Genomic DNA, 72,089 nt, shown 5'->3' with positions numbered 1-72,089 from the left:
CTCGCGGTGTTCGTCTTTGTTGCCCGGGCTACGGTGAACTTCGTCAGCTGGTCGGTTACCACTGCGATATACTGGTATCCCTTCGTCTCCGTCCGAGGAAGAGGACCTTTGAAGTCCGCATAGATGCGATACCAGGCTTCACCGACTTCCGTCTTTTGGAGTTTACCGGGTGGTGGGCATCGTTGCTTGTTCGTCATAATGCACTGTCGGCATTTCTCGATGTAGGCAATGGCGTCGCTATTCATGCGAGTCCAAAAGTAACGCAACTTCAGTGCTTCGATCGTTTTCTCCCGTCCGAAGTGGTTTCCGGTTTTTCCGTCGTGGAGCGATCGGATGATTTGATTCCGCATAAAGAGTGGTACGACGAAGCAACGTTCCAACTTTGTGTTGATCGTCTTCAGTCTGTACAGTACTCCTTGCGCCATCTGGTAGTGTTCCAGATGCTTCGACTTGTGGTCGAGTTTCTCTGGATTCTCCAGTTCATCAGTGATTTTGCGTAGCTGTGGGTCTCGCAACTGCGCTTTCCGAAGTTCCATGTTCGGTTCGGGTGGAGGTGGGAGTGTCTGTTCGACTTCCAACTCGTCATCCTCCGTCGTGTTGACGGTCCGAATAGTCGGTTCCGGTGTCTCCGGTGCTGGGATGTTAATGACTCGGACCTCTGTGGTACTCAAGTCATCCCAGTCGGTTATGACATTGCATCCGGGGAGAGCCGGTGGAAGGGGGATTTTCGGTGGGTTTTCCTTATCCTTCTTCTTCCTCTTGGAGGCGTTCGCCATCAGACGTCTAAGAGTCCGTATTGTACAGACCTTAACTTCGTCCTTGAAGTCCTCGAAGTTGGGGACTTGGTCCAACTCTTCGTGTGGATCTTTGTCTTCACTGCGTTCCAGTGGCCATCTCGACAGGGCGTCCGCATTGTCGCAGAATACGCCTGGCTTATACTCGATGGTTATGTCCCGTCCTTGTAAAGCCAGTGCCCATCTCGTTAGTCGAGGGTTGATGCCGGGTCGGTTCGACTCGCATCGGAGCAGGTTCTGCAGTGCTCGGTGGTCCGTCCTTACGGTGAATGGTCCGTGGTCGATGAAGTGCTTAAATTTCTGCACGGCCCATACCACGGCCAAGCATTCCCATTCGGTAACTCCATAGTTGAGTTCCGGTCCTCGTAGGACTCGACTGGCGTAAGCGATTGGATGATCGTCTTGTGAGATCACCGCGCCAAGTCCGGCTCCGCTTGCGTCACATTCGATGACGGTCTTCTTAGTCGGGTCGAACTTCGCCAGTACAGGTGCTTCTGTTAGCGCCTTCTTGATGTCGTTGAACTCGGCCGTGTGGGCTTCCGTCCAATCGAGCTTGATATTTTTATCCTTCCGGAGGAGCTCGTACATTTTCGAAGTTTTCTGAGCGTATCCTCGGATGAACTTACGATAATAGTTGGCCAGTCCGAGGAACGACCTAAGTTGTCGTTCGGTTCTCGGGCAGCTTTGTTCTGCGATACAGGCCACTTTCTCGTCATCGGTCTGGACTCCGTCTTTACTAAGGACGTGTCCGAGGAACAGCAGTCTGTCCGTTCCGATCTCACATTTGGAGGGTTTGACCGTAAATCCAGCATCGCGGAGGCATTCGAGAGTCGCTCGGAAAGCCTCAAGGAAGTCTTCGAACGTTTTTCCGAAGAAGATGATGTCGTCGATGTAGGCGAACACACCCTTCTTCCGAGCTGATGCTGTGATTTTGTCCATATGCATTTGGAAAGTTGCTGGTCCGTTGCAGACTCCAAACGGCATACGGTTAAATCTCCACATGCCTTCGGGTGTTACGAAGGTCGTATAGTCCTTGGATTGTTCGTCCATTGGAATTTGCCAAAAGCCAGACTGACAGTCTACCTTGCCGTAATACTCCATTCCGGCGCATCGGTCCAGTAGCTCGTCCGGGTTCGGTAGTGGGTAGTTGTTTTTCTTCGTGACGGCATTCAACTTGATATAGTTGATGCAGAAGCGTGTTCCTACCGTGCCGTCTCCGTTCCGTTTCGCGGCTAAGACGACGGGGAAGCTCCATGCAGCCGATGACGGTTCGATGACTCCTTGGTCGAGCATCTCTTGCACGTGTTTTTGGATGAATTCACGTCCCTTCCAGCTTGTCCTGGTGGGGTTCATCTTAATCGGCTGTGCACCTTGGACATCAATGGTATGTGTTACCCCTTTGACGTCTCCGTAGGGTTTCTTCGAGGTCGGAAATACAGTCCGGTAATCCCATGCAACTGCCTTTAGTTTGGCGAGTTGTTCGTCGGTTAAGTTTTTACCGAAGTTCATGGAGTCGATGATTCTCCGTCGCTCCTCCTGGGATTCGGCGTCTTCCTTTTCTACCTCCGCCGTGTTGACTCGTGCTTCTTCGACTTTCTGGTCGTCCGGCATCATAGTGAATGCTTCAACTCGACCCATCAGTGCGCCTTTGCGCAAGGTTACCTCTCGATGAGTGTGGTTTGCCACCATGACGGTGAATCGTTTCCCGTCGTGCTTGGTTACGCCGTCCATGAATTCGACTCCGTCTCGTTTGGGGTCGGATTCACCTAGGTACATAAGTTTCTGGTCCGTGGATACCGGTACGTCCAGGACGACTTCTACCATGGTGACGGCTCGAGGAATGAGTTTGACCTTCCGTTGGGCTCGAACTCCTGTTGCCTCGAAAACTTCGAACTGGGGTTTTGGCTTTGCTTCCCGAGTATGGGGCCATGCCTTCGCCACTTTGTGTGGGAGTTCCCATTCGACAAATTCGTTGTTGATTTCCGGTTCGTAGACGTCGGCGTATTGCATGTGGCCAAGTCGTACGCCCTTCTTTAGCACCTTAGATTGGTGAGTCGTGTTCTGGATATTTATCCAAGCCGTGTCGTTTTGAGGTCGGATGTCGATCTTGGCTTCGATTGGCCGAATAGGTCGGGCTACCCGCTGTAGGGTAGAGAAGTAGATTCGTCTTCTCGGATCCATTGGTTTGGCCGTCCGTACCTTGATCGAACATGTTGACCATGGTGGGAGGGAGACTCGTTCGCTGTTAAAGACAACTTGTCGGTCTAACGCTTTCGTCTCCACGTAAGGATCCAGCTTTAAGTGGTGGACTTCTGGGCATTTGTTGACCAGGTCCAACTCTTCGATTGTCGTGACTTTGGCGACTCGTGCCTTCCATGTGTTGAAATGCTCCGACTTCTGTTGGTCGGTCAAGTTAGCCAAGGTCGGTTGTTCCGTTGACAACTGCTGGACGACTATGGTTGGAGGTCGGAGATCATCTTCTTCCAGTTTACCTCCTCCGAATTCCCGCAAAATTTTAAGTTGGTCGAGTTCCTCCTGTTGTTCGGAGTCGACCGGTTTTGTCTCGGTTTGTTCCGGTTGCTTGTCTATGAATTCTGTGTGAATTATAGATCGCAATGCTGTAGTTAGCCGGACATCGTAGGTCGGTTGTTCGTCCTCCGATGACGAGTCGTCCGAGTCGTTTATGCTCGGTTTATCCGTTTTACAGTGTCGGACTGACGGATCGAATTCTTCGTCGTCGTCTTCCTCGGATTCTTCCGAAGGTCGGTTATCGGAGTCTGTGTCCGCCGAATCACTCGTACTTTGTATGTCCGAGTCGTCCGACTGATAATCTTCGAGTTCGACTTCCGATCCGTTTTCGGGGTCGACTTCTGGCGTATTGCCGAATCCGACCTTTGTGGTCGGTTCGGGTTGGTCGACTTGCTCCATCGGTTGGGTAGGTCGACTCCGCTCCGTCCTGATTCTCGAGGTCGGTTGGCTGGGAGCTTATGTTGCTCAGCCATCGGATGCTCGTCTGTTGGGGCTTCCGAAAGCGATCTACCTTCCGTTCCTGTTGCGGAGGTGACGGTGACGACGGTCTGTCGTCCGACCAAGTTAGGTCGTGGTGAGCTTTTATTGCTCGTACTACCTCGTCAATATTGTCTTGACAGATAGCACACCGATAGGGTTTATCGGTTTCTTCCAGGACTATGTTTTCCTGAGGCTTCGCCGGGCTACTCACGAACGTCACGTTGGTTGGAGTGTGCGGCATAAGTGGTGGTAGCGGTTTAGGGACTTGCCGCGTTATGGCGGTGTCCTCGCCGTATCGTTGCCAGAATGCCGTTGTTGACGATTCTCCGTGCAACCTTACTCGCTGCATGTAGGCGAAAAGTTGGGAGCCCAATTCCTGGCAGGGCATTTCCAAAGGGGGTGGTATAGGGAGTCCGTATTCCATGTACTGTCGATGGATCGGAATTCGTTCATCTTCCCATTCCCATGCTTCGTCTTCTACGTCGCTCATGAGGGCGATTACCGGTTCACACGTTTGTTGTGCGTCCAGTATCTGGTCAGGGGTTACCGCTCCGTTCTGTTGCAGAGTGGTCACTATCTCCGACGTCCGTTGGTCGAGAAAGTGTCGAACTCCCGAGAACCAAGTTCGGTACTTTTGTCGTACTTCCTCTCGGTTCACGGCATCCGCGTCAGCGGATGCCTCTGGTATCGGGATAGACTTCAGTACGGTCTTCGCCGATCGTAATGTTCCGTCGCGTATCCGTTTCTGATAGTGCTCTATCACGTTATGGAGTGCTAGTTCCTCCAGCAGAGTGCGGTTCGTATCCCGGCAATCGCGGCAGATGTTACGTGTGGAGTTCGCCGGGTGATCAAGCCGACTAATCCGAACTTCGTTTCCTACCGTGTCCGATGCCTCTGGTATCGGGATAGACTGCACTGCCGTCGTTCCTCCTGGTTGTTCCGGGGTAGGAATCGGCGTCAGAACGAAGGTGAACTTCGAATGCAGATAGTCGCATCCGAGTAGCACTGGGATGTCCGCTTCGGTCGGCTGGACGTGGAAAGTGTGATGGCTAGTAAAGCCCTGCATTGTTACAGGTGCTGTACAGCAGTGAGACACTACGAAGGCGACTTGTCCGCCCACACCAAGTATTTTGGTGTAGTGTCCGAGAGGTTGCACCGTTAAGCCGTTCCTCTCGCAGAACCGTTGTTCGATGAGCGAAGTCTCCGCTCCGGTATCTAACATCGCCAGTGTGGGCGTGGATCCGATTTGGATCTCGTGTGTCCAAGCTCGAACTGTCTTCGGTTTCTTATGTGTTCCTTTCTCGAAGGTTACTTCCCGCACCGTTGGTTTGATGGGGATTAACGACACCGGTCCGTGGTCGGCTTGCTGTTGAGTTGAACTCTGTGTGAGTTCGACTCCGACTTCAACCACTTCTTGTACCTCGGGTCGGTTAGCTACTCCGTCCTCCGGTAGTTTGGCGGTTCCGAACCGTTGTGCCTGAGCCAGTATCCTTTCCTCCATTGAGACGTCTGTTGGCCTCAATTTTGACCACATATAGTCGAGGTTCAGGAATGTTCGAGAGCTGGCTATCGTTCTGGCTGATTGCTCCTTTGGCTGGAAGAGGTCCGCTTCTCCCGGCCGAGAGTAAACGGGTACCTGTGCTTCCAATGGGACTGTTTCCCATTGTTCGATTCCTTCCGATTCTTCGGTAAGGTCGATGGCTGCCATTGTTGCAGCGTATCTATCCGTTGCGCGTCCGGATGACACATTGGGGAAGTTTCTGTTGCCCCGGTGCGTGGATCGGCGTCCCGGTCCTCCACGTCTTGGGCCTCGTCTGGGCTGCTCGGTTGAGTTTATCCTCACCGGCAATCCGGTCCAACTTCCGTGGCCGGGCCGTGCTACGTCACTTTGTGTGACGGACGGCGCAGTCGCATTGTTTGCGCTGCATGGGCCGGGCGTTTCTCGCTTTCCGACCTCCGACGTTCCAGCACCGAGTTGGGGCGCTGGGTCGGTTGCCTCGAGTGCTTGTTGCATCCCGGGCCAAGCTTCGACGGTGCCATTGTTGACATACACGCCGAGCTGAGCGGCTAACTTCCGAGCCGCCTCTACCTCCTTTGTGGAGGCCGACATTGCTTTCGCAAAGTCGTCTTCTGAACTATTATAGTTCAGTCCGAGCAGTTGGAGGATGGCATCTATCTGTTGAGTGCCTTCCTCGACCGTTATGGGGGAGTTGAGTTCTTTCCGGTAATTAAGCGGTTGGTTAGTCGGGTTATCCTTGTCCGGTGGTTCGGTCGGATGTTGGAGGTCGAATGAGTCACCGGAGCTCATCGACCTTGGGCGTTTCCCGGTGAGTTACTCCGAGATGGCCCGTTGTTGGGCGACGCCAAGCCGAAAGGTTGGTGGGGCGGTAACTGTTGCCGCCGTTCCGGAGAACCTCCTCCGCTATTCCTGCGGTTCCCACCCAATCCATTTCCTGAGTCAGTTTGCCGGTTTCTGTTACCGGCGCCACCCGGGCTTCCACCTTGTTGGCGTTGGCGCGGGGGCGGCACGACCAGTGCATAGTTCGGGTTGGCCGATCCCAGCGGTCCGCCCGTCTGGTATCGCGTGTGCCAATCCTCAAACCACCGGCGATTCGGGTTGTCCTGTACCCGAGTGCCAATGAACGCACATCGTGCTTGGTCGTGATTGCTGAACTTGCAGAAGTTGCAAGTAAAGCTGTCCGCTAACGACCATTGGAGGAACAGTTGTTCCATCCGGTCCACATAGGTCGTATATTGCCGAGCACCTTGTTGTGCCTGGGGAGGTCGGTTGCCTTGTGGGTTGCCGCCTCCGCCGCGGTTAGGGAGGTTCCCACGGCCGCGGTTCCCGCCGCCGCGTCCTTTTCCGCGACCAAAGCCTCCGCCGCCGTATCCCTGTGTGGGATACTGGCCATATGCGGAGTATCCCTGGTTGGAGTTCTGTCCGTAGCCAAAACCTGTGTTGTTTTGGTTACCGCCCGGACTATAACCTGGGCCTCCGTAGTTGTTAACGGGGGCTCCAATTCCAGGTGCCGGGGGATTCGGGTTCACTGCTGCCGCGCCCGCCCAAGTCTGTTGTTGGGGTAGTGCTTGTTGCACTGGTGGCGTCGGTGCCGGACTCGGTTGTCCGTACTGTGCCGTCGGGGTTTGATATCCCGGCATCATGTGTGGCTGATATCCAGTCTGTTGTGGTATCGCCGGAGGTGGAGTCGGGACAGGTGCAGGTGTTGCTGCCCGAACTCTGATGTAGTCGCCATCACGCGGTTTCCGCACCTCATACATCTCTTTGCCGTTAACAAAGCCCCGCAAGTAGTCGCGGAACTCGATGGGCGTTGCCGGCATCCTGATTTCCAGAGCTTCCCTTAGTTTGGGTTCATGGATGTTCTCCTTAAGATGATACAGTATGATCTGATCGGTGATTGTGCGGACCTGGGATTTCATGAACATCATAGCGTCGTAGTATTGTTCGGGCGTTTCTTCGCCGAAGCGGAATATCCTTTTGTTGATCCGCGATATGAGGTTCACTTCCCTGTTTTTATCCGCAAATCGCTCCTCGAACTTGGTCAGCCATACGTTGACTGGCCATCCGCCGAGTGGTTGGTCGACGGCAACGAGGTAGTACCATTCTTCCGCCTGGCCCTTGAGTTGGGCCGCCAAGTCGGACATGAAGGTCTGATCGTCCTCGTACCACTGTTGGGCTTGACGATACAGGCTTCGGATCTGCTTGAGCCACCCGTGTAGTTTGGTGTGGTCTCCGTCGAACGACGGCATAGGTTGCCTACGTCCGTGGGACATTGCTCGTACTAAGGCAATGTGTGTTGGGTCCTGTCCAGGAGGAATCGGGTGTGCCGCCGGCGCAGCTTGTTGTGCGGCCGGGGCGGGTGGCGGGTTGGCGTATGGCATCCGACCATGTTGGTCTTCGTACGCCCCCTGATGATGAGCCGGTTCGTACTGGTCGTCGTATCCGTCCTGTTGCGGATACTGAGCCTGAGCCGGGTCTTCGTGACGGGGCTGTTGCGGCTGTCCTCCATACTGTTGTGGAGGGGGCGCTTGATTTTGTCTCAGCGCCTGCGGATAGAATCCACTCGGTTGGTCGTAGACTCTTCCGTACCGGTTGGGTTGTGTTCCCTGAACCGGCATCCGACCTTGTGTCGGTCGGTGTGGAGGCACCCGACCTTGTTGGTCGGAACTTGCCTCCTCGTTCTGTCCGTCCGGCCGCTGGTCGGCCGTGTTGAATGACCGAGCCCTCGCTCGTTCAAAGTCGGACGGCGAGTTCTGGCGGAGGAAGTTTGGGTTAGAGTTCGTCCTTGGTGGGCGATATGCTTCCACTCCAGGTCTCGGTAGCGGAATTGGGGGACGTAAGGGATCTGTTGTCCGGTCTCCTCTCACTGCATTGTGCGGGTTGAATGCGTTAGGTACCGGCGCGTACGTTGTTGTCCGCGTCGCGTACGAGGTGCTAGTATTCGCACCGGCTGACGTTGTTGTCGCCACGTTCGACGTCGGTACTCGTGGTGCCGCGGTCGACGTATTGTGTTCCGGTTCCGGAGCACTCGGTATAGTCGGTGGTTGTGGGATTGTTCCCACACTCGGGTCGGTTGTCACGACTCCGACGAAGTAGGAGGTGTTGTTCTCCTTCTTCGCCACTTCCTGGGTCGGGTTAATTCCCCACAGGATGTCACTGATCGTCCGTGACGGCTGTTGATCCTGTGCCATGGACGTTCGATATGAGGGAGGTTCAGCCCGGCTTTGTTCCAGGTGCTTTTTCTCCTCCCTTAGACACCGTGTTTCTGTGTCCATCTCGTCCATTTGCCGCATCATCTCGGTGAGATTGCGGGCGGCCTGTTCGCCGAAGTCGTACAGTTCGACTTCGCGGGCCTCCAGGTAAACGATGCGGTTCTGTTGCGCCTCGTTCACCTTCTGGGCTTCAGCCAAGCTGTATTCCAGCTGGGCTCGGAGTTTCTGTTCCTCCTTTAGGACTTCGTTCAGTCCGTACACTTGGTCGGCTAGTTGAGCGTTCGCTTCGACCAGGTCAGCATCGACCTTCTGGGTCAGCATCGACCTTAATCCTTCCGACCTGTGTGGTCGGTTGGACCCGACCGACTTCCGTTATTAGCTGTTCGATTCCAGTCGGGGTCGGCTGTTCGACCTCCTTGGATTGTGGCAGGTCGACCTGTTGTTGGTCGACTTCCGTCGCCAAAGATCGGCCGACCGTTTGTTGGTCGGCTCCGCTTATCGGTTGTTGTTCACCGATTTTTTTAGTCGGAGTTTTTCGCTCGACCTGTGTGGTCGGCGATTTCTGTCCGACCTGATTGTTCGGTATGTCCATGTTGGGCGAAGTCGGCTTCGGCAATTCTTCCGTCCTGTTGGGTGATTGCCGTCCGAGCTCGGTGGCCTTTGTGACCGTTACCGAGTCTTGAGCTCTATGTGAGCTCGACTGTTGGTCGGCATGAGACAATGTGGTCTCTGCCTGCAGCTGTTCCACATCCCCCCCGGTCGGGTGGGACGGGGCTGCTACGTCAGCTTGGGTGTCCAGGAATGTTTTGTCCTATGTCCTCGAAACTGTCATCCGAAGTTGGGTTCGAGTCGGCAAGGAGGATCCGTTCGTTACGTTTCTCCCTTGCCTCAGCCGACTTAGTCGAGTCGGTTGAGGACGGTTGACTTTTTTCCTGACCGGCGTACCGGAGTGAGTACTTTCCGGTCGTGTTTGCACGCCGAGAATAGTCCGTGTTGAACTTTCTGGCGTATTCGTTCTCCCTTTGATTCGACATTGTGGTCAAATCGGGTCGGCTCTGATGGAGCCTTGAAAGTTTTATCGGTTTAGGGAAAGTCGAACAATCTTCTGTGTGAAGATGTTCGCACCCAGGAAATCGTCTTTTGTTCAGGAACTCTGAGGTCAGAACGTCCGGTGAGATGTTGTTGTTGATGTTGATGTGTCTGTTGGTGACTCAGTACACAGGGTGTTAATATACAGTACAATGGTACAGTACAGTACGTAGTAGTAGTACGGTGTAGTACGTCCTATATTACTGTGCTGACCAGTGTGACGTAACAGGTTAAGTGGTCTTGCGCTTCTGCCGGTGTCGGTGTCGGTGTCGGTTCCGCTCGATTTCCTCCGTCCGAGGTCGGAAATCCGTCGTTTCCGAGCTGAAATCCGCCGTTAAAGTTGCGGGTCGGTGTTCAAACCGATGGTCCCCGTATAAAGGAGTAATCCTATCGCGCTGCAGACTCTCGTTTGAGTCTGATCCGTCAGTTGGGAGTGAAAATGTCCGTGCTGTTGGGAATGTGCTCTTCAATGTGGAAGAGACGAAGAAACTGTGCTCACCAGCTGGGTAAGAATCACTTCAGTGATCCCCGTTATTCCTCAGCTGTAAGACGGCAAGATCAGTCTGATCAAAGTCAGAGCAGAGATTACTTCAGTAATCAATCTGGCAGTGACTTTCAGGTTCCTCACGAGTTCTCCGTAAATGAAGCCTTCACCGTCTCCTCAAAGATTCCGTAGGATCGAAAACCGTAAGAAGCTGCTACCATGTAACAGACAAGCACGAGGAGATCGCGAGTGATGCTTTATTGTACAAATAATGTGGGGAACAATGCTGCGTAATAGCAGGAAAGCAAGAACAAAGCACTAGTGGCTAAATAGCAAGTGGATGCTAAAGTGGTTCTTGAGCTGTTCTGGCGTATTCGGAAGCAACTGGTGGCAACCACGTACTGTGTGCCATCAGCTGTGTGATGATGCGCAGACTGGACTCTATCCAACGCGAGCGTATGAACGCTGAAGAGTCATACTGCGAGAGAGGAACGAGAGAGCGAGTATGCTCAGTGTGTGCGCTGCGTATATCCGCTTCAGCGGATGAGTGCAGTGCAGCAGCACACGTACGTACAGCGAGAGAGGCGATAACGGCAAGCAATGGTGCAAGTACGTCCTGTGTGGACCGTACGCACCAGGCGCAGTCGTGGGCCTCTGACAGTGGCTGCTCTGGTCACCGGCTTAGGATTGTTCGGCTGATGTTTATGTAAGCGCGCGCTTTCAATGCGTTCGACGCCGCCTGTCGCGAAGATAGTTAATTGTTTTATGACTGTGAGCGTACCTAAAGCACCATCTTAATATGCGCCTTCATTCCTGCTGTGGTACTCCTCAGTCAGTGCCGTCGACTGAAGGAAGAAGCGGTAGTCTCATCGACAATGCCTGAATCCGGAATTCACCGCCACGGGAAAGGGGCACACAGTGCCGTGAAGTTCGCTGTAGGGCGTCGATTTTGTTCGTCGTTGATCAACAAGGAAGGCCGATTGCACGTCGCACTAGCCAGTAGTTGCAGTGTACGTACTACAATATTCGACTTTCCAAAGTATTCTTCTCTGAATCGTAGTAAGGCAGGGGGCATCGACATGGGTTAAGCAATACTGTCACAGCACATCGCAGTACAGAAGTTGGCTAAAGTTGCCTCGTATACTTCGAAGTTCGACACATTCCTTATTCCGGCTCCGCTTTAGGTTTAATGCCGTAATGCGGCTCCCGGCTAGTTGAAAATGCAGTATGGACAACCACCGTGCCACCCTGGTTGGGATAGTGAGAGTGAGGGAGTGATTTGATGGTAACCTTAAGGACAGGCGAGCTCGCGGAAGGTCATAAACGTGAAGCTACGAATTTTAGTTCTTCGGAGAAAGCTTTTTATCAGTTCTGCCGCTATTAACTTATTACCGTGAATACTTGGATTGTCTAATATTTCGGTCACTTTAAGTATACGGTTTCATATTTCGGTCACCGGTCACTTTACGGTTTCATATTTTGGTCACCGGTCACTTACACCCCTCCCCCCTAAGTGCGCTACACGAATAGCTGCTGATCGCACAACGTGTTTTTTATGTGCTTTCACTGGTCTGTAGTCAACAAAACAAAATTGAAAAAGTTGGAATTTAATATTTCTCAAGTGTGTAAACGCGTAAGAGCGGTTGTTCTACCTTGCACGCAGTCCGATTCCTATTCTTATTTTGGTTTTTTTGTGAATCCATGCTTCGAAATTCGAATCCATGAGCGAAGTTTTTACTATGAAAGCTATTTGTTTCTGGTATTTTTGTTTGTCCGAAAATTTTGACCAGATGACCGAAATATGAAACTCAACCAAGTATGCATCGAATGCGATAAATTGCCTGCAATGGACGTGCACAAACAGACAACTGATAGCTAATTTTGTTTCTAGTAAACTGCACCCAAATGTGCACTTCGTTCATGCGCCAAACAGACGATGTAAAAAAATCCTTCATAGTAAAGATGCCTAGACAACAGACACAAAGAAACATTAAAAGTTTAGTATCAGCCGAAAATCCGAAGATTTGCGCATAGTTTCTATGCCTCACCACACCACATCACCAAACCGAACTGGAAACAACGAAAGGGTGCTGACTGGTGCATCTGGATTACTTAATTTTACTCTTCTTGCAGACAGTTCGGCGCTCCGTCGGAAACGGCAGTTAGGGCTTCTCGGTGGCATGCTGGTACATGAACAAGCTCAGCAGCTCGGATTCATTCAGCAGTTCGCTCTAAAACGATAGCATGCATTACATTTCCGTGTCGCGATGCAGGCAATCGCATTAGAACGCTGTATGGTGTATAAAAAAGGGTATACAAACTACAACGGTGTTTACATTACAATTCATTCCGTTGAATCGCACGGCGAATTAACCAGCTGGAAAATTTTTTGATAGTACAGTTTCTCGTATGATAAAACTGGCTGATCCGGTCTTCACGAGAAAACAGTTACTCCGCTATATTTTTGCATTCAATCTAGATCACGTCGATTAAGGTATTTTGCTACTTTCGGGAATACTTTGCACCTTTCTGTTGGTCCCCTTTTGGTCACATTTTTTACAACAGTTTACCGCCAAAATGTGAAGTTCCTATTGATATTCCGGATTTTATTCTCGGCGCTTTTGCAGATGAACTTCGGTATGCCTGGAAACATGGTCCTTTAATATTAGGTTTCCACAGCCAGCGATCATGCGAGAGTAAGCACTTTATCTGTCAATATTTACAGTTTGTACATTCACGACATTACATTCCAGTTGCATATATAGAGGCATGGTGGAGAACTGCATTGCCGACGTCCGACGTGCCATTGGTAAAGATCTGCTCGATCGGATTTCATCACTGACCGGCTTAATGATGATAATTGCCTGCGGACACTGGAAGAGGAAGGTTGGTTCAGCATCGATAAGTCGCCGGTAACGATGAGCGAGCGTTATGAATCTCATGACAAAAAACAACGATGTTGTTTCTCGGTAGGCTGTCCGCTGTCCATTGGCATGCTGGTAAAATCGTGGACATGTGCTGGGCTATGGTGGGTGCGCAGGCCGAAGAGATTATGTGATGAGAGGGATGGCGCTCTGTTCCTCGTCCGGTTTCCGCTGCTGACACCTGCGCAACTGGCTTGGCATTGGCCATGTAAAATAGTGCAAAATTATCCATACAACATATATACGATTAAAACAATATATTCCGCCTCCGCCACATATAGACACGATTAGTACAATATATTCCGCTTCCGCCACATACAAAAAGCGCAACAACGTGTTTATTAAAAGCGCAGCCGAGCAGCGGCATTAATTAAGTGTTCTAGAAAATGTTGATATCGGTCGCTCTGAGGCGGCTGCCGACTGCGTCAAGTGATCGGGCAAATGACAGCCTCAATCGGCCCAACATGGACGTGTCGCAGCCCTTCCCGCGACACTTACACGTCACTCGGAAGTGCTGTGCCCGCAAACTGAAATTCATTGCCACCGTCACGTGTCACTTTGCTGCCGCACGACGGACCATAAATTACTGAGCAGTGATCAAGGCGCAACCATTTTCCCAAGTATCTCATGGAGGAAAATGTTTTTTTTTCCATACGACAGACGGTTAAATTCTATAGTTACCGCCAAAAGAGCGCGGTGAATCGATATTTGAGTGAGAAAACTACCATCTAGAAATTTAAATGGAAAAAATGTACCCCATATCAATGTTCAAAATTGTAACAAATGGATGGATATCAGTCATATCACCATAATCCATTCCAACACCGTATGCAAATGCGCCGCTTCACTACGAAAACACCACAAACGCACTATTACTATTATATTGCACACTTTCGCTTCGTCTTCTTCGATGCGGGCATCCCATGCCGCTGTATTATGCCGCCGCCCAGGAAAAGACAAACATCTTCTGGCGGTCCTTGTTGCCCCGCGCCGAACGACAGACCCAATCCAGTGGGACCACGGGGATTTCCTTTCCATTTCCAGTAAAGCGAATGACACCGGAGGATATTCTGCCGCCCATTTGGGAACCCAAATTTCTTATCAGCAGGGAACAAGACAGGCTTTCTTAGCGGTGACGCCCATATACTGCCGGAGCTATCCGACAAATTCTCCAAAGACTCCTTAGAGAACCTTTTGGTCTCCGCAATCAAGCGCAACCGCTGCACCGGTTCGAAAACCGTCATCGACGTTGTGGAACCTCGCTTCCACTGCACTCTGTTGTCTTCGTCAGCGTCATCTTGAAAGGGACGTGGTTAGCGGCATTTCGGTGCCCAAGAGGTTCTCCGAGAGTCCGCGGAGGTGCCGCTGCCGGGTTGGTTGGCGTGGAACAGCCTGATTCCTCCTGAAGGCTCGTGCTGTTGCAACTGCGTCTGCCGTTTGGCTATACTGGCGCTAACCAGGCTCCGGACGAGAAAGGTCACGAGGGAGTATGCGCTGCGGATCATGTCGGCAGTTTGCTGGTGGCTCGCAGCGCGCAGATGGACAGCCCCCACATGGCCCTGGAGGTGGAAAACCATTCTTACCCAGTGAAGTTTTCGGCAATGAAGAAAAAGCTGCTGCAAACATATAACTATGTTCTTTTTTTATTATCGATACTTCGCTTTGCCCATTATTTTAATCAGTACCACTTTAGGGATCAATATATTAATCACTTTTACTGCATAGATGCAGTGCTGGTCTTGCTGCATAGATTGCATCACTGATAAGCTGCATAGGCTGCATGGACTGAATGGTAATGCATAGACTGCATTTGAGTCAGCCGTGGTTGTTCATGTAGCCGCCCGCCACAAAGGCTGTCAATTCAGTAAAGTGATTAATATATTGATCCCTAAAGCGGTACTGATTAAAATAATGGGCAAAGCGAAGTATTGTTCCTTTCTTGATAGTGCGAAGTACGCGGTATATCTTGTTGAGATAATGCAAGATTTTCCTCTAAATGACTAAATCCAAACTCTGAAATTGCGGCAAATCCAAAACTTTGAAAATGCAGAAAAAGTTAACCGCACTCACAGATGGGTAACGTTAAATCGAAACTGGTTAGTCATGAAGTCGAGAGTTGCAAATGATCATGCCATTAGACTACGATCGGATGTCACTCTGCAAGCGCAGCTTGATGGTACTATTTGCATACTATGAGCCATCACGTAGTTTTCAATGTTTACAGAAATCGCATTAAATTTCTGAAGAAATTTTATTATAGTCTGGATGCGTTTCCCCGCTTTGTACAAAATCCCACAAAGAAATACAGCAAATCCACTTTACCGAGAGAGCAATGCGAGGACACATGCAGCAGCCGAACCACAGAACGGCACCCTCGTTAAAACATCAAAATCCCCCCAAAAATGCTAGAAAAACAGCTATAAACAAATAAGTGGCTTATTTCTCGTACTACAGCATAAGCGCATCGCGTGCTATTCTATAATTTATCTTATTTACTTTTGTTTTGAAGTTTTCCTAACATTTCTGTATGACATAATAATTTACTCTTAATAATAGTTTTAAATTAACCAATTTGATGAATTTGTTGTTGTTATATAATTTAAATGATGGCGGTACGCAAAGGGGCTCCCAAAGTTAACAGCTTAGCCTTGCAAGATAAGCTACTGTTTATTGGATGCCTCCGTATGACTCAACTTAGGCTGTGACGTGAAAAAAGTACTTATCTTCGTTTGCATATTTATATTTGTGTCCCATAATTATAAATGGGCAAGACGAATATTATGAGCCGCTACACTACGACAACATCCATCCGAACTGTGCCACAAATACATGTCGCATTATTCTACCGTTGACAGGGTGTTCCCGCAAAGAAAAGCAACCACTGTTAGAGTTGCTAGTGGCTCAATAAAATCCGTTAATAGCACATTAGCACTACGAGATACCACGTACGATAGAAAAGCCGAGACCATCCTGTCCACGCTGCAGTACGATCGTCCGACACTCGGGCTGCCTGCAAATTATCATAAAAACAATAATTTTCACAAAATAAGGAAACAATAATTTAGTTTAAAAGGTACTGAAGTTGTGTTAACAGGAAATACTGACGTGGGTGTTTTGGCGGCGGGTGTGGCGTTCTTGACGTCGGGCGTGGCGGGGGTGATGGGGGGCGGGGCCTCGCCGCCGCGGAAGAGGACCATGGAGATCTTGCCGCTGAGCTGTTTGAGTTGGGCGTTGATTTCGCCCTGCGTCATCATCTCCACGCTGGCGCCGTTCAACGCCACGAGACGGTCGCCCGGCTGCGCCAGACTGAAGGCCGGCGAACTGCCGGCGATCTTCCCGAACACCAACGCGCCCTTCGGCCCCGAGAGCTGGAAGCCCAACGGGTCGCTGCCCTGCTTGTAAAAGTCAATGTTCACCACGCCCTCCGTCGGCTGCAAAAGATCGACATATGAATAAGAAACATCCCGAATAAAACTGCAATCCAAAACCACAAAAGAACCAGATAGAGAATAAAAATAGAAACAAGCCGTATGGTCAGATGGGACTTAAGTGGTTTCTTTCTTTGACACTTTGCATAAGTACATCAACGAGCACAAAGTTATCCGCTTGCGCACACTAACCGACTGATCAGAGATTTTAAATGCAACGATATCTGAATATTTCGACAACATATTCATGCCGGTGGATTATTATTATTTCACAAAAAAAATTTCAAAACATATTTCAAAACATTTCAAAACATTTCGTATGAATATTTTACAGTTTAGTATGTCAAACACATAATATCACAAGTTTGCGGATCACCGATCGCAAAGTTTTCACAAATGCCAATGCACTACAATAACAGCAACAGATATTGAAGCATCTGCAAGACCAGACATAAATAAGGAAATATCTGTAAATAAATTAAATAATATATAAAAGATATATAAATAAATAAAATTAATAAAATAAAAAATAACAAAACTAAATATATTAATTTCAATATACAATATTATAAATTTATATATCTCCAATCAATTTTGAAAAAATTTATTACCTGTGGCGCTGGCGACGCGGTCTTTTTGGTGGCCCCCGGCGTGACCGGTCCCCCGGTGGTGGTGGAGGCGACACTGGCCTTGTCGAGGGTGGGCGACGACGTGGACACGGCCTCGCTGGTCTTTTTCTCGCGCTTCCCGTGCGGCTTCTTCTCGTTGCCGACGGAGCTGGAGCGGCGCGCTTTATTCCCCTTGGTGATGCCGGTTCTTAGCCGGCGGATCTTCAAATGCACCTTGCCCAGTGGCGCCGCCTTCAGCACGGTGGCCGCCATCTCCTGGCTGCTGCGCCGCAGATCCTGCCCGTTGACCTCCAGGATCTGGTCCTGGGGCAGCAGCCGGCCCTCGCTCTCACCGCCCTTCACCACTTCCGAAATGTACACGCCCGGCTCGGCCCCGTGCGTGACGATGGACAACCTGCTCAATAAACGCAACAAAAATTGAAGATGATATCCAATATGTGCTTCCTTTACATGTAAATGTGCACACTGTACTGAGCGAGTAGGCAGCGCAAATCGACTAATAACTGCCCCATTACGGCAAAAACGCCGATGAAGCCCAAAAATTGTACACACATTCCCCCATACCAAAAATTTTAAGTCGTACTAGAAAAGATTTTCAAGTGAAACCATATTTTCGCTAGGAACAAGATCACGACCAGATTTCGCAAATGTGCCGCTCTACTACAATCACAACCGACATATTTCGTGGTCTAGATTCGTGGAACGAGTACATGTTATTAGCATGCAAAAAACAAACAGACTGCGCTGCTTAGCACTTACCCCAGTCCTTTGCCTAATCGTTTCACAAGCTCGACCTCCATGGTCTGGTAGAGATCCTCGTCGCCCAGCGTCTCCCCGTCCCTTAGCACCTTGATCGTCAGCTTCTCGCCCACTGCACTGACCAGCGCACCCATGGCCACGTCCACGCTGTTACAGTGCCGGACATCCACTTCGTTGATCCACAGCAACCGATCGCCCACCTTCAGGCGCCCGTCCATCCCGGCACACCCTTCCGGATAGATCTCCCGCACCACCAACGGCGCCGTCTCCAGCGGGAGAACGGACAGCTTCAGTCCCAGTCCGGTGTTGGATTTGCGGTGAATGTCGACAGTGATCTCTTGGTCGTGGGCGGAGGGTTGCGGCGAGGGGGTCAGGGAGGGCGGGAGGGGGGCAGCGAGGGTGGAGAAGCGGGAGACGGTCAGGTGGATGTCTTTGTCGGCGCGGCACAGGATGTTCAGGGCGCGGTTGTAGTCCTGCCCCACCAGGTTCTCCCCGTTCACCGAGATAATCTACACAACCGCTATATTACCGCGCTGCTTAAATAACGGACGCTTGTGCCGTACACTTGTAATGTTAATTGTGTATTTTAAGAAAAAGTTAAAAGCAAAGTGTAAGGTAAATATAATTTAGGATTAACCATCCTGCTATGCAAACGGATTGAAACTACGAAAGGCTACTGGGTAGCTTGTTCTCTGTTACTGTCACTACACTCCGGTTGTTCTGCATTTCTAAACATCGTGCTCTAAAGCAGTGCGGCAACATGTTAACTACCTGGTCGCCAACTTGCAGCGTTCCCTCCTAGGTAGAAAACAAAGCCGATTTCAGCTCACAGTTAATTCCTTTGGGCAGCATGGAAAAACAGTTAAGGTAGTAGAACCGTCTTGCGTACCTGGTGCGCGACGCCGTGCTCCGTGATGGTCTTGACGAAGATGCCCTCTTTGATGTGCTCGTGTCCCTGCGACACGCCGAAGCCCAGTCCAGCGGCACCCTAATTTAAATATGAGTTTACTCGCCTGATAAAGTCAACGACTCAACACCAAATTTAAACATCCCCCAATAAAATGCCGGCCCACGAACAACAACAGCGCTAATCTTACGTTATACATTACTTTGATTAGGAAGTGCGTGGCTGAAGACGGCGGAACCGGCACAACGGTAAAACATTTCATGAACATAAGCATAGCGACGGAAAAAATTTTTTATACGAATTTTATAAATAGCTTAACCTGTACGCACGACCGAATGCGTATTGCAGCAAGGCTGCTAAGAAAAATAAGAAGGAAAAATAAAAACAGAAATTATAATGCTCCGGCAACGGCGAAACATGCAAAAATGACATACAAATTATCTGCACCACTGACCTTAAACAATCGCGCTGTCTTGATAACCGGTCCAGTCGGATGTGGTGCCGTCTCCTGTGTCGCTTTGGCAGGAATCACCACCTCCTCCTTCTTCGCTTCGTGTTTATGCGCAGCCACAAAATCGTCAGACGGCGGCACTAAGGACGAGCGTTTGCGGTTACCCAACGGATGCGCGGTCTCGTTGTGCGGCGTGAGTGCTGTGGAGGCAGGGGCTTCGGTGGGTGAATGGGGCGTGGCCAGGAACTGCGTGTGGCTGCCCGGCGGCAGGGCCATGTCGTGGACGGCCTCGGGACGGCGCAGCAAGACGATGCGGTAGGACGGGTCTTTTAAGCCCTTTATCATGGCGCTGGCGTTCAAGTGGCTGCGACCGGCGATCACCAGATTGTTCACCTACACGCAGACACCATAATAACCGTATGCACTGGTGTTTTGTGCCAGATCGATACTGGATGATCGGTCAAATACTCGTTCATTTCACTCGTACAGTGCCGCCGTTAACTGCGTTACTGTGTTGATTATAGCGATTATAATTAGCCGCGGTAACAATCTTTTACGGAACCGGCTCGGGGTTTACAGTTTACAGCAATGAAAATCCGTTTTCACGGCTGCGTATGTTCTCTTGCAGAAATACTATTTGGCGAATTGTGTGGACCACAACTCACAAAAGCAGTGCCCATCTTGGTTATTTTCTCGATGTCTGACTTGAGAAATTTCAATTAATTCGTTTGCCAGCGAATTTATTTTCTGCCAAAATATCTTAATATACAATACATTACCAGCGTTTATTTATTGCACGAAAAACCGTATGCACAATAGTGCAACTCTAAAATTATACAACTTGCCGTAAAAATGCTGTGCATCCGTGGTATGCTTGGAGAAAGAAAGTGCCCTTAACTTATCAAACAACCATCATAATCCAAAAATTAATGCTGACGAACAGGTAGTGTATTTTCTCCATTCCGGTAGAAAAAATATCTCTTTTTTATTTTTTAGGCACTTTAAAAGTTTAAGTTATATTTCATCTGCCTTGAGTTCAGTGCATATCAACAATAATCATTATCTAACGAAGAACGGAAGAATGTATGACTATGCGCCATCACTCTACGCTTGCCGGTGTATTTCATATGCGCTAATGCTCAAGTACGGTATGTATTAGGCTCTACACCTCACTGGATCAGCGAAGATCACTAGCCCACCTCGAGGATTTCATCGCCCACTTGGATGCGGGCATCCCTTGCCGCCGTATTGTCTTCATGGACACCGAGAACGAAGACGGACATCTTTTGGCGGTCCTTGTTGCCCACCAACGACAGACCCAGGCCGGTGGAACCGCGGGGGATCTCCACTTCGATCAGCTCGCCCGGACCGAGATCCCCGTATTTCTGATGGATGCCCTCTGCATAAACAACAAGGGAAATATTCAAAGCCTTACGGAAACCGGTTAGCGTACATGCTGTGCGACGTGCGTAACGGTAATATAAGCAACTGCTGAACTATTGTAGCACGGTGGTTTGAAGAGGCTGTATGATACGTTCACCCGCTAACTAAACACGTCGAAATTGTACAATGATAATTACCAATTTAAAATTTTTTTCAGCAGTTTGAGACAGATTTTGCATATCGCGCGAATTATCATTATCTTCAAATTGTCCAAGGAAAGTGAAAAAATCAAATGTCCGCTGCATACTCTGCAAGCAGCTTTTACATACACAATTTCAGAGCTAATGGTTTTACCGGAAACAAATATCCAAATAAGCTCACTTTAACGATAACGACAGTCGCGAGAACGGCAAAAACAGCTAATGGAATAAATAAACAAAAAAAAAAACATTTTCCGATAACCGGTATCACACTTCAGGTTTACGCTGTGTAGTGACCGATTTCTGTTGCGCAAAGAGAAAACTGTGTAGCCAGTGTACCACGCAGTTACAATGCTACCGACACGAAACGATACTGCCGCGTATTTTTCAGCCGCATGGTAGACAGCAGGAAACCTACTACTCTAGGTTTACCTATCAAAACACAACGGTCACTTACTTCCGGAGCTATCCGAGGACTCTTCCGAGGACTCTTTGGAGATGCTCTTCGTCTCCGAGCGCAGCCGCTGCACCGGTTCGGAGGCGGTGCTCGACGGAATGGAATTGCTGCGTTCCCGCTGCAACTTCTCTTCATCTGCGTGGTCTTCCGAGACGGACGTGGCCAGTGTCCCGGAGGTGGTCAGGGAAGGCGCGGAAGTGCCGCTGCCGGGTTGGCTGGCGGTGGAGGAGCTCGACTCATCCTGTGATGGCTGCGTGGACTGCTGCTGCAGTTGCGCGTGCCGTTTGGCTACGCTGGCACTGACCAGGCTCTGGACAAGAAAGGTCACCGGCGATTCGGCGCTGCGGATCACGTCCACGGCGTGCTCGTGGGTGGCGTCGCGCAGATCGACACCCGCCACCTAGGAGGTCAGAAAAACCATTTTATCGTGTTCATTTTGCGCTAATATCAATTAGCTATTTTATATTACCTCTAAAATCCTGTCTCCTGTCTTCAGAGTTCCTGCAGATAAAAAAGTATTTAACACTACGGCTTGTATATACATATATATTCAAACTGTCTGGAAGAGGTACAGAGTGGATTATCGAATTTTTATTAATTAAACTTCTGAAAATACTGGGAATATTAAAGTTTTTTCATCAAAAAGAATTTCTGACATTTTTGGTTGATCTTCTGTAACTACCATCTGTAGCATCGTGTAAAACTACAGCGGTTTTTAATGTTCCACGAAAATTTCGGCAACTGTTCCGCAGTTCATTACGCTTAAGCAGTAGCAAGTTTTGTGTCACTCAGTACCAGATAATAACAACAACTGACACGAAGTGAGCAACGGCATTAATTAAGTGTTCTGGAAAGTGTTATTATCGGTCGCTCTGAGGCGGTTGCCGACTGTGCCAAGTGACTGGGCAAATGACAGCCTCAATCGGCCCGACACGGACGGGTCGCAGCCCTTCCCGCGACACTTACACATCACTCGGAAGTGCTGTGCCCGCAAATTGAAATTCATTGCCACCGTCACGTGATCACTTCGCTGCCGCACGACGGGCCATAAATCACCGAACAGTGATCAACGCGCAACCATTTTCTCAAGTATGTCTGCCACCGGTTTATTGAAATGCGTAATTTCAGAAAAATAATCTTTTTTTCCATACGGCATACGGTTCCATTCTTAATTTGCAAGGAAAAAGAGCGCGGCGAATGAATATTTGAAAGAAAAACAGAACCGTCTAGAAATCTCAATGGAAAAAAATGTAATCTACATCTATGTTTAAAACTGCTTCAAATGGATATCACCATAATTTACTAACTCGTCTGGAAATGCGCCACTTCACTACGAAAACACTACAACTGTAACCATTATTACACTGCACACTTTCGCTTCGTCTAAATTTAAATATCTAAATAGCGATAAATTATAAAAAACAATAAAATAAATCAAATGAATTATCAGAAAAATTCGTCATCAGTACGAGGAATAACTGGATATATAAACCACGCCCTATACAACTCCGCCATACCTTCACGGCCAGCCGGACTGCCGGCCAGCACCTGCTTGATAAAGATGCCGGTGATGGTGGTCTCGGCGCCCTGGGAGTTGGAGATCTCCACCTTGCCGCCGACAATACTGATGCCCAGACTGCGGTTGGGCTCGCGCTCGAGCTTGACCACCCGGGGCGGGCCCCAGTGGCGTAAGGCACTCAGCGGCGTGGAAGACGTCGCGGCGGCGGAGGTGGCGTCGGCCACCTTGGTGTCCGTCTCCGTTAAGACCGACAGCGGCGGCGGGGGAGGCGGGAGGGGCAGGGATTTCTCCGGGGAAGGAGGGACACTGCCCAGGGTGTCGTCGTCCGGGGGCGGCGGGGAGGGCGGCGGAAGGGGACTGCTGTCGCGCGAGGACAGCGGACTGCTCTTCTCTGGAATGGGCTCCACGTGCGCTAACTGCATTTGGCGTTGCATGAAAAACGGCGAGCTGCAAATGCCCAAGCTGATTGTTGTTACTCCCTTTTTTCCAAACATCGACTCGATATCGATATATTAAAAAAACATTACATAATTATACAAGTCCGCTGATAGTGAATTATGAGAACATCCACATTCGAATTTCGCCGAATTTAGATAATCGGTATTTTTTCAATTTTACTTTTTACCGTCTTCTCAGTTAGTAATTTTGATATTTATAATCAATCCGAGATGCGTAACCAAATCGTAATCAAGCAACGACGAATAACAAATTTGTTTAGACGCAATAACAAATTTTGCAGAAAAAATGGCTACTTTATTATTGGCAGTATAATATAGATTATAGAGCTAATAACATTCTTAACCTGAATTTATTGCTATGGCAGGGCACACAAGCCGATACACTACGATTTGCTATCACCAAGCATAATGACTTAATGTAGGTTTTCATAATGCGTAGGTCTTCCATTCTTCACCGGCACAGAAAAAACGCTCAACTTACCGATAATACTTTGGAAAGATCCTTTAAATCGCAGCGTAAAAAAAAGAGAGAAACACCAAATTACTCTTCCTACCCAACACTTTCCATCATCATTACGGGGGGACCATGCTACATAATCGAGCAACGCTCAAAAACTGCACGATGCACTACACACAATCCGGCACACACACACATAACCGGAAATCACTCTTCCAAACATGCACACATCCCAACTGGAAGGCGGAATGCAGCTGAGCGTAAACACATACACAACTTTGTCATGGGGCCATTCTTTGATTAAAAGCCAGTTGACGGAACACACAGACGCAAGCAGGGCATACACAAGGGAAGGAACTGTGTATTACTATTGCCTGTTTCGACGGAGAGCGGACCAAAATAAATCCGCCATCCAAAAAGACCGCTCACTGTGGCGAGGCATATGGCGTATATGCGCGCGTGTTGTACAGAATATCAAAAACATTTTCCGGACGGCCCACTCAACATAACTGCAAGTTTTGCAATAAATTTTTATTAATGCGTTTTATGGCATCCGCTCAAAACCGATTAGCGCCTCGACCGGCTTGCGTTTTTGCCAAAATTGAAAAATAAAAAATATTCCCAAAAATATATGAAAAATGTCAAAAATAAATTCGCAATTAATTTTTCATTCCAGATTTCCTCGTCACTGGTATTTAGCCGGAAACTTTGGCTTGCTCCTTTCTTAAAAAATAAAAGATAAGACATATTCATAAAATAAGAAAAACCCTTTCAAAAACATCTGTCCAAATTTCTTACATTTTTTTTACTTTATTCTCAGTATTCTCATCACTGGTATTAGCGAAAACTTGGACTTCCTGATCCTAACCTCAATACTAATGAAATAAGCTGGAAATATTTGAAAAATATTCTGCTCTTTAGCTGCAAAACATATTCTGGAAAAATTCGTTTCGAAATTTTTCAAAAAACAATTTACGTAACAAGGACCTGATTGGCCAACTGATCCCGGTTGGCAATAAAGCAAAGTGCTGCTGGGATTGGAATCACATAAGCCCGGGCTAATTCTCCCGTCCCTCTCAACGGGACGGAGATATGTGCCTTCGCACTGCGGCAGCGTTTATGTACAGACTGTACACACATACTTCCCAATCATAATCCATTTGCCGCATACTAATCACTCGGCTTCCGTTCCGCCCACGCCCCGACATCGCTCGCTCGCATACCGAGTCATCCGCACTCTCATAAATACCTCCATTACATCACTTATCGCGGCACGAGTGCCAATGGGATGAATATTAAACAGCATCGTCAATTTTACAACATGGTGTCCTGTCACATTTACACCAACCACATAAATCTTCGTCCCTACAGATTTTTCTCATGAATATGTACATGAGTATCCCGGACTTATCGCCTGAATTTTTAACAAGTTTACCACAAGGAAACAAATTACAGAAAAATGAGGAATAAATTTCAAAACAAATTTCAAATAAATTCTCAATTTTATCGTGTATTTCGTCACGGCCACAAAAAATAATTTCCTGTAAATTTCAACCAACGAAACAAACCGTACAGGAATAAGCGATGCATAGATAATTCTTCAAATAAATATTAAAAAATTCAAATGCGGGGAGATGCAGGGAATGGCACGTCATGCGCACATCAAATTGTTTTAATATTAATTTCGTGCAAAATTATTCCGCAAAATTTTTACCATGCAGGGATTTTCACAATCAATACGTGCAACCGACTTACCGCGGTGAAGTTTGGTCAGGAAGATTGCCGGTATCCAGTTCGGCGTCGACGATCTGGTTAACGTTGGCCAGGGAGGGCTGCATCTGGCGGTAGTGCGCCGCATCCGCTGCCGGAATGTACGTGATGCTGAAAAAGTGCCGGGCATGAGTGCTGAGTTGCTCTAAGCTGCAGCAAGGTAATTTACCGCCTCCACTTCAATAGGGCCTATAATTTGCCAATTAGACGCAAACAAATGACGGTATTCACGGCCGGAAATGCTACCCGGCCAATACCAGTTGCCGGGAGGGAGCCGTGTGCGCGACTGACGGAAATCACATGAAAGCCACAGGAAATCACAGGGAAAAAAGAGACCGCGATTCGACTATTCAGCCGATGTCGTTTAGCATCCTGTCACTTGGATTTTGCATACAACCTTGAAATTTCCTTGCACAAATGCAGGAAAATACAGGAAGGAAGGAAAAATATGCGGTAATTTTCAAAAAAATCTCGTAACGAAAGAGAAAATAATTTTTAAAAAATTTTCATAACGTCACACTTTCATACTTAATTTAACTATTATTATTACTTTACTTTAATTTCCCGGTTAAAAAAAAATGTGCAGCTAAAACACAGCTACATAACCACAGCTGTCTCACGACGTAGAAAATCGTAGAAGAGCGGGAAACCGTCGCAAAGCGGATAACACCAACCCAAATCTGCGACGCTAGTTTACGAGCGAAAATAAGCCAAAACGTAACGATGTGTAATTTTGAGAATTTGTTGAGAAATTTCAGCTTTTTTTAACGTCAGACGGAACAAATTGCGATATATGCAGTTAATCTGCAGTGCGTAATAGGACGCAATGTAGCGGAAAACGGGCCCGCTTGGGCCAGGGACGACGAGGCAATCGTGCATGGGGGGATTTCGTCGAGGGAGAAAGTGATTGCGTCGTCAAGCAGAGAATATGGCCAGATTATCGGTACAATTTTCCCCTTCGCCAGTGCAATTGCCGACCTGTCAGTCAAGTGGAAACCGGCCCAAACCGGGATCGTCTGCCGCATTCATCCCGGCAGCTCTTAGCTTACTTACCCATTGCATTTTCCGCCAACCAACAGCAACTACTACACACAGCTCCGTACTAAAGGAAAACTCTCTCCGTTCGCCAAAAAAAATCGATTATAAGTTTCCTTCAGTCTCACAACGAGCGTTACAAATGGCAAAAACCCAATGGAAACTGATTTTTCAGGGGGGAAATTTTTATAAAAAAGGCCAAGAAGAATCTCATGAATTAAAAAGATTTCCCAAAATATATTTAATGTTAACAGAATATCAAAGCCAGTGAACTAACAAGTAAAGTCTAAACAAGTACTGTAAAGTCTTGTAAGTAAAGTCTAAACGATTGATCGAGAAGCAATGCATTTGCCACTGTACTACAAAATTCCATAGATATAAGACATTTTTTAACTGAGTTGGGGCCCACTCGATCGAATCAATCTGAAAATTATTAAGCAACATTCAGGACACCCGTTCACTTACTTACATGAAAGTCTATGGAAAATCAAATAATTAACCAGAAAACTTTGAGTATCCTGAAACGATATTCAGAACATTAATACATAAGATAAGCTATCCCTGCTTATAGGGAAAGCTGCAAGCACGCTCTGAAATCCAGTTCATTCAGAATTAAAAAAAATTCCGAAAACCCCGAGATCTGGCAGTGTGCGTGGAGATATTTATAAGAAATATCTACTACACGAAGGGTTGGCGGTGCCAACCAGACCGGGAAAACTTATTACGGAAGTCTGCCGCGGGAAGCCAGCAAAGTGACCTTTTACCACATTATTCGATCGAATACAACAACACTTCAATTTCCACGTGATTTCCGTACCTGATATCACCTTGAAGGAGGGAAGCCCGTCGGATAATGGCGTGCGCCTGCGCCTTCACCACCCGCCGTAAGGATTCGTGATGAATACTGGTCTGTAAAACACACAACACTCTTTTTCCAGACCGGTCCCGATCGTTGGAGGGGAAAGAGGCATTTACCACATAATCACCGGGCTGCAGGCGCTTGTCGCTGTGCAGAGCACTGTTGGGCTCAATACGCCGTACCACGCACCCGTTCATGCCCTTCTCCACCACATCCACCTCCAGGCCTGCAACAACAAGCGCGTCGCATCAACCACCCGCCATTACGCGGCTCCCTGGCTGTGTCGATCAGTCTCGGCTTCGTGATTAATGTCCTGCGCTGGTACATGTCAAATTGAATCGTCTTATCCTGTCCATTACCAGTATTTAGTGGCACTATTCCGGCCAATGTCGCCGTTAATCATATACAGCACAAGTTAACGGAAACCGACAGCATCTTTCAGTTAACATTGCATTCAGTTAGCATCTCTCCGTTAGCTCTCGTTTTTCCTAACATCTTCAATTTTTTATATTTTTTGATTAATTTTTAGGTTAATTTATCCCACTGGGTCAGTTTTCTGCAGTGCACAGTTTTTTTAGTGAGAGCTCAGTTCATCTATGAACAGTAAATCTTGTTACATCCGGCCGTTCTGTTTTAATCATGCAGTAATGTATTCTAAAATAAACGTAAGTATTAAAATGAAAGTAAAATCAAAAGAATTCTATAACTTACTACAGTCTACCTAAGTTTGGTTTTAATAATACACATTGCACGTTGAAGATTTTCTGAAACTTTTCTTATAGACACAAGGCAGTTCAGGCAGGCAGGCAAGGCAGGAAATTCACACAAGGCAGTTCTTGAGAAAACCATCATTCGTTAAAAGTGGATAAAAAATTTCCAAACTAACTGTACTTTTAAACCACTATGCCAATTCACCGACAGCTTTTTAAGTTTCATAATAGTGGCAGTTCCCCCCAATATAAGCCATTTTACTACGATTTTTCTGTCAAGTCCAAGTACTAATTTGAATACCGTCTGCAAATAAGCAGGCAAGAACCTCAATTCCTCAATTCCTCCATGACACAACGAAAATTTTAAAAACTAACGTTCGCAAATCATTTTACCCACATATCTTTACAACGGATGATGGATGGTATGGAAACCAAATCAATTTTTGATAGCGACGTGCAACAGACAAACCATATTCACATACGCAGTCACATTATTTAATTAAGTAATATAATTTCTATATTAATTTTATTATCGCCAGCGACTTACCCAGTGAAAGCACTTGATTATTAACTTTAATGGTCTTCTCCAGCGTCGGCGGCAGATAAGGCACATCGGATCCCCAGGAGCCGGGCAGGAGACTGGGCGAGGTCATGGGCGACCAGCGGGGCGACTGTAGCGGGGTGGAGGTGCGGGAGGAGGGCGACATGAAGGGGGCGGTGGCGGAGGAGGAATGGTACTGATAAGCAGCACTGACGGCTGTCGCTCCCGTCGCGGTGGTGGACGCCGCATTCAGGTTTATTCCCTGTAGGGCATAACAGGAGCGGATGTCAAGTGAGGTCGGCACGGGAGCCATCACCCGGCACAAGGTCCCCGGCTAATGTTATTAACGCCCCCGCACACACAAGCGGGTGATTTTTAATTAAGCCCCACCGCATTCAGCGCCGGGCCACTCGCCCGGCACACATCGACCGATCGGGTGGAAATTAATTTTCCATGGGAAAAAGCACATTTTCACCACTGGTAATTACGCCGCCCAGCTAATCGATTTTTTTACGCAGACACGCCGATTTTTTTAAACGAAGAAAAAAATCATCGCCAAGAGCGAAACACAAATATTCGTAAAATTCAAGACAAAAAAATTAAACTGTATTAATGTTATTTAACAGAAAGCAAGTAAAAAATAAATCCAATTATTTAAAAAATATAATTATTTAAATTTTGCCGGGGAGAGTTAAAATTACAGAGCGCAAGGAGACGTCGGTTTCGATTAGATGTCATATAAAAACGAGCTAATAATTCTGAGCGATTGAAGGTTGCGCAGAAATCCACTCAAGATCAACCGGAAATCAGACAAATAATTCATAAAGGATAATCAAAAATCCCGGCACGCAAAACGCAACAACCAATTCACTTCGCAGTAACAAAATCGGCGATTCATCGTATAACGCGCCAACCCCGGGATCACTTTTCATCAAAAAATATTTTCCCCGCGCGCACAAATGAGCACGCAATCAATTTCCGGGTCAGACATCTATCATCGCCATCATCAGAAAAAAATTTCCCATCGGATACCGCGAACGACTCCGAAATTTCTTCACCCGCAAATTTCTCCGAAAAAATTATAAAATTTTTCCAATAAGAAGCGTATAAAAAAATGAACGGGATAATTTCACAGTTGATCGGCGAAAATAACCAGCGTGTCAAGCAGCACAACCATCGTCAAAATCGTCTCTTGTCTCTCTTTCTTTTACATCAGCTTGACAATTCGTTTTATTGACCGCGTAAACAAACAGCCAGCACTGGCGACTCGTATCCATTTGACTATCAAATTCAATATTTTATCGAGCTAACCAATCTAAATAAACCGACAACGCGACACGATGCGGAACATAACAATAATTCACTCCTAATTTCCTTGTATGCCTCGTAGAATAAAAGCACGACAATACCGAATATAATCGGATGCGCCGTAATTAATTACACCGGGCAATCATTGGCTAGAGTGCCTGTGCAAAGAATCTGATGATCGCGGCACAAAGGACTGTTATTGTAGCATTATTGGATTTCCTTCTTGACATTTTAACCAGAATGATCGATCCCGGGCAGGCTAAACTGAACAGCCCCCCGTCTTGACAATATTCCCTTTCATCGGGCGTCGACGTTCATTTTTCGGGAAATCTTCTTAATGGACGCGTACAAACGATGAAAAACGTATCAGCATCTTATTGAACAGAGTGTTTCCGTGACACGTTCGTGCTCGGATTAAATAATACGCCACTCGGCGTAATTGACTGATTTGTGCAAATTAAAATCGCATTAAAATCACGTCAACAATCTTTTTTATTCTGAATTAATAAATGCTAAAGGGAGCAAATCTGGATACGGTAGAAAAATGCTGCCTTGATTTGTGCTAATTAAAATCAAATTAAATTTCACGTCAGCAATCTTTATTATTCCATATTAATAAATTGCTAAAGGGGAAAATCCGGATATGATTAAGAAAAATGCAGCGCACGTGATTTTGCGGTGTAATGATGCAGCGTACCGGAAATCACATAATGACACTGCTAATGGCGACGGGAGATGGATTCCCGCATCCGGAATGTGACAAGATAAATTCGTGTTCTTATACCACGAGAAACTGCGTCTTTGGGCCATATTTTTCGAATTTTTTAAGCTCGCTATACAATCCTATGATTTTTTAGTTATATCGAATTCCAAAGTCATCCCACTATTTTTTCCAGAAATTAATTAACTTTTGACAAAATTATTGATCAAACTTTCAAGCAGAAAACCTGGAAACCGAGGCTGTTTGGCATAAGCAAATTAAAAATCAGATTTTTGAAGAGAGACAATCAATAATTTATAATACGATCATGTAATCAAATCGAAATGTTCTGCTTAACAACATCATTGCAACGATGCAGTGGATTAATTTTTACAAACAAAATAATCCCCACAAAATTGATGCGGATGACGTTTGTCGCATTAACTTGCAAGGAGAATGTGTGTGGCAGCGCTTTTTATCGGTCAATGTATGCCGGTTCCCATGAATCACAGTACCATGGGAAACACATTCCGCACACAGCGAAATAGCTAAATTAGATTGAGATAATCCTTACCGTATTTTCCCGCAGTCCATATTCTGTACTCGCGGTCGTCGCGGACCGGTAATAATGCCGCGCAATATCCTCATGAATCCCGCTGATACCCTGCGAAATTCCGCAAAACATCACACACTCAATCTTCCACAACAAAATCATGGAAAAAAGGTCATTTGCATGATTTTTCATGCCGAAATAATTCCGCCAGAAAATCGGCAAAACCAATCCCGTTGAAAAAATAAACGAAAATTCCCCTGGCTACACTAAACACTGTTCTCTCTGCGCAACGCAGGCACCGAGCGGAAAACATCCGCCGCTGTGTCAGCCAGTCCCCGGCTGCAAACTGATTAGCCTGTGTACGGAGCTGCGTGTGACTGACAACATGCATTTGGCTTTCTTTAATTCCGCCAGCGGAATGATGCCGGGCTCGGTTGCACTCTCTTTACTCTTTACTCTCTCTCGCGTCTCAATCTCTCTCGTCGGACGCAATATGGATGCAATGGAGGCCAAAGTGATCTAATTACTCCGCATCCATTATTGATCACATTTTTCTTACCTGGCCCCGTCCGCGGCCGGCCGCCGGGCGACAAGCCGGGCCCACGCGTCTTACATAACCCGCCACAATATATATGACCGAATTACACGATCAATACTTTTCATTTTCCAAATAATTTCGACCCCATTATGCGCACCGGGACCGCCTTAATCATTTTAACGTGATCGTTTAACGTGCCTGTTCTGGTGTCGGCTTAATGTGTTTCCCACGCAAATTTAGACAACAATTCAATGAAGAAAACTAAATATAGCTCGCTCTAATACAGTCAACGTTTCTAACGTTCCCGTGACAAACAAAACGCGGTAAACCATTAGCAAATAACTTCTTTAAATTTTAATCAAACATAAAACTGCGGCGCGTACTAAAGCAAGCCAAAGCTAGGAAAATTAATAATTTTCATACGCATTTAACTGCTTTGTTGAACAAGCCCTCAGTCTGGCCACACAAATGTGAAAAAGGATTTCAATATATTCGATTTCGACAAGTTTAACTGAAACCGAAATGCAGAAAAAAAATTCAAGAGCTTTTTTCCGTTTTCATGAGAAAAGTTCACTTCTTCTCCGCCTTGACGATTCAAAATAAACAGTTTTATCGAAATTTTCTTTTTCTTGCAAAACGTACGTTTTGGAAAGGCACATTTTACAAACAAAAATTTCTCATAGACAAGCCGATGAAAAATTAATAAACTACGGCGGTCAAATACAGACCTGGCATGAACTACCAAAGTGTCATGGTTATTTTTGTAACGTTTAAAATCTATCATTTTATTTAGTGTCTACCTGCGCTGGCTTATTAGACCGCGAATTGGCCTTTGCCAAATAAAAAGGTAAAACGGGTCCAAGCATATCATACATCGCACTATCGTAGAGTAATGGCGTGTTCAAATTGCGAGTGTTTCTTCCGATAGAAAAGAATGCTAACTTTAGGCATCCGAAATCTTACAATCAAAAATAAATATCAGATAAATTTTCAACGTTTTTTTTTCACCCTAATCGTTTGATTTACCGTAATACTGGTGCGGCATGCCTTTCGTTTATTTTATTTAAGGAAAGTACAAAAACGCTTAAACGCTTCAGTTCCATCCACTTACACCGTTGGTGACCACCGGCTGCGGCGTGTTCTCCTTGTCGTCCGCGGACGCTGCCATCAAAAACGTATCAGCGCCTTCCGGATGTATTATCTGACTCTCACCCATCTGCAGAAGAATTACAAGTATGCAATCCAACCAGACTCAACATGCTAAAAAAATCTAAAGCTTATTCAAAAAATTCAACAAAACTCAGAACCATATATTATACAAGTAATATTTTGCTAAAAACCATAATTAACAGTTTCCGGCGAAAAAAGCGCCGGGATCGTACCGCGTAGTGGCCATTGAGGATGGAGGTATCGGTGATGGGCAGCGGTTTGGCCACGCCGATGCGGACGATGCCTTTGGGCGCGCCTTTCAGTACTTCCACGGCGCGCTCCAACACGGCGTTCTCCAGATTGATGTCGTTGACCTAGTGCCAAGCGGGATCGGATTACACTACTGCACACACAGAATGCCTTATTTGTTTAATATTACATCCCCTCCGCGGTGGATTGCAACCGGCAGCGGAATTCCGTCGAGTTCTCGTGCCGGCGCATGCTTTCAAACATTCTTACCCAATACGAAACAGCTGCACTGTCAATCTACTATAGTACAAAAACCACTGCAAAAAATTGATAAAGTCTCCAAAACATCGAAATCACACACATTAGAATTTCGTTGTACAATATTCTGGGTTTTCAAACAGGACTAACAAGTCCATTACAAACAAGCCAGTTTTCTACGAAAGTTTCCTTCTGATAACCTAATTATATAAATATCTGTCTATATAGCCACAATTATCAACTAAATCTTCCAACATTATCAAAACCAGTACCAGCTGCGCGAAGAAATAGCAAAAGAAACCTACTATTACGGAAATCTTTTCAAAACCAGTGAACAAAAAAATAAAAAATGTTATTCAATCAAAAAATCAAAAATTAAAAAAATTTTAAAAAAATCAAAAATTTGTTGAATCAAAATTCTTCTGTTAACCCAGGAAAGCCGGGTACTAGAAGGGACGGGACTACAGTTTTGAAAAATGGCAGTTTGTGACAGAAAAATTCAATTAAGAGAAAAATAATTTTTTTAAAATTTTAGCGACCATAGGTCAAGCAGGAGATGACCATGTCGGCCTAACACGCATGGTAACCATGTTGCGCTGACATGTTATTCATTGTCATTTATAGCTGCCGATAAAAAAATCGCACAGAATATGCCAATAGCTCAAACGATAGATCTCAACGAGTACTTTAATAAAGGTGCATTCTGATGGTCATCAAGATGACCAGTGGTCTAGGAAAAGTTATAAACCAAAAAATACTAGCAAGCACCAGTACACAGTATTACTTCGATATTTCGCAAAAGTTGGTCATTTCTACTCTACGGTTTGGACAGCTGGTCACTGGCATTATTTTTGACCACAGCCCTGGTGACGTCTACAGTGGCATTAATACCGTATCCAGTTTGCAGCTGAACGTGATAACAGAGATAACGAGCACGAAGTTTACCTTATATATATTCTCTAATTGTTGTACAAGTGACCAACTGTTGAGAAATATGGAGGCATCGCGCAGTATAGGATCGTTAACGTTTTGCCAAAAAAACCTACTCGTAGAGTATTACTTACGTTTATAGAAAAGAACGAATGCTTATGTTTAGAAAGGAAGGCAGTTCTCCTAGCCGACTTGTGGTAGGTAGCACTCCCTCCTAAGCATCACGAATTATCAAAATTAGTGGGAGTGCTATATTTATACTTTGCACTGTCTGTGTCGGCACTCGGCACCGCTGCTGAATAATGTTTAATTGCTTAAACGGACGTTGCCTTTACAACCAAATGCTCTCTTTCGATAATTGACCGTTTTGCACAGATTGATTTTTAAAGGTTACGAGCGCTCATGGACCGGAAGGTGTTTTTGATGCAAGAGTAGGAGCTTAACTAGGGAATACGGGGGCGAGATTAAAACTTTTACAAGATTTCACTCTCATTACTCACAGTTTAACTTGGATATAAATTGCAAAGATTATACGATTTTTCTCTGGAACAATGGACTAGCTAGCTTGCTGTACATGGCAATAACAGCATTCCACACACAAGCCGGTGTGCTGCGAAATCTTTTGAATCTTGATTATACGTAAGCAGTACGGGTCATAGCTTTTCCAGAGCTACCCAAACAACTTGTTTGCATTTTATTCACATTAATTTTAATTACGTTTAGTCAAAATCAATTGTCGGTTCGGTCACTGCTGACCATGGTCACTTCGCACCACTATGCACACTCAGTTAAACAGCTTTTTCTGAGTTTCCTTCTGATAACCTAATTATATAAATATCTGTCTATATAGCCACAATTATCAGCTAAATCTTCCAACATTATCAAAACCAGTACCAGCTGCGCGAAGAAATAGCAAAAGAAACCTACTATTACGGAAATCTTTTCAAAACCAGTGAACACTTGTCATGTTATTCAATCAAAAAATCAAAAATTAAAAAAATTTTAAAAAAATCAAAAATTTGTTGAATCAAAATTCTTCTGTTAAGAAAAATCAGAAACGAAACAAGCAAGGCGAAAAAACAGTCACGAAGGACTTAAACTACAAACTATTGTATGTACCCATAAAAGACGGTCGCCCGGACGTAAACGTCCATCCAGCTGGGCCACTCCGCCCGGCACCAGACTCCGAATCACAATGACACTCTCCTCCGGATTCATCGGATCCTGATAGTCCTACAAGCACAGACCAGACCGTTATTTTTCAAAAATAATTTCAATACAACACTTCCACAAAAATATGCCCACTGAAATATTTTCACCACAAGCATAAGTGAAACAGACAATTTAAAGCATGCTGTAAATTTTCGAAGCAGCGCGAAAATGAATGCCCATATGCCATCACGGCCCTCATAACAATCCAGCAATTCGCAAAAAGTACAACAGGAATCGTGAGTAATAAGCCATCAAGAAATGTACAAATTTTTAGCCGTCAAGCAGTAGTTAGAAGTTTGGACTCATTGTAAATGTTGCCGTTACACTACAAATCTCAGTACTGCAATACTAGTATACGCTCGCTCCTGGTTGGAGCAAAGTCCGAAAACATACAGCCATATCCATACAAATTCCAAAACTCTACCGTCAGATATGATCAGCCATTTCAATACTAACCAGAATGGAGAAGCCCAGTCCGCGGTCGCCCTTATTCAACTCGATGACCGTCGCCTCGTTACTCCACATCACTAAACCCGCCAGCGGCTCCAGGGAGCGGGAGCGGATCAACTTCTGCAGCTGGTCAATCCCCGGGGGGCTGGCGGGCGGGGCGGCGATGGCCAGAGAGCCGTCGGATTTGGCCTTGACCAGCCGGTCGCTGCCCGGCACTCCCAGGCCCCCGACGTGGTTGGAGGGGAGCCCGTCCAGCTCCCCACCGCCCTCGGGCGTGGCGGTGCGCTTAACGCCCTTCTTCCGCCGGGCACACACCATCCGCACGTGGAGGGGCAATTCTTTCAGGATGACCACGCAGTCTTTGTGGGACACGCCGAAGAGACGGATACCGTTGACTTCCAGCAGTTCATCACCTAATGCAGAACTTTATAATACCTAATTAAGGTAATAAATCATTATCTACAACAGCAAATTACAATGAATTTCGCATAAAAGTTTACAACAATTAAAATGATAAATTACGAAAAAAGGATGTAAATTTGCATTAGTTAACCAATCAAATGGTCATACTGCTCACAGATGCATGGTAACATGGTAGCAGAGCCGTTTTCATACACACTGCACTCCAATTTTCTACAATTTTTACATTGTCTGATAAAACTTCGGTCTGCTTGCTGACCGCACCACGGAAGGTGCCGAATCACCGATTCTATCACAGACCTTCGTCAATCTGCTGTTGATTTCTTTTACACCGAAATTATTAAGCCATAGACTTTTGCGTTTAGCTGGTTAACGAAGTTCCAAAAAACCAAAGCTGACAAAAGAGCGAAAAAAATCGAGACTAGAAAAAGCCTTTTTCTTGTTTTTTTTTGGGGATATTACGACCTTTATAAAAAACATCGTAATAATCCCCAAAGAAATTATACTTGATCGACACTTCAAGTTGGAAAGTCATACGCTTTTTCCGCTGGTGACACTAACCTGCCAGGAATTTTTGACTGCATCCAACAGGTCCATCGGGATGGATGGAGCGCAGGTAGTGATGCGGCCGGACATCCCGGCCGCCCTCCACGTCGACGGTGCCCTCCAGGGAGATGCCTAGCCCGGCGGCCTCCTTCTGTTTGAGCAGGTGGGCCACGATGATCTGGAACTCGGAGCCGAGGATTTTGCGCCAGCGCGACATAATGGCGGCGTCCGAGTCCGGCGGCGGGTGCAGGAGGGGCTCGGCGGACGGGCTGGGAGTGGCACTGCCCACCAGTGGCGGCGACAGACTGCTACTGTGCCGGTCCGTCATCATCACAGCGTTGGGCGGGGCAAGAGAAGCGTCCTCTTCCACTGCAGATCAACCGAAATTCATTCAGAGCAATTTTTAGTTTAATTATTAAAAATAAAATACAATTATTGCGAAAATATTAATTAAAAAAATTATCACCAAGGAATAGCAGTACTTATTTGCAACCAAATTGGTCTTTTAACGTCTCTTTATTTATGTGTGCACCGCGACGTAAAAGTCATGAGTCATTTCACTACGACCAACACTGCACAATCCTTTTACTAATTAACCTGGTAAAAAGGGAAAATTAACGAGCAACAACAATAGTAAAAGCAACAGTCCAAATTAACCAAAACTTACCCCAAGTAATCCTTCGTCATAATAGTTAAAAAATAAAACAAAATTATTGAAACAATAATAATTACGAAAATTGTCACATCCGAATCTGGCACTAATTAATCGTATATAAAAACGGATAAAGTCATAGTTATCAAAATATAATACACAAATACTACAAAAACAATAATTACGAACATCTTTCACAATCGAATAACAAATAACAAAAAGAGTACAAATAACAAAAAGAGTACCGATCAATGTTGCAGTTCGTGATACTGCTGGCAGGCTAAATTAAAGTCATTATGTAAAAGAGAGGAAAATTAACGAACAAAAACCAAAGTAAAATAACCGTCCAAATTAACCTAACTGCCAAATTGTCCAAATTGTCGACAAACTGCCAGTGTATACTGGTAATTTGTCGACAAAACGGACAAATACTAGCCACACAGTTAATGCTGTTATCGTGCGATGTGTATCGCTGGTGTTAACGGAAACGTGTCCAGATAAAGCGCACTTACAGAAATACTGCTCCAGCTGATCGCGCTTCCGGCCGCGTAGATAACGAACCAATTTCAGCCGGATCACTTGGCCGGTATTGCGCAGCAGCTGCACTGCATCGTGATTGCTGAAGCCTTCTAATCGTGCACCATCCACCTGTTTAAGAAGAGACGATAATTTAATGTTTAAAACACAGTTGACAAAAACCTTAAAAGTTTGCCGGTCTCTGGAACAAACTTCCCAAATAATCAAATCTTTAAATATTTTAAATTTTTTTAAAAGCTACTCTACGCGTAAAACGGAACAAAATTAAATTCCAGAAGTTTCCTAAAAAATTAACAGATTTAAAATCTTGTATAAAATAATCCCGCCAAAATATTCACAAAAATTGGCAGCAAATTTTCCAGAAATTGTCTAAATCGGATACCGAGATCTCGCGACACAGACAAATCACGTGTAAGAAAAATATTTTAAAGTCCCAGAAAACACCGGGAATTTTCAAAAATCAATGCAGAATAAAAGCGTCGCACTGCTTACTTGTACAATCTGATCGTGAATGCGGATCCGTCCATCGATGTCAGCTGCACTGCCTTCGGCGATACTTTTGACGAAAATGCCAGAAATCTCATCTGCAAGCCACAAACCAAAAGCTGCTGAATACTGCCACTACTGCATGCGATTGCCGCAGACTGCCAAACCAGCATCATTCAGCAAATCAGGCAAAAATGTCTGACAAGTGTCTCTGGCCACTTTTTCCATCCCAGTTGCCGGCACATACTACACAGAAATCCGTACAACAGACATAACCGGCTGGGATTTGACGCAATCGGAATTATTTCCCGCTCACTTGTTCAACATGCAAAGTATGACTCTTTTCCTACTCATTGGCCGTATTAGCACAAAATCAATATTTCCCCATAACAGCGGATTATATTAATCCCCTTCCAAAAATGTTTCACTCTTTAGCATTCAAACCATGTACTTCCTACGCGGAATATAGCATCCCACAAAATGTGTACATCGTTAAATCAAAGACCGATGTATTTCAAGGTTAACATCAGCAAAATACAATTTTTATAATAAACGTAAAGTTTTTGCATACAACTGCAATAAAATTAAATTTAACAATATTACGGAAAAGCACTAAATATTAATATAATCGCTTATTATTTTCATACGTTTAAATAATTTTGTGCATAAATATTTTTTATATACATATAAATTTTCGTATACATATAAATATTTATTAATATAATTATTATAGCTAAATATTTTTAATATTTCGATTTCAATCCCCGAAATTTTTGGCATGTTGTATAACATTTTTGTAATGAGTATAACGTTTACCAGGCAGCAAAGTCAACAAGCCGCTAAGAGAAATTCGGAGCCCCAAATGAGTTCGAATTGTCCCACGCGCGTAAATTGACAGTCAGCTCATTTCGGACCCGCACGACGCGGCGCGTGGGGGGCCGCGCGGCGCATAATGGATGGTGTTCAGGGGAACGGCGTGATCGCTGTTGGATTAGTTACGCATGTTTCTTCACGCCACACCCCTGATGGCCATTGATACGCACTGCTAATCGATTTGTCTTTGCTCGTTAGCCAACACATGCATCGTAGAAAACGGAAGCATTCCAAAGCGATTTTTCTTTCATTCTTATACTTATAATTTTCAGTGCGACGAAAAGTTTTTCCGTAGATTTGCTAAAAATGTTGCATCATGACATCGTCAGCCGCATCTGTACATACACGTATTACCGTCACCGGAAAAACCAGACAGTGTACAAGAACTATTGACACTATTTTTAAAAACTTTTTTTTTCATAGCGTTCTAAAAAAAATTCAAGGGAAATTTCTCCCGGCGTTATGCTATTCATTTTACATTTCTTCCCGATATGGATTCTTATTTTTTTTATCGAAGTTGCCGGTCTACTACGATTACGCCTGCAGTATTATGGAATTTTGAACGCGAAGAACCGGATCAGTAGTTTTCTGAGTTGTGAAAAAATATTATAACACAGTGGAGGGCCCAAAATTTTAGAATGATAATAGAATATTCATTCTAGAAAATTTGTAAAAATAAAAAATAAGAGAGATAAAATAAAAAAAAACATTACTAACAGAATTTTTCTTGAAAATGTGTGAAAAAATATCTACAGAGTACAACTCGCGCTCACCCGCAGAATCTTATCCACCCGGCATCAATTATCAACAAACAGCTAATCCCAACACGGCGAAACATAATCCCCGTACTAAAAGTTTAAAACCGGCTCGGGCAGCAATCAGCTACTGCAAAACAACACACATTTCCCGGGTAGATAGGAAATACACACACACGCGCGTCTCTCACCCCGGGAATCTGTCCGTCACGATCAATCAGCGGGCGAAAAAAGCCAGAAGTGATGTGTGTGTACTGTGCGTATATATGCTGGCCCAGTCACTATTTACACTACTGCGCGCCACACAGTGCTCCCCTATTTTTAAAGTGCAGCGCGCGCTCAACTTGCGCTAATATAGCCCCGAAAAATCCCGTCTGTCTCTGACCCGCGCAAAAACATTCAAATTAAACCCCTGATTTGTATCGATTTACCCGAAAACGCGGGAATGGACACTTTTACAGTTGACACTCGTACACTCGCTCTCCGCGCATTCTCTAGCCCGGCTTTTTTATCGATCACGCGAGTTAGACAACGGGTCGGAGAAATCCGATACCCGGTATACGTTTCTCATAACTTCCATGTTTTTTAAATGCAACATTAGAGCGACGGATCGGCCACTGTCGAGCTCAGCGAAAAGCACCTGCTGTCGTCATAAATAAACGCACCATTAAAGTAAAAATTGTAATAAATCATCGACACTGTCATACTGCATTAACAAGGTTTACAAAATTCATGCGCTACCAGCAGGGTAAATTTAAAAAATATCGGCTTAAAAAGCAGAACAGTTATTTAATACGCATAATTATTCCATGCTTAAGATTGTACGACTTCTGTCGGCTATTTTTGACGACCCCTTAAAGAGCCACTAGTCTACGAATTCATTACACCGATCTAACCATGCTGTCTCTGTTAACGCAAGTAAAAAAACCCCATCACCTCAAACCATTAAGTACTACAAATACCCAGCATTTACATTAAATGGGAAAGCATCTGAGCAGTACAGCTAATTGCAAAGATTCTTGCATTCCTAATTTCCTACCCATCAAGTCAGTATCCACATAATAAGATTTGGCAGTAATGGGTCCAAGATAAATACATGAACAATGCACAGTGAGCTAAGTTCTGCCCAGTGATACAACTTAACATACCTTGTCCGCCCACGAAGCCGGCAATGGTGATGCCCAGTCCCTTCTGGTCCTTGGTCAGCTCCACCTCGAAGCTGTCCATCTCGTCGTCGAACTCCGTCTGATCGTACAACGGCTCCTCCTCGTCCACGACGGGCGTGGTGATGTGCGCGGACACGCGCCGCTCAATGGCCATCATCGTCGTCACCTGCTCGCTCTCCCGTTCGGGAACGACGTGCAGGCTCTCACGGGAATGTGTCGAAGATGGCCGTCGTGGCTGTAGATCGGAACATTTTAATTGCAAAAAAACTTTTTTTCGAAAACTGAATTTTTAATTTTCGGATATAATATTTCTTACATGTTTTCAGATAAAACGGACAGTCTCACCAGTAACGATGAAACGTCTGCCGCTGTACTACACCATTCGACGTCATTCTGGCACCGCCGTCACGCTTATTTAGTAAAATAAATTTCCAGTTTAAGACCATCACGGCTGCTAAAAATTTTATTAAGTAATTTTTGATAACAATTTAATAATTAAATAAATAATAACCAAAAAAAATAAAAAATATTGATAAATAATTTTTTACAAAAGAAAGAAAAGTTAATGCGTCATATCACAGCAAAATCTTCTAACGAAGCATATCGTAAGGCTAAATGCTCAGGACTTCCGTGAACGAATAATTCAACGTGTGGCCGCCATTCCACTACAATTGTCGATTCTAGCCAATCACAAAGCGGCTTATTTCGTGATAGCTAATGCCATTTTTATTTCTCATTTTCTTTCTTCCTTGAATTTATTCTCGTAAATCAGAAAACGCTTTACGATTATTCCTTTAATTACTGACCGTGGGAGCAACATGGTCCGTGACAACCGTGACATTTTGAGCAAAGGTTTGGTAGCTGGCGGCGGAGGGCGCGGGGGAGGTGAGCGGGGTTGCCTTGGTGGTGACGACCTGTTCCTTGTGGAAGACGGTGCGGTAGGACGGCGGCGGAATGTTCTCGTAGTCGTAGTTGACCGCGTCCGACGACTGCACGACGGCAATCTCCTCGTCCACCACCACCGTCGTCGTCGTCTCCTCCGCCGGCACGGCCGTTATCCGGATGCCCAGGATTCTCTCCAGAGTGTACTGATCGTGCACATCACTAAAAAAAACCAATTGTCTTTATCACAATGAAAGATTAAAATAAAAGCAGTTGTTGACCGTCACATTTTCAAAATTTTCCTACAACTTGCTCAAAGATATCAGCAGTGAAAAGATGAACACGACTGAAAAGCCACCCTTCTACGAAACCACCTTCCAGCGGAATTGCTGACAACCATGTACAATTAGGACATAAAATTTTATAATCTTTATTTACTTGACCATTTTACGGATAATTGAAACACTTGTACCAGACTGTCAGTTAAACCAATAAATTTTTATGCTGAAATAAAAAGAAAGATAGTTCAGCCGCATCTAAAGATACACTAATGAACGCGAACGTTAAAGCGTTTATGTCAACGGAAATCGCTAGGAACATATATGACCACCGCACTACAAAAATTCTGTACTGCGAATTTATATATTTAACGTACGCCGATCGGATGAGGTAGACGCCGGCATCGGACTGGAAGCCCTCGTGTTCCGGGACGAGCTCGGTGTTGCGGGCGACAATGAGGCGGACCGCGTCGGGTGTCTGGCGCAGGACGGCGGCCACCTGGTCACTGCCCATCCCGCGTAAGGCCACGGCGTTGCAGAAGAGGATGTGGTCGGATAGGCGCAGCCGGCCATCGCGGTGCGCCACACTCCCCGGGAGGATGGTCTTAATTACCACGCCGGTGCTGCGCCCGCCGGTGATCCCGAAGCCCAGACCGCTGCCGTCGTTCAGCAGGTCGATCACCTCCACCTGGGCCCATTCGCTGTTTAACTACACAACACCCAAAAAACCCGCGTCACCATCCAACACATCCGCACGCTAAGTAAGTAACAAGCCAAAACAAAAACTACGAAATGAATGAATTACAGCATCACACGATATTAATACGTTTCAGAAAAGGGCAACCATCCAATGCCATCCAATGAAAAGGGCAATGTGCCACCGCACTACAACGTTACTGCTACAGTTAATAGTTCACCGTCTTATCACCAACTTAACAGTGTTTTCAGTAATGGCACCCGTACAGATGGTACACTGACCGTTAAGTCGCCGTGAAAACAATAAAATGTGGCATCAACTAATAAGCCCAGCAGCAGTATTAAACTATAGATATAAATTGATTTCCTATTTCAACTGCACCGAAATGCCATTTTACGCGTATTCGCCGAATCCTCCTCAAAAAAACATTCTCCACTATTTAAATCGCAAAAATAATTTATCCGAATACTTCAACCATATATTTCGGGACAAACAAATGGGGAAAAAGTCAGAAGAATTAAATATAACGCAATATTTTAATTGCTTCGTAAATGAATGAGTTACTCCACAGGCGAGAGAATTAGAATCGCAAGAACGCCTCCGCACTACAGTGTCATTATCTACTTCGATGTTCAAACAAATGAACTGCACGAAAGTACAAATTAGTTCTATTTTTATTTTAGCTTTAATATTTTAATGTCAACTCGCTAACCGACAAATCGATAGCGCGAAAAACTAAAGACACGACTCCAACAAATATTCCCTCAAATGGGTACAACGCTTTAGAAATTCATGTTAACGTACGCGTGAATGTGCTGCCATCACACTACACAAATGTTATGATTTATCATTATTATACTGTATTAAATGCCAGATCGGTAACGATACAATTCAGCTGCTAATCGTAAGTAATTCTACTATGCCATTCTATTAGTCGTATCACATTCATCTCATCTTTCTTCGCAACAAATTCACCCGTAGTTCACTGAAAAACAATTCGACTGCATACTTTAATTTTTTTGTTGAAACTCACCACCATACTGTCGTCCTGGAATGACTGCCAGGAGTCTCTGGAAGACTGGAACGTGGACGATGAGGATGCGGAGACGGGGACGTGGTGGTCGGCGGCAGCCTGCAGGACGGCGGACTTGTGAGCCAGCGCCGCCGGTCCGTTGGTCAGGGTGTTGGCGTAGTGGTTGCCCACCACCGGCACAGGGGTAGCAGTCGCCGTCGCAGCAGCGGCGGGCTGTTTCTGGAACAGGGCGGCGTTGGCGCTGTTGCGGGCCAGTACCAGTTCCACCAGTCCGCTGGCACGCTGCAGTAGACTCACGGCGTCCTGGTGCGATACCGGCGCATGACTGTCCACAATGCACACACCGTTGATCGCCACGATCTGGTCACCTTCGCGCAGTCGCCCATTTCTATGATGCAAAGGAAAATCATTGCTTTCCACTCCTTGGAAAAACTTTTATTTTCTTCGTTCTTATACCCGCGTTCTGTACAGTGTAACTACCCAAGGTAAATCCAGTTTACTGCATGATACGAAAATATGAGCAATTTTCACTAGTTTATTTTTCTTCATAATATTCATGTTTTCTTAGGACAAAAACATTTCACAAAACCGAATTTTATTTACAATGTTATAATAACAGTTAACAATGACAAACAAAAAAAACATGTAGTATGCAAACTGTTTCTAAACATAAGCGTTCTTGAAATTAAATCTGTCAATAACACCAAGCCACTACGACTGGCACAATTTTATATGAGCCATTACACTACAATACAACCCAAGTGTTACAGGACATTACAAATTTGCAAGGCTGCTTGCTGCATTCGTCATGCACATCCCCTCATATTCCACAGATCATTTTTAATTAAAATCGCGCAATAACTGCAACCTATTAACCCCATCCAATATTTGCCATTCGTAATCCGTCAGTAATTCTCAGCATAAGCCCAACCAGAATTTCGCATATCCGGTACTTGCCACACAACCAACCGTGACAGAACTCAAATGTAATGACAAGATCTAAGTGGCACTTGGCCGAAATTATCATCGTTATTTTATTATGTGCTTTGCAGCTAAAGTGGCGATTCTCAAATAAATTATATCGATCTAACCCGCTGGCAAATGTTAATTTAAATGGTCTCGCGACTACGGCTTTTCATTCCAAACGGAAGCAACCAGCGATATCATGGATACATAATTATTTCCCGCTGACGCTCATATTACCGATGTAATGCAGTTTTCTTCAACGTTATAACGGATTAATAACCGCCACAAACAAAAAGTATCGTAAACAATTTTTGTCGATAACTACAGAGTAGAGTATAATAACATCAGCCACAAATTAACACAATCCACAATCCTCGAAAAATATCCTGTAATTCGTGACGGGATAACTAGATACCAAAACGTCTGTCACAGAAAAGTTGTCACTGCGAGCGAAAGCGTAGTGCAAAGGCTAAAACCGATATCGGTCCTTCGTGAACTAAAAGTGTAACGAAAGATACAAAATTCACATAGCAATTATTTTCGAAAAGAGAATTAATATTCCAGAAATTTTACTTTTATACACTTTTTAATTTAAATTTTTATTTTTAGCACGCACATTTTTAGCAAGAGCGAAAAAGACGCGCATTGTGCTGAATTCTAGCCGGAAGTCTCTCATTAGCCAGCGTCTGAAAGAACGCCAGATCATCCCGCACCGATAAAAAAACCCCATCCATTTCCCCAAGTTTGTCCAATGTGCCACGATGGCAACACTCGCCTTTATCGCGAGTAAACATTTGGCATCAAGAAGCCACGAATACACACACGATAATATCGGCCAGCACTGGGTCGATCGATGCACCCGCTGCTCGCTGGAGATGGCCCAGACCATTTCCTCTCCACGCACAGAGGAGAAAAAAAACACAACCACCGCGCGCCGCTCTTCCCTTTCTTTCCCACGATTAGCCCGTCCCCCGGTTGAGGGGATAAAGCCGCGGCCACACACGCTAATGCCAATATTTGCTGGCGGAATCAGCGTCGTTGCAGCCGCACTGGCAAATCCTAACAACCAACACAACGACACACATAGTGCCGCGTGTATATATACGCGGGAGGAAGTTTCACTGGGCCAAACTGATTGTGTCATCTGTCATGTCATTATGCCTAACCATCACTCGCCACTCAAATCAACGTCAAATGGACATCAACCTGCAGCAGCAGCCACACCCGCGGACTAACAATCATACGAGTATATATACCGGGTGTAGTGTACTCGTAATAAACTGTAATTAACTCCGCCAGACATGCACGGTTCCACGGCTGTGCAAATTTAATGAGACATGCTAATGGTCGGATGTGCCGAAAGATGCCGGTGAAAAAATTACCAAAAAATTCCAAAAAAACTGCAGAATCATGCCGTTCAAAAACAAATTCCGAAAAAATCCCAAACAAATACAGAATCCCAAACCCGAATTTTATTTACTGTTTGTCATAATGTAATCAGTATGTTTTTGGACGAGAAAAATTTGTGTTAAGATTTTTAACCAGGTTGTTCTTTTTTTCCCAAAATCCATCCTAATCTTCCAATTTGTTCTAATATTTTACTGGAATCAGTTTTTGCTTCATCTACAGATTTACTTGTTATTTAGAAATTTTTTGGAATTTTTAATTTGAATTTTTCTCGAACGATCTCGAAAAAAATTAACAACGACTGTGAATATACTTTAACCGGTTTGTTATCTCATTATGGCAATTTATCCTAATTTTGCGATTTTTTCCAATTTACCAACGCAGCTGCATTGAACCGATTTTATTTAATCTAGTTATTTAAAAATTTGTATGCCAGCTTTCATAAAAAGTCGCACCCTTCTCTTCAGTAAATATGCATGTCGGTTTTGTGCACTAAAAACAAATATTAAATTTTCATTCTATTAATTCTGCTTCGGCATGCACATTTTCCCCGCAGCATGCATAAATGCATAATTATCACTGGGAATTGTGTATATTTAATTCGCCCATTCCCGCCTCCGCTGGAAAAATATTAGTTCAATCAATAGCCATTTAATCCATTGACACAACCACCGCCGTTCGCTGCGCACCCAACTACGGACAATTAACCAATCCAGGAAATGCCATTTAACTCAATGGCGAAAAATCAGCCCTTAGGCCAAACTACTCTCTTTCGCTGTTCCCCCATCCGGCACACCAGCGTAATTCCCTCTGTACGAGTTTGAATAATATTGATAATCCACATTTAAGCAATTGCGCCAACACCGGCTATACCGCATAATGGCGTAACGCACACACAAACACACAGACACAGAAAACTCACAGTGCGCACATTTATATCGAATATTTGTTCCGAATCTGACACGGGCTCAACTGACACGCAAGCGCCCCAGCTAAAAATTCTCCTCCTCTTTCAAACTCCTACACACACAGGCTATTGATCTCCCTCCATGCCCATTACCGAAACGATCTCATTGATCTTCCCTTAAAACGCCACAGTCAAACCGACAATTTGACACCGGATCACGGCGCATCGCCTCATTTCCCTGTACACTGCATTATCCCGTATGCTGTTTGTACAGAAAATACACAATTTCCGCTGAATTAAACGCTAATCCCGGCGCAACCAATAACGTCTCTGTAGCTATCATGTACTGTTAACAGCAGTGTACCGAGAAACCATTACTACAACCGTGGATTAATTTCAAAATCGCTTTCTTTGTGGGTCTCAGAGCGTTCGATGGCCCTATCATCGGCAGTCGGCGTTATATACAGTACCTCCCGTCCCCGTCTTTTTCTTGGCCGGCTACACTAACGACCATAGAACAAACCAGGACAAATTATTTTGTCAGTGCTGTTTGCTGGCTGGCGGCGCTAGCGCGAATCCCCCAACTAACCGTTAATATTAGGCCGTCGCGTCGATGATTGCAAATTGCATTACACTGTATGTAATGCCGGCACCGGGTACATCTTTCCCAGCACATATTACACTTCGTCATTCTTGACCCAGCCTGTGGAATTTTTGTGATGGACATTTGCGCAAAAACACGGCAGAGAGACGAGCGAACGGCGGTAATTTATATAAATGACGGGCTGCAGTTTAATATGCATGGAATGATCATCAGATATTCAACTCTGACGTCAGTCCGACAGATGACACCGCGGAAGCCGGCAGAAAGCGCTCGTTTAAACTACGCACAAATCCCGACCTGATATTAACCTCGAAAAAATCATTACAAAAATAAAAAAAACTTTATTGGCAAATATGTCCATTAAGGGCCGCGATCTTCATAAAAAACCACAAAAAATTTCAAAACAATGATAAGAATTTCGTATGACATAACGAAGCTGAACGGAGGTCGGTGGAATTAATGAAAAATGCATTCGAAAAATTCCTAGAAAATCGCGAATCAAAAAATGATTTCTAAATTAATTAAAAGCAAACCGCTGCAATTCATTTGGATTAAAACCAAAAATATTTTATTAATGCCACTGCCCGGAAACGCTATCACAAAAATAACCATCTAAAAATTCATTAAAAATGTGCAAAAAATAATGGCCTGGAAAACTGCAAGCCGGAAAACTTCCGCATAATTAAAACATCCAAACCTGTCATTTAATATTTCAAGTATATGATATGCGCGTTAATAATTCATTTTTCGCGAAACCGCCAAGCACATGCCAAACGCAGCGCTTGCATACATCCGAAAAAACACACTTCCCAGCGCCGTCGCATCCGCGGCAACAGCAGCAGCTGCAGTAGGTCGGTGGCGTTTTGAAGACCAATTAATTTGGACCCGTACATCCTCTTGACAATCATTCCTACTGGAAATATCGTCACGCAGCACTGCACAAGCATAAGCGCCGCACACACACAATAAAATGCTTAATTCATGCCCCGGCACAAACCGGCCAGCTTCACGCCGCGGACCAACCGTCAAATTAACAGGCACATTTACGTTTAATGATTGTCTCTTCCTTCCTTATGCCGCGGATACCACGCGCGGTCTCTGCAATTTACTTCGGGGAAAAAATAACCAACCTTCCCCAGACATCATTAAAACCGTATGCTCAACTGCGCAAATACAAGAGCCATAAAATGCTGGCGAAATAATTTCCGTGAATTCAATGCCTGTTTCCACTTTCCGGGTTCCTCAACTCATTAAATAAATACGTAATCTCCTAATGCCATGAAACGCTGAACATCCAGACTGCTTTCTAGACAGTAACATTAAGGAAAAATTCTCTAATAAACGCAGCAGGTTGCGAATTCAGTTGCAGCTCAGTGTATACAAAGCACAGAAAATAACTTTTATTCGGCAGCGGTCAGATCACTACGCTTGCGCACATTCACACTAATTAAAATGAGTCACATTAATAAAATCAGAAGCTGCATTTGTAAAAAAATGCGGAAAAATCGAAAATCAATTTAGTAAATTTAAACTGTTTTACCTAATTTTACAAAAGTAGCCGTGAGAATTGTAAACCGAAGTAAAAGAAGAATTCAGAAAATTTTATTTGAAGAATGTAATATTTAATCGACATAAATTACAACAATTTTATCATGACTTTACGTTGCTGGTTGCATGCTGCAACTAATGAAAATTTTAATAAATTGTTTCCTGATGACACGACTATGCATAGCAAAAGTGCATATTTTTTCCGCACACATATAAACGCGCAATTCAAAGTGCAACACTGGTTTGCTAAAAGCCCAGTACGTCATGTATATATTCCCTGGCTGTCAGTTCCATCAGAGCAGTCAGCAGCAGCATGCAGTCAGCTAATATAAATGCACACTTCCGTTTCAATATGGGAAACGTTTAGATGCAGCATATTCGTCTTTCATGCCCAACCGGAAGAGCCTGTAAATTAATACCTTCATCTCCGCAAACATTACACAGGCCATCCGTTGATATAAGCCTTCAGCAAGCACTCAAAGTATCGCTTAGCCGGTCTCCGTGATATACCACGCTCCAGAGAAAAAACGCACCACAGTACAACGCAACTGCGCAATCGCCCCCATTTTCCACAGATAAATTTCTCCAAAAAATAAATACATCGTTTTTTGTGTGTGCAAATAGCGCAATCGATTTCTATATAAAATGGTTCATTTCGCCAAAAAAATGTTGCAAAAATGCACACATTATTCAGAAAAAACTGGAAGCGAAAATTCGCTATGGAACCCGAAAAAATCTTTACTTAATACTTCGGAAAACTCCGAAATTTTTGATCGTTATTTTACGAATAATTCGCAGAAAAATTTTCCGGAAAATCCAGAGAAACCGGTAAAGTAATTCGTTGCGGAAAACGTAAGAAATTATTCCTGTTCTTGCAATTATTGCGTAAAACTCCCCCAAATTCACCGCTAACAGTTTAATTGCATAAACAAATTATCAGGAATTATTTCAGCTAAAATAACTCACCAGCCACACACTTGACATTTACAAACCTCCATCCGAAAATAGCCCGTACTCACTCGGAATAATAATCACCAAAATCCGACAAATACACATATATACACGCGCCTGTGTCTATGTGAGTCTGCAGCCCGTCAAACGGCCAGCACAGGCTCATACATTATTAGCAATGTTATTCCTCTCATCCTTCGGACAAATCCCGTAATTTGCTCAAGTGCGTTCAGCTACGCCAACATCTCTCCTCGATCGAACGCGCGCGCGCTCTCGCGCCACACATGCATCCGTTGCACACAGACACCGTTAACAAAATTCCACCCAATATTCCGCTCAAGAAAAAAAACCAATCAACAATCAATCTATCCGCACAATATTGCTAAAAAAAATTCAATATCCCTGTAATAATCAATACAGAAAAGAGCGGCAAAAAATCCCGGTTAATCAGATGGTAATTCGGGGTGGCCTGGCAATCAAAGACTAGAGCGTGGTGGTGGTGGTGCAGTGGTGGTGTATTTGTAATATTATTTTCACTGGCAGCGAATCCTGACGTTTCAAGTGGTGCCCGTGCATGTACGAGATGCGGGGAAGAGAGAGCGCGAGAGAGTGTACACAACTCGGAAGCCGGCTTAGTTGGGGATTGGAAGCGGGACAAGTGCAGCTGCTGTGGCGGACGGACGCTGCGTATCTATGCTCCGCCACCAGCGCCGAATACCGTCGCCCTCTTCCGCTTCACCAAACTCTCCCGCCCCGCCCCCTCCCTGTGTGTGCACCCTGGATGGTTCAGTTCGTTCAGCCGGGAATATATGAATATTACGTTGAACGTGTAGTACGTAATACGTATCGATAGACATATCTGTACAACCCGGAACCAGGAAGATATGTCGCGGTGTATATTATGTCAGACAAGCAGTGAATGCACCGATTTGCTGTAAACACACCTGTGTTTGACGTTATACCGTTTTTTTTTTATTCCCGCGATAAAATCCCGTAAATGAGAACTCGGTCATCACGCGCAAACCGGGATCTTCACTTCCCGCGAACGTTGGCGGATACTTTTCTCGTAAAATTGTTTTTTCGTCAGATATTCGCTTAATTCCTGTTATAATATGCAACTAGGGCTCCTGGATTTAAAATTGTAAATCAACTAAATTAATTTCCATCCAAAACTCCATAGGGCTGTACACTGTACATGTTGTCAAATTTATAACAGGAAATAATTTTCGAGATACGCATATCATTCTGCACTGATGTTCAATTTTAGTCGTTTAAAGGCTGATTTTTTTAATGCCTTATTCCCCAAAAAAACCTAACTGTTGAACTACGCTTGTTTTTTTCCAAAAACAATTTTTGTCTGTCATAAAATCCCCTCGCGAAATTTAATTTCCTGATTACCATTTTCCCTGGTTTCTCTGTGATTCACCCAGCACTACTTATTGATAACATGCGCCATCACCGGATGGCCAATTCCATTGTCAAACGGCCTTTTTCCCTCCACCTCCCCCGATTTCCTGGATTAATCCGCGTTTTTCACCGGGCCACTTTCCTCGTGAAATATATAAGCCCTTAGTGTAAGCAGCCCAATCAATGGGGACAGCACTGCACAGCACAATACACACACATCCCCTGGCCACAGCCGTGTGTGCGCGAGCGGACGGGGATTTCGCTTGGCACTTCCCATCCGAGCACATAAACCCATCGGAAATCAATTGGCACAGCTTAGCGCGCCAGAAGCCACCAGCCCACTGCTTTCCCACTGCACCCATTAAATGCCAACCAAACACTCTGTGCAACTATACGCTGATCCCTGGACTTAGAAGCCAGCCAGACTCGGCATACAACGTGGACAATACGAAACCTTTTTAAAAGATTCGACATTAAATTTTTCTTAAACGATAAGATTACCGGCACAAAACGTTAACACTGGGAAAAAAATAAATAAGAGCCGGCAGACGCAACCGGAAGAGCGTATGATGGTTGCTGTAGCTGAAAAAGCCTTTCTCTGCATTAAGTGGGTGTAACAGCTTTTGAAGTTCAATTTTTTGTTCGATTTTAAAAGGTTACAGTAAGAAAAACGGCTATCCCATTGGGATAAGTGCACTAAGCAAGCGCGTACCGCACCGAGTGACCTTCAGCCCTTAAAAAATATGCGACAAGGAAACAGGCAGAAAATGAAAACTAATACGAAAAAAGCACAGATCAAACGTCACAGAAACAGCAGAAAATAATTATCAAATAATAAGCTTAATAAAATGTTTAAGAAAAATAAAACCAAAAATCACGTTTCAACGAGTAGCCTTACGATTGATACCTTTAAAATTTTTTATTTATACAACCACGTCAAAAAAAATTTTAAAAATGCGACGAACGAAGCCAACCGGAAGTACACAAGAACAGGGGGGAATTAAACAAACCCCAGCGTAAATTAATCGAAAAATTTGCATAAAGAAGATAGGGAAGCGGCGGGAAATCGGAGAAAAAAGGTTACACAGCAATCCCGGCGCAAACATCGGCACAACGCGTTAAGTGGGAGTCGGGACGCGCTGTTGGTCCAACTGATTAGCATTTAGCCGACATTCGGCGGTGCGGGGCCGGACAAAGCGCTCCCAGTGCGCCCAATCCCCTTTTTCTCCCTTCCGGCCATGCAGCGGTCGGTTGGCTGCCTTCCACTATAATCCATACACAACCAGCGTTCCCTGCACTTTCTCTTCGCACCCGGCATCCTTAAGTAGATGGAAATTAAGGAAATTACGCGCAGCAAAACGGAAGCAGTCCCGGCCAGCCTCCCGCGCACTCTTTTTCATCCCTTTCTCCCTCTCCATATCTCGCTCTTACAGAGAACATTCCTCGAATCGCATCAACACATTTCGGTCTGTAATCAGCTTGCGGATTACTTTCCACTGGGACGCAAAAAAACAACAGACATTTTCGGTATCTAATGGGCTTTAAACCCCGTTCGTGCGCTCTGCAGATGTGCACAGTGGTAATCGATTGCAAAAAGGTCAGAGTCAGTCTTCATTTAATCGATGGCGGGAATACAAAAGCCCGATAAATGGATCGATGCAGATCATATTGTTTTGCTAACTTCATTGGCTATGGAGACGTTCAGCACGCCAAACAGTCATTGTTGACGCGGAGGCTGTATGCGGTGTCGACAACAAAATAATCATGAAATATTTATACCGTAAACGCTGCAGCCGGATGCCGGCGCTAAAGTACACTTTCACGACGGAGAACACACATCGTTTAATTTAATTTGGCGATATCATAATGTTCCAACCTAAATGCGTCTCCCAGGAATATTTTTTACCGGATAATAATTACATTTAAAAGCAAGAAATCGTTACGTTTGAACGTGTTGTATCTACAGTATACATTGTATTATACCGTAACTCACCAAATAAATTAAATAACCTAAATATTAACACGGTACACCCAAATCGATTAAAAAAATTAGCGTGGAAACGACAGAATGCTTATCTCTTTATCTTGGTTCGATTAAGCTTAGAGTTGCTAGTCAGACGAACTAGACTATTACATGCAATACCACTACACTACAGCTGGAGAACCTTGCAATGACAACCCAGCCAAACTTCTACGGTTGTTACTGTAAGTATGCAGGATAACTAGACGAAATTTCCGGTGAAATAAGCGAGAAATCCCGCGTGCTAATCGAACACGACGTAAATCTTTCCACAGCACTTACAGAGCAGCAGGACTCTCCGGTTGGATATCCTGCACGAAGATCCCGTACTCGCCACCCTCCACCCGCATCCCGGCCACGGAGAAGCCCAGACTGCGGCCCTCCCGCTTCTCCAGGCGTGCCACGACAATATCCTGCCCGTGCCGTTTCGCATCACGAAAGTACTCCTCCAAGACATGCTGAAAATACACACTCCAGCTCAGTCCGCATTCCTCCACAATCTCACATAAATGCCGGATCTTTTTCGGCATTATTTCTGTTTTTTAACGCGAAACACCCCGTTAACGACACACATCCGGATAATCGGCTGTTTCCCTAACACGCGCTGCATCCACAACAGCAACCACATTTACACGCTGCAGAGTCTGTCGCCGATAATCGCCGGCGAAAACGGAACAGCCAGGCACTGCGTTTTCACACATAAACGACTATCAATGGGGTACCCGCGGAATCAATCGGGAAAAAAACACTTCATTAATCACAAACAACTCTCCAGCCGCAATCCACGCTCAATCTGCTTTGGCCCCGCATCAATACCGTTAACTCCGCGATACACGCAGGCACAACAAAAGAACTGCCGATCTGCTTGACTACATCACCAAAATGTCGCCACAACCGATCATAATATTTTCCTAAAATCCCCTGAATTATTTCTGTGTCATTTAAACACGGAACCGCAACAGCCGAAAACAGTTCCTCTTAATCCTGCATTTAACACAGACGGAAACCGGACTTTTTCAATCATTCAGAAAGGGTCCGTGTGTGAGCGCGCGAGCAGGATCCTTGTGAATCGTATCACGAGAAGGCAGCGCGACGGTGTGCGATGTGCCTCGCAGCGACGTCTCCCGTGGATCTGCACTCAATGCAAAAGGTCATGCAATGCGCTGGAGCTTTTGTTGTGATGCCGATTGAATAAACGAACACACTCTGACAAATCAACAAAACGATACACACCGGATCTCCTTCATAAGCACCGAGACGCCCGCTTCCATCGATCGCCGGTGTAGCGAGGTACGAACACTGACAAATACGTGCATACCGATAAACATCAAGCGGAAGACGGGCGCTATTCATCGGTGCTGCTTAGTCTCATTAAACTAAACTGCGTGGGAGAGGATGGGGATGTGATTAGGCTAATTCGCTCCGTCTCCATAATATCTATCCGCTGCGTGGATGTGTCAAACGGCGACGGGGATTTGATACACCCGAGTCAAGTGAATTATTACCGTTATCATGCCGGCCTGATCCTCATTAGACCAGCGGTAATCACAACGTACCAGTAATTGGGGATTCTGGCGCACACAGGTCAGACTGCTGAGTTCCGGGAAGCGGTCGCCGTTCTCCACGCGGAAGGACTGCTGATGCGGTGGAGGAGTCCATACCTGATTAATGAGAAAAAAGAACATCATTCATCAATAAATACTGCAATGTACAATAACTTAGCACCCAATAGTTTATTAAACCATTTATACGGGACGTATCTAGTTCTAAACCACCAGATTTAATTTCTGGAAAAGCTAAAAAAAGTTTTAGATATCTTCCTTATGCAACTGCCAGAGAATGTTAAATGATAATGACGAGACCACACCGAATACAAAATGCAGTTTCCGCGTGAAACATCCCACACACTACGATATCACATTACACTAGATGTTTAATGGGCGCATCACACTAGCATCAAAGTTTTCTACAAACCGTGTGCTCAGCTGCTAACAAAAATTTACAAAAATTCATAATAAAATCGAACGCGAAAATCAATAAAATCAAAAATCACAATGCAGCGAAATTAAAAAAATCACCCTAAGATATTGCACGGCCCATCCCTAGCATACCACCAAACTAAAAATCTACCGTAGAGAATTATTTTTAAATGTTGTCTTAACCGTAATGCGTCTAAACTCTAACGTGCTAAAGAATATAAATCACCAACTGAAGAGTACGTATCACCCTCCACACTACGTTATCACACTGCTGTGGATTTCAATCCGCATATCACACTGAAATCAGAATTTTGAAATTTTATATGATTGAAAAGATTATTCTTTTTTTCCTTTCGAACGCAATTTCGCCGGTAAATTTTCTGAAAGATTAGCTATTTTGAGGAACATGCTCTGTGAGTACCTTCGACTCTCCAAGAAAAAATCCAAATTTATCTGCAGTATTTTGTTAATATTGATCATTTGTAGGAAAATTAGATAAATTTCTTAGCACTCCTAGAAAATCTTCGCAAAACGATTACATGCAGAATAAATCACTGTATAAATGCCTCCACTGACCAGTTCCCGTTCGAACGTGTCGGTGGTGTGCATCAGCGGCGGTTTGACGGTCACATTGCCGACCTCATCCACGCCGACGCTGTCCTCGTGCAGACCATTCCGGTGGTTGATCTGCGTGATGCTGTCCTGCAGCTGCAGCAGTCCCCGGAACACCGGGCTCTCCAGCACCCCGATCAGCTTATTCAGCTCGCCGTCCACCTGCAGGCGGTTGGAGGCGCGCAGCTTCTTCTGGATGTTCTCCAGAATCACCAACGCCCGTCGAGCATCTACACAGCATAATGCTGCGATGATAAAAGAAGTAGCTAAAATTGACCGTGTAGAAATCACCTTGCACGGTCGACATCATTCCCGCGTTGGTAGGATGGCCGCTGGCAACACTTGAATACGATCAGTAGAATTTAACCTGAAAATAATCAACGTCAGATCAGATGAGAATTGTTTTAAAATCTGTGCCGTGATATTTCATATCCATTTTGCACGCATGTATACTGCAAAACCTAAGCCTAATTTCTATCAGTTATTCACAATTCACATGTCAAACACGAAGAATTAATTATAAATTACTTCATTAGGGAAAGAAAGGTGATAATAATTATTGCAAATTTATTAAATGCAAGTTTCAACAAAGTTTTCTGTACGTTCACTTTAGGGAGAACCGGCACAGAAAATATTTCCTGTGTTTTTTTCATCAGCTTAATTACACCACTAAACATAAATATGGATTAAAACATATAAAAAGTGGACTACTGTAGACTAACGGCTTCACTGTCGCCCAAGTGACTTTCATTTTAACACTGAAGTCGTTGAAACTAATTCTACTCTAGTGTCTGTAAGTTTGCACACATTAAAGATCTTTTCAAATTTTTTTCCGATAGAAAAGCACAGAGTAATAAAAGGTATCGCAAACCAGAAAACAAAATTCAAATGTACAGAGACTAAAATGTGCAAATGTCTCCCACAAAAAAAAATTCATAAAAATCCCGCCAAGCGTAAAACCTGGCAGAAATCGCCATCCACGAATCACTGCACCAGTTGATGATAAGGGCATTTTTTTGGGTAAGAATATCATTAAATGCCGCGCATTATTTCGGCTGGTAGTGCCGCAATGATCCAGCCGACGAGACGTAATCCAATATGCATATCATATTTCCCGGTAATCATTACCAGCGGAAATGCATCATTTTCAGGGACATGTATATATCATCACACGTCACACTACTGTTGTTGATGATTTTTGTCGCCGACAATTGACCATTTACTTGCAGACGGCGCGCTTCACGCCCAAATGCACGCTTTTACACCAACTGTCGCTGGCAATTGTTTTTCACAAGGGCACGGTTTTTTTCCCTGACAGAGTGCGCCGCGCGAGCGTTTGCCAGTGAGAGGGGAACGCGTTTGATCGCTGCACTGGGCAGAAAAACGGGAAAAAGTGACTGTCGGGTAATGAAAATGCGCGCGGAGGGTCGCATTTATTTTCGCTGACTTGGCCATAAAATTGTCGACGCAAACGTGGTCTCCAGCGACCGGCAATGGTGAAGTAATTTCACCTCGTCAACGAAAAATACCCAATCGATCAAGCGCTGGCTATTTCTCCAGGCAACGCACCGGTAAAATTATTTTTCATGATTTCGAAATGTTTTTTTCGCTAATCGCTGTAATTTTCGAAAAACATTAAGTTCTTCAAATTACCCAATTCCGGAATATCTGACACAAGTTCGGCAAGTATTCCTGCCATTGTACGGAAGATGGTTTCATAAAACAATACAAGAATATAATTACAGAAATGAAAAATCTCACAGTACCACCTACCAAGAAAATTTGATACCGATGCCGTAAATTTACCGAAAAAATTGCAATAGTTTAATCACATATCACAGCGAGTGTGTGCACACAATTACATGCGTTTGTTACAAAAAATTAGATTTTGAAATTACCAACTACAGTACTTTATGCTTTCTGACGAAAACCTTCTGCATTACGTTGTACCTACGAATATCATTCATTGCCTTAAGTACAGTCGGTACAGACATCGCAACGTTTTTAATTACAATGTACGATTTAAAAAAATTTGTAAAGAACTGTACAGTAATGAATTTGTGCTTGCTATTAATGGATGTCGACCATAGGAAGCCACCATACTACAACATGCAATGAAACTTATCGAGTTTATGGAAAAACTAGCTGGATAAACCATCAAAATTTGCAGCCTTGAGAAAACCAAATCGCACCCATTTTCCTTTTAAATAACACAGATTTCGACCCGCACTACGGCATTGCATAGAGATCTAACCCAGACCTACCGGAAATTAATACACGCAATAATTACAGCATCTGACACAAAAACCTCTCAAATCATGTAGCCGCATTTTCACACCTTCTCGAGCTGCTCAACAGCAAAACGAGCAAAAATGTCAGCCACGCACATGCGCTGATATTATGCTATTCATGACAGCTGTTCAGGTGAGAATGATAAATACAACGCGGACTGATTCATAATTTACGACCAGATGCAGCGCCACGCGGACATCACCACCCCTAAATAAACATCATAAATAACCGCAAATTTAGATTACTGATAGAGACGCAGTCAAAAAGGCTGCAAATGTTACGCGAAAGGTTATGCAGCATTTCTAAATTTAGGGCAAAGATTTACCAACTACACGCCGTTTGCAGCTATAACCAGCAGCAACACGGTAAAAAATAAACGAAAATATTTAGAACACCTGTTTTTTCTTGCTAAAAATTGCAAAACCAAATCTAAAAAAATACCACTGAATATACTGAATATCTACGGTATTCCACGATGTCTACGATGAAAAAAAAACATATTTCAAGCCAAAACAAATTCCACAAGCGTTTTACACTAACACATATAAATTAATCACACACAGGAACTTTATATTATCAAAACCAAAGCAAAATTGACAAGAGCTAGGATTAAAAATTATGGCAAATTAAATATAACTTTTATACGCACAGGCAGTAAACTATAATATGTAAGTACGAATTTTTGCAGTAAGCGAGCGACATCATTTCCAGTTTGCAAGGAATTTGTGCAGTATTCCACAACGATATAAGAAATAATTTTAATGATTTTGTCAATGTTTTATTAGCATTAGACGGCTTTGGATGCTATGTCAAGGCGTTAACCAGCACAAGCGATACGTGTGATAGATCTGGCAAATATTTAGGTAAGCACTGTGTAAGCGGTCAATTCATGGATGAAAACGATGCTTATTATTCTGTGCTACTCGAATAAACACGCTCCTATACCGACAATCAAGTGCATGCTAATCCTTCACACCTGTTTGAATTCCAATCGCCGAACGACCCGGCGCATTATGCCACAGACACACACTCGGCTCTCGCATCACCAGATACACCTCTTCACAATCAATCTCAACAGCACAAACAAAGGTTAACACAAAAATCCAATGCTAGCAACAATACTCTCACACTCCAAATAAAACTGAATTAAACCAATTCAACAAAAATTTTAAAACTACCTAAAAAAGCAGCAAAAAACGCAGTTCACAAGTCGAAAATAAAAAACACTTTGGCTTTAAAAAATTTCAAAAAATACACATTTTCAAGGGTTAAATCTATTATTACAAAATCTACCAATGCCAACAAACAATAATATTCTCAGACTCAAAGTAAAATTAAATCAAACCAATTCTAAAATTTGTTTGAAAATCCTGAAACCATCTCCAAAAGCAGCAAAAAACGCAATCCACAAGTCGAAAATAAAAAAATAATGAGAACAAAAACAGCCGCTAAAGAAAATTTCAAAAAAATACACTGAAAAAAATATTTTCAGAAGTTACATAAGCTATCATTTTTTCCGCTTTTATGTCATAACTTATTCAACGTAAAATTAACTCTTAATGAGGTCACTTCCCGGCGCTTAATGGTTGTGGCGATTAAGAGTCCCATTCAAGTACAAAACTTGTTAATTTTCCATTAGAAAAAAATCCCCCAAAATTCCCCAGATGACTGCGCCCGTTGCACGATCGTCCTCCCTCCTAAAGAGCCATTAGCGAGCTCTCTGCGCCAGCACGGCCACTTGGCAGGCAAGTGTCCCGGACTCGATCTTTCCCCGCAACGCATCCACACACACAAAATACAAACGTACAGATAACAGCGCGCGCACATTGATCGCGTCGGCGCTTCGCTTGACAACGCGACCGGAAACCGATACGCCCCGCACAACACGGCCGTGTCTCCCAGTGTTTTTTGGCCTAACCACTTCCCTCTGATGCACACATTCATAATTCCCCATAAAGGCCCGGCCGGTCGCTGGAGCGCCTCCTTTCATTTACCCAGCCATGTGGCTTCAAGTGCGGAAAATTATCCACTGAGAAAAGGACGCTTTCAACGGCTTCCATTCAAGCGCCGGCCACTATATCATAGTGCATCGCGGCGGCGCTCAATAAAAATGCACCCATGTAAATGGCCTACATTGCATTGTCCCGATTGCATCAGAGTGTTGTTTTTATTATCCAGGCAAACGCGTGCTTTTATTTAAGTACCGCCACACTGCGGAAAATATCGACTTCTCCGGCAGTAAATTTCGCCGACCAAGCTATAAAAACTAACACAAACCACTAACATTTATGATTATCAGTTAAAAGGAAAAAAAAGCATTGAAAAAAATGGCAGTCAAAATACGAAGACTTCCGAATATAACGACAAAAATCGCCAAATTTCTATAACGTAACTACGTAAGTGTAACTTTTTTATGTACTGTAATATATATTTTATTAATTTTCAAATATATGCTTAATCATAAACAATTTCAAAACGAAAATTAAATGCCATTTATTTACGAAATCACTGGAAATGTAAAAAAAATTATTAAAAATTAAAAATTCCATAAAATCAATAAATCAATGAATTCAGTTCAAAAATTGTATTTAAAAATTCACTGGATTACCATGTACAACATACAAAAACATTCACATGAAATACAACATAAAAAACGCTAAACTAATGCGCACACAATTTTAGCCTAAGCATCATTCGATTGCGCTGAGAATTCCCTTCCAAGACATCAATCACGGTTTAGAAAAAAAACCCGAGAAAACGCGCTTTTTTCTCTAATGTAATTGAATTAAAATTCCCATGAACCAGGATGGTGGGAAAGCGTTTCTTTTCTACGCTGCAGAAAGAAAATCCATAATGGACGGATAGCGGAAATATTAACGAGACAATGCATTTATCAAGGCCATCTAAGGGAAGATTGCTGTGACAGTACGAGTTGATATTTCAATAAATCTTCTTTGTCGTCAGCGCGTATACGCGCACACTGCCATTAAAACCGAGCCAACTCGCCCATTCCCGTGACATGATGGGAGAAAGAATAATCTACATGCAGCACTTTTTTCACCATCAGTCCAGGCCCGCCCCTCTCTCGGCGGTACCTTCAATTTCCGGTACGAGGACGAAATTAATCTCATTCTATTAAAGTAAAGGAAACTATCGATCCACGCCGGCCAGGCAACATCGGATCATGATAATTTCCCTGCTAAATTAATAATCGCTGAGTTATCGCGACAAAATAATCGATACTGTATTAATATTATCGCACCGATCAATATATTTCATCGCCGTATCAACTGGAGCCGGGAGAAGACAAAAATTCTGCACATTTTTTAACGCCACATTTTTAACGCAGCGATCCTTGTTACGCAACTTTAAAACTAAAAAATTTAATCATGAACCATTAAAAATCAAAAAACTGGGAATACGCAACGACTTAATATAAAGCTAGATAATAATAATAAGAAAGCTTAAAGAAATATCATATGCTCGTACTTGATTTAAAAAAAAGGATAAAAATGCGCATCCGAAAAAAACTTTCGAAAAAAATGGGAATGAAGGTAAAAAAGAGAACAAATTGGTAAAAAAATATTATCATTAAGAAATTTAATACAATTTATCATATGTAAGAAATAAGAATAAAATGTGAAAAATGCCGTAAAAATCGAAAATAATCGGAGAAAATATATTTTCATAAAGAAAATGTTTCACATTTAATTTTACCAGAAAAACAAATGTAAAACACATAAAGAATCGGTTTTTAACAAGAAAAAATCTCTCTGAGACTCGATAAAAAAGCCACTTCATCTTTAAAGCTCGGTAAAAATTACAGCAAGCCGTAAAGCGGGAAACGGTTGTGTTGAACAAACAGAAAAAATTGTTCAAGTGGCGGTGTTGCTGTGTATACGCGGTGCTGTGATGAAACGAAGACGGTACGCTCACCCCTACTCAAAGTTCAAGACTCGTATTGGGGAAGCGGAAAGAAAATGTGCCCATTGAGCAGTTGTGTGTTATGAATAATTAGACGCAATGGAAAAACGCCGTGCACACACATACAGGCCAGCGTCGACAATCCCCGGCTCCGTGCTAAAATATTGCCGGCACCACGGCTCGTGTTTTGCATATTTAACCCCCTCAGGCAACAAGCCCATCTATTGAGAACCCAAACATAAATACAAACGCCAAATAAACCAACCCCCATTCAGCGTCGTTAGCGTTTGCCGGGCACCGGGATTATCAGCGGATTTGAATTACACCCCAAAATCAACATTCCAACACGCCACTGGAAATTTAAATAATCCACTTTCAAAGCCCCGAGAAAAACGTTGCTGAATTTTGAGAAATCCTGGATAAAACCCAACCAGAAAAATCCAGACGTAATCTAATTGTTTTTTCAATGCGTAAAACAGTTAAACAGCATGCCACATCGCTTTTAAAAGTTTTGTTTTTAGCCCAAACTGAACGAAAAACAAAAACAATTCGGCATTCAACTGCGAAAACTGATCAGACACAAGCGAAAGTTGATCAGACACAAGAAAGCTGACACTCCACTGTCCAGGCAGTATCAAATTCTCGTATCGGAAAATTCAAAAATAAATCACGGAATTGCTTGAAACATAATTCCTCAACAACGAAAACAAAGGAAGACTATTGCTGCGAGTAATACAATTTTCAGAGCTTCAAAAAGATGTTTCCCCTGTCTTTAATTTCCCATTCATATAAAAAGTTAGTGCAAAAATATTCTTCGAGTTTTAAAAACCGAAAATTAATTTTATCAAAAGTACCAACTTAAATAATTGCAAGTTACTAAAAAAATTAAGAATGATTGACATATATTTTCTATGCAAAAAGCAGACTGCAAACTAAAAATTTCCGCGTCATAATTATTTAAAAACCAATCCCTGCTGAATTTTTAATAAGCCCAATCAGATTCGTCAGTGGCTATTTTTGCCCGATGAACACGCACGACTGTGTAATCACCCGTATCATAATTAAATGTCACTGGCAACAAAAAGTGCTCACTGATTCGGTGAGATTGAAGTTGTTTGTGGGGGGAAAAAACTGGCCGCTTTGACGGTATTAATAAACCTAATACTGTGCGAGTCGATATATTTCCTGGCCGACACCGGCCAGTCAAAAAGGCAACGCTGGTCTCTTCGCTTCTCTCCAGCAATCTGACAGCTGCTTCATATTACTGACATGTTTGCATATACCCCATTGATCCCCGGCTCACTTTTTCATATTTACAAAAGATTTCTCAACCCTCAAAAAATATCCCCAATGGCCACCCACATCCGACAAATCAATACACGCCGCTATTCGCCATTCATAACCCTTACAAGATTTCATTCAAAGACATTTATTCTGCTTTTATCACATCGGAGAAACCGTAAAAAATGAAACTTTCAAACTGCTTAATTTGTAAACTGCCATAAAATTATTTGCTGCGAACATTAAAAATCTAAAGAGAAAAGTCTATCAATGCTGGTCAGATTTTTTATTTAAAAAAAAAGACACAAAAGACAAAACCAAGTGAAAAAATGTTCATTTTCCTAATCAGAACAAAACGATGTATAATGATTACGATTATCCAAATTTCTGCGTTTTTAAAAAGAATAAATTTTGAATTAAAAATATATGACTGACATTTCAACCGAGCAGATTTGACAGTGTCGTTGAGTCTGCAATAAATTATGTACTAACAGTGTCTTACAATCGGAAATGCCCACAAAACGTGAATTTCACCATAAAAAACCCGAGGAAGAGCAAGATTTCTGATTTCCCAATTTTTCTGAAACTGGCAATTTTTATTAATTTTTTTAGTAGAAATTTTCGAGAAAAAAATTGGACGCATAAAAGGGACGAAATAAAATTTACAAAATTAATCACACTAAAAAAATAATATTTCCTAGGAAAAAACGAAAAAAATTTATTTTAACATTTACATAAAAGGGGTACATCTGAAAAATCCCGCCATAAATTCTGAAAAAAAATCTTAAAGATAATCGACAGCGCTGACTCGCCTTACCAGGAATGCAATCCAATCCCACTCCAATTTCAGCAACGCGAAAATAAATCCCACTCGGATGACGTGTCTGTAAATTCCAATCCCATCCACGCCTGACGTCCGGCCACGGAGGTAATCAAACTAATTAATGCATCATCCCCTGCAAAACGCCATAAAACATCGTTCCTCACCAGTGCACTCGGATAAACGACGACAAACGTCCACCGTTGGCACGCAACCCACACACCAAACAACATGCTGATGCCATTAATTCAAACAGCGAGCGACAGACAACATCCACACACGAATGCGGGAGAAAATTGATCCGGACATTTATTGCAAATTTGCCAGGGAAATTGGACACGTTAAGAATTGATTCCAGCACAGGCAACAAACGGTGAGCTGCGGACGGACGGACAGTCACGAGGAAAACGTAATTAATTCCATCTCTCTCTTACCTCTGTCTCTCTCCTTCAGTGGCACTCACGCTACACACACTGTATATCCCAGCAAACCCATTAAGCGTTACGTAATCCCTCATCCACACTGGCTAAACCCACAGGAATGAGAAAAACATTTTGGCAAATCAACAAACGCAGGACGAGGCACAACGGTGTTGATGGAGCGGTTATTTTACCGTTCAGAGACCGTTCTTCACAGTGGAGTGGCGATGACAAGGATGGCAATTCAAGCGGTCGTGGGGTGAGACGAGGCATAACCGGATTATTTCCCCTGCGTACGCTGCGCACAACCACCCACTGACGTTATAGCTGCGTGCGGTGACTTGTTTGCCGAGTACGAGCGGTGCAAGTACGCGTACGCCGCTGCATTCCATTCATTCGTGCTGCTGATATTAATGAGCTGCAGGCAGAGTGGCGCCGCGGCAGCTGTACAGTGTACGATGGAATGCGGCTCAAGCAGTCTCTCTGCGCTCTCTTCCGAACCGCTTAGTTCCGCTTATGGCTGAAAATGTATTCAAATTCAAAAGAATGAAAAGATGGAGGTTGTACCGGTCGGTGTGCACGGTGCGTCTGTATTATTCCGGCTAATGCGGATCTGCTCATCTGCTTTGTCTAAGCAGATAATAAAGGAATGTCCCACCGGAAATGACCATGTGTCGTTGTAAAGGTGGCATACAAGCTGTCGGCTCACATTGTTTTTATTAGGCAAGAAATGCACGAATCTCCACTGAAATCCACAACAGCAGAAAACTGACTGAATACTGCAAAATCATTAATTATTAACAGCTACTAATTCATTATACGCGATTTATGGCTGGTAGATTATTCAAGAGTATTACTTTTTTATCCCAAAAAATGACTTTAATTATTAGCAACATTTTATAACGTTTTTTTTTAACCCGATATGACACACATACAAATTCAAATTATACAAAAAAATGCATGCGTGCAGGTGTTTTAAGAGTAACCAGTTGTTAGATTTTCAAATCATCATTCTGTGTCACACTGTAACACTAATTACAATACGAAAATTCTAAAAAATAATAGACACAAGACCAAATGTAATTAACAACGTTAAACAGAGATTGCGCATTATTCCACAAACGTCACGATAGCGCTGCCGGGTGTAATCGTTTATATATCGCACAGGAAATGTTGCTCGGAATCCCTGGCTTCCGGCGCCAAACCCGTTGTGCATGGAATAGGCATGCTATCGCGATGTTAGCTCTTATCTGCAGTACTTACATATGTTACGTTGGCGCGTCTCCAATACTTCACTACATCGGCAAGACACTCTGATGCTGACCGTGATTAGGGGGGATCCATAAATTACGTACGCAGCGAACCAGGGAGGGACGGGTCCAAAAAACGTGACAAGCTGTGACGACCCCGACGAACCCGGGGGGAGGGGGTGGTCATCTCCATGTATTACGATGGAGCGAACCAGGGGGGAGGGGTCAAGCAAACGTGACGGACCGCTACGAAGGGGGAGGGAGGGGTGAAAAAACCGTGGTTTTCTGCGTACGTAATTTATGGATGCTCCCTTACCACTGGGAATTTGGTGAGGGACGTTAGCGTCACGTGCGATTTATCTTTGCGCATATATGGCATACGTATTGTACAGCGGTACAGCCGTACAGGGTACATAAATCTTATTACAGTGCTCGTAAATTTTGTACAGTACGCACTAAATTTTCTAAAAAAGCTGCGAACTTATGTATTTGCATAAATCAAACGTACAGTGCAGTACTGGATGGTCGAAACAGGCGCATATGCTCGGGCGCGACCGCCGTGTCTAGGCTCCTCAAGGGCAAATGAGCGGGTACGTAAAGCCGGAAGAACATGACGCATCCAGTTTGAAAGGTCACACACATTAACAATTGATATGCTATTATGATTTCTATACAGCTAGCTTTACCATTTATATAAATGGTAAAGCTAGCTGTATAGAAATCATAATAGCATATCAATTGTTAATTTTGCCAGTCTGAATCCAATGCAATATATTGCATTGTATTCAGACTGGCACAGTCTGACGAAAATTAAAGAATTTGCCAGTATTGTTGTTCTGGAAGAGAGGTGGTCGTATCACTTTACGTACGCGGCATGCAGTATGCCGCTATATGAAGAAGAACACACAGCAGCAAGCTAAAGATCATACTTCCGCTACAGTACCCTGCAGATGACCTTTTACAATGCTCTCAATTTTACAATGCTCAATTTTACAATTTTACAATGCTCTCAATTTTACAATGCTCTCAATTTTACAATCTTTTACAATGCTCTCAATTTTACAATGGTCACAATATTTACGATAATAATCAAGCCAGGTAAAAATATCCAAACATACCAAAACATACCAATGTTATTTTATTTGTAGACAGTGCCCTATGGAAATTTTTATATGACATATGCGCGTAGTTTGATTTAGACTAGGTATATCCAGGATAAAAACCAGGACCCGGAAAATGTTTTAATTACAACAATCTTATCAGTAAAGTAAATTATAGTACGCGCGAGTATGTACCGCGTTGCAAGGAACTAATGTTGAGGTGCGATACATGCATGTTGTACTATAGGAGGTTAAGTTGGTTTTCCACCTGGCCAGACGTTAATCCAGTGCACTATATAATTCTCCGAAAACTCGTTTCCTCCGACCCCTTTCAGGCCTTTCTGTGAAACCAGATTGGATGTCGGCGTTTCCGCCCACACATGCTTCTCCCCCAAATCTCGGAGTTCCCGCAAGATCCCTCGCAAGATGACCTTATACAGACCTCTCCCGCGATATTCATGATGAACATAAGCTGCGCCCAGAGTTCCTTCGCACTTGTACAGACAGTACGCTGCCGGTAGGTTGGAATCGTGGGGAAATAGTGCAAAGCTGGGAAAATTGTGGGATAACATGTGGTTAAAAAACTGCTCGTTGTTGTTCCGCACTCCGTAATTGCGCTCAATGGACATCTGTTCGGCGTGATCTGGGAGAAGAATACCCTCGCGAAAACCGTCAGGAACTGCGTAACTGTAATAAGAAATCTGAATACATGCTTGTACTGTCCATGGCCAGCTGCGGGTTTCGCGTACGTACTCGAGATGCATCTTATCCAGGTCAAAGTAATAACAGCGCTCTCCGGTTGGGTAGCCTTCCGTGTCGTCGTAGTCTTCGAACGTGCCGCCGATTATTCTTCGTCCTTCGTTAAAAATTTGTAAATGCTCGGGCTCCGTTATGTCTGCAGTAAATTAGAAGGAAATGCAGTGTTGTCAGACGGATACAACGGATGTAAAGTACTACATTGTGACCTTTAACATGGCCCTGTTTGATGTTTCTATACCTTGATTTTTTCAAAACGGCTTGAACACTTATATTTAACGCTATAGCAAACAGTGGCTGCAAAAATATAAACTGCCGAACAATCGTAAAAGGTGTTTAGGTTAATTATTGTTTCTTACCTGCAAACATGATGTTAAACTGTGTCCAGTCGATGACATCTTCATGGAATAGCATACGGCGCAAAATCTCGTCGTTTTCAGAGTATAAAAAGACTTGATATCCATTCATCATTGGAACGAAATTCTAATGAAGAAGCAAAATTAGACAACGGTGACGAACACAGAGGACCAAACTTGAGTGTACAACAACAAAGTACAAGGACATGAGCAGGTACGATGAGCTTTTTTATGCCGGGCTGAAATTTTAGCTAACCTTGTCATTCTTTTGTGGACGGACAATACAAACGGCGAAATCAGGATACTGATCCACGACGATTTCCATCCCTGGCCAAGCGTACGTTTCCGTAAAAGCATGTTGTACCATGTGGTAAACCTAATCATTTTGTAAGAAGTAGAAAAAACGGCAGCGCACACAACAAACACTGCCAACAGGCGATTCATATACATGGCAAGTAATAAATAACGTGTATCTTAATTACTGAGAACACGAGCAAGTATCGGCACTCACCGGTAATGATCTGGGAAAGTTCGACTCCAAACGTGGTAAAATGGTCGCTAATTCTGATTTATCTCTAAGAATGCGCATTTTGTAATTTTAGAGTTAGGATGCGTAGCGTCTAGGAATAAGTAAAAAAATTACTGCTGCAGTCGGCAGTTAGGGATCTGTTATATCATCGTGATGTAAAATTTTAAGCCGGAAGCTCCTCCATATATCGTTGTCCCTCTACAGTCTAAAACCCAGGCAAGCCTGCTAAAATTTTTTAATGTATAGAATAGTAGCTATCAGTTTAGGCAAAGGCTATCACTTATCCGTATCGGAATTCAGACATTTGCGATACAGTTGTTCAGTCATGTGATACAGTTATTCACCTATGAGCTCGAGATATTATACGTGTTTTTATTCTGTCCGACACGATAAGTACAAATTTAACAAGGAGCGGTCATTTGTCGGCGCTCCAGGATTGCAATGTGGTCCATTATGTGTCCACTTATGTGGTCCAGTGCAGTTTTCAGCAGCTCAAAAAATACTGAATTGGCAAATTAAAATTATGTCGGAAATGAAATCTTTAAGCTAACGTTGCTGCATGCCGTTGGCCGGATAAAGAAAAACACACATTAAATTATGGAAGAAAATATGGCCAGGTTATGGAAGAAAATATGCTGCATATAAACGAAAAGAAATGCCAAGCGATGAATCTGTACATATGTTCCGACCGCAATATGCAGCCGGATCCAGAAGTCGTCATCAATGGGTCAGTCGTCGGCATATCAAAATGTGTACGGTACCTCGGCGTTGAGATCGATAACCACCTGAAGTGGAATGATCAGTTCAGAAAGGTACAAAGGAAAGGGAATTTTGGCATTGCCATGATTAAACGGGCACAACAAGGGCTCAGCATGTCACAGCGCAAAGGTCTTTATCACGCCTGCTTCGGTTGCCATATCGCACACCAGTCGCCTGTATGGTCTGCGGCGTCTTTGACTGAGCGCAACAAGCTAGCCGGACTGCAACGTAAAGCTCTGAAAACCATCACTGATTACAAGATGCCGGTTACTCCGGAACTGTATCGGAAGTTGGGTATTCCTCACATATTCGACCGATGGCGTCAGAGCAATGCGGTGTGGCTGTACAAGATCTGGAACAAGAGTCAGTTTTCGCTTCCCGCCTACCTCCTAGACATGATCAAAGTGAAAGACACCACCATGCACTACAATTTACGAAAACCGGCAAAAGTCGACGCTGCACGGACAAGGAGAGTTATTGGAGAGACGACTATGGAATTTCGATTAATGCGTCTGCTTGATAAAATTATTGCTGTTAACCCTAAAATTCTTGATGCAAGTTCTGTACCTGCCTTTAAATTCCTACTCAAATCTGTTGATCTGTCTTAAGTATTTACATTAGCGCTCAAATGTTTTTTGTTCGACCAGACTTGAAGTCCCCTTGGGGTTGTCTGCTCTTGTGCCGTAATAATAATAATAATAATAATAGGCAAGGATTGACTGTAGTTTCATTCCTGGACCACAGCGACTGACATATGTTCGGCGAAAATCTGGATAGCGCAAATGACCTCTGCCTGTAACTGGAGTCAGAGCTTTTTCGGGCTAACTTTGTCAAGGAAGAAGAATTTATTTTCCCCGAAGTTCAATCGCATATCTGCTCGCTACAGGCTTTCTACATAATTATACCTTTATGGATGAGGTCACAGGCTAGAGTTAACAGGTTTTGTAACGTTACAAAACCCGACAAGTAAACCATATGTCCACCCAATGTAATATAGGTAAGTGTATCGGTTATACATTACGAAACAAATACTATTTTCTAGCCCGAAAATTGTTAAGTTGTGCCTGTTTTCTTCATAGTACAGTTACTGATCGCTGTGTGCCGTTATCACTATATGTACATCCATTTAAATTAGAACTCTCACATATTCCAGGTCAAAAAACTCAGGAAGCCTGGCAAAGCTTAAGTAAAAATTAAGCCCAGTTCAAACAATTGTCTTTGTTAATTTAAAACGGATTAGTGTGATAGTGTTATCGTGTGTACTTTCTTGGCAGTAAAAAAAATATCCTCAATTTTTGGGTAGCTGACTGCTAGTTAATTATTTACAATTTATAAATACGTAGTACTTAGTTGTAAAACCAACTAAATTGCGTGTTGCATAGATTTTATAGTGTCTTTCATACTTCAGAAGGTTCTGAAACTTCAATTTGGCTCCAAATTAAATAAATGTTTTTGCTCTACGTATCTCGACGGATGTTCTCCGTGTTTTGTTTTTGAAAAATTATATCGTGTTTCGCATTTATTGAAAACTTGCCCGGTTCGATTTCGTAAAAAGGCATTCATGGATTAGATGTGCCGAGCACCGTCAAAATACGGAGCCAGGACGGATGCGTTTTAATTGTAACAATTTCGTTGTAATTTTACGTAGTCTACGTACTCCAGACGTACCAATTAACGTCAAACATTGCGCGATAACTCTACTTAAACATACTGTCGCCGTCACGTCTCGGGTCTGCACAACACGCGTCAAAAAAAGTGCTACCTGGCGAACCGGGTTGTAAGTTGTAACGTTACCATTAAGCCGCACCTTTGCAGAAAACCCGTCCCACTTAAGCAAAACAAATAATACACGGTACGTGTCGGTATAATAACTGAACCAAGTGTTGACGGGTATTTTTGTTATTGAAGCACAATGTATTATTACTTATTGCTGTCA

General features: G+C 44.0%; 2 protein-coding genes across 6 annotated transcripts; both read right to left on the bottom strand.

Moving 5' to 3' along the window:
- Positions 1–15,482: 15,482 nt before the first annotated feature.
- Positions 15,483–65,616, bottom strand: LOC129584445 (multiple PDZ domain protein-like). 5 transcript variants are annotated; one of them, XM_055476603.1, is made up of 34 exons: positions 65,419–65,616; positions 64,982–65,120; positions 56,959–57,034; positions 56,632–56,897; positions 55,633–55,737; positions 54,359–54,534; positions 44,267–44,654; positions 42,914–43,245; positions 42,183–42,480; positions 41,359–41,611; positions 38,589–38,680; positions 38,072–38,207; positions 36,923–37,276; positions 35,948–36,354; positions 35,399–35,512; positions 33,076–33,216; positions 32,805–32,909; positions 31,177–31,266; positions 28,601–28,856; positions 27,460–27,569; positions 27,302–27,393; positions 25,435–25,560; positions 23,704–23,724; positions 22,763–23,211; positions 21,715–21,746; positions 21,246–21,645; positions 20,405–20,604; positions 19,209–19,598; positions 18,737–18,835; positions 18,619–18,645; positions 17,848–18,356; positions 17,071–17,482; positions 16,137–16,462; positions 15,483–16,041 (listed from the first exon to the last, which is right to left on the bottom strand). In XM_055476603.1, exons 3-34 carry the CDS (start codon positions 56,975–56,977, stop codon positions 15,963–15,965), a joined length of 6,804 nt encoding a protein of 2,267 aa, XP_055332578.1. In that variant the 5' UTR covers positions 56,978–57,034; positions 64,982–65,120; positions 65,419–65,616; the 3' UTR covers positions 15,483–15,962. The 5 variants fall into 5 exon arrangements, with proteins under 5 accessions (XP_055332578.1, XP_055332579.1, XP_055332581.1 ...); XM_055476604.1 differs by lacking the exon at positions 65,419–65,616 and adding an exon at positions 65,208–65,358; XM_055476606.1 differs by lacking the exon at positions 23,704–23,724.
- Positions 65,617–67,791: 2,175 nt separating this feature from the next.
- LOC129584410 (glycine N-acyltransferase-like) lies at positions 67,792–69,613 on the bottom strand. Its single transcript, XM_055476570.1, has 5 exons — positions 69,377–69,613; positions 69,122–69,241; positions 68,869–68,992; positions 68,507–68,648; positions 67,792–68,440 (listed from the first exon to the last, which is right to left on the bottom strand). The coding sequence occupies exons 1-5, from the start codon at positions 69,452–69,454 to the stop codon at positions 68,005–68,007; spliced, it is 900 nt and encodes a 299-aa protein (XP_055332545.1). The 5' UTR covers positions 69,455–69,613; the 3' UTR covers positions 67,792–68,004.
- Positions 69,614–72,089: the final 2,476 nt, after the last annotated feature.

This window comes from Paramacrobiotus metropolitanus, unplaced genomic scaffold (assembly GCF_019649055.1).
Source record: "Paramacrobiotus metropolitanus isolate TYO unplaced genomic scaffold, Prichtersi_v1.0 Parri_scaffold0000013, whole genome shotgun sequence".
In the NCBI taxonomy this organism is placed as follows: domain Eukaryota; kingdom Metazoa; phylum Tardigrada; class Eutardigrada; order Parachela; family Macrobiotidae; genus Paramacrobiotus; species Paramacrobiotus metropolitanus.
This window is presented reverse-complemented; position numbering and strand designations above follow the sequence as displayed.

Bases quoted from the DNA above. Each gene is read 5' to 3' on its own strand.
- LOC129584445 (XM_055476603.1), bottom strand. The intron at 35,513-35,947 runs GTTAGTATTGAA...CTGTGCTTGTAG, and splicing joins GACTGGGCTTCTCCATTCTG to GACTATCAGGATCCGATGAA. The intron at 25,561-27,301 runs GTACGGAAATCA...GCACTTTTTCAG, and splicing joins CTCCTTCAAGGTGATATCAG to CATCACGTACATTCCGGCAG.
- LOC129584410 (XM_055476570.1), bottom strand. From the start codon at position 69,454: ATGCGCATTCTTAGAGATAAATCAGAATTAGCGACCATTTTACCACGT. The intron at 68,649-68,868 runs GTAAGAAACAAT...AATTTACTGCAG, and splicing joins GTTTAACATCATGTTTGCAG to ACATAACGGAGCCCGAGCAT. The intron at 68,441-68,506 runs GTACGTACGCGA...TTCTTATTACAG, and splicing joins CTGGATAAGATGCATCTCGA to TTACGCAGTTCCTGACGGTT.